This window comes from Hypanus sabinus, chromosome 13 (assembly GCF_030144855.1).
Source record: "Hypanus sabinus isolate sHypSab1 chromosome 13, sHypSab1.hap1, whole genome shotgun sequence".
Classification (NCBI taxonomy): domain Eukaryota; kingdom Metazoa; phylum Chordata; class Chondrichthyes; order Myliobatiformes; family Dasyatidae; genus Hypanus; species Hypanus sabinus.
The window spans coordinates 34,073,198-34,145,286 of NC_082718.1; the positions used below are offsets into that span (position 1 = coordinate 34,073,198).

General features: G+C 44.2%; 1 long non-coding RNA gene across 1 annotated transcript; it reads left to right on the plus strand.

Annotated features, from left to right (window-relative positions):
* The first annotated feature begins 34,558 nt into the window (after positions 1–34,558).
* Positions 34,559–53,924, plus strand: LOC132403772 (uncharacterized). The gene is made up of 3 exons (XR_009515337.1): positions 34,559–34,693; positions 37,111–37,154; positions 53,768–53,924. It is a non-coding gene; the product is annotated as an uncharacterized LOC132403772 (long non-coding RNA).
* The last annotated feature ends 18,165 nt before the right edge of the window (positions 53,925–72,089 follow it).

Below are 72,089 nucleotides of genomic sequence, written 5' to 3' on the forward strand. Positions count from 1 at the left end.
ATTCAATAGTGAGGGGAACAGAAGGGAGGTTCGGTCAGCCTGATAGAGGTACCTGAATAGAGTGTTGCCTCCCAGGTGCCAGGGTATGGGATGTCTTGGATCAGATGTAGAGTATTCTAAAGGGAGAGGGTGAACAGCCAGAAGTCTTGGTACACTTTGGTACCAATGACATAGGTAGATAAAGGGAGGAGGTCCTGAAGAGAGAATTCAGGGAGTTGGGTAGGGAGCTGAAAAGCAGGACTTCCAGGGTAGTAATCTCAGGATTGCTGCCTGTGCCACGTGCTAATGAGCGCAACAATAGCATGATCAAGTGTATTAATGCGTGGCTGAAAGACTGGTGTAGGGGGCAGGTCTTCGGGTTCTTAGATCATTGAGGCTTCAGAAGAGGTAAAATCTGTACAAAAAGGACAAGTTACTCCTGTACCCAAAGGGGTCTGATATCCTAGCAGGCAGGTTTACTAGAGCTGTTAGGGAGGGTTTAAACTAATTTGGCAGGGGGATGGGAATCAGAGTGATAGGGCTGAGGAAGAGGGAAGCAGAAATAAATCAAAGGTGGCGTGCAACAGAGATGATAGGATGGACAGGTAGGAGATGAGGCTTAATCACAGCCAGTGGGACGACTTACAACAGAAAGCAACAAATACTGGACTGAAAGCATTATACTTGAATGCATGCAGCATAAGAAATAAAACGGATGATCTTGAAATTCAGCTACAGATTGGCAAGTATGACATTGTGGCCATTGCCGAAACTTGGCTAAAGGATGGCTGCCATTGGGAGATGAATGTCCAAGGATATATGGTGCACCAGAAAGATAGGTTAGTAGGCACAGGGGGTGATGTAGCCCTGTGTATAAGAAATAATATTAAATTATTGGAAAGAGATGACATAGGATTGGAAGGTATAGAGTCTATATAGGTTGAGTTAAGAAATGACATGGGTAAAAGGACTCTAATTGCAATTGTATACAGGCCTCCAAACAGCATCCAGGATGTGGATTACAAATTACAGCAGGAGATAGGGAAAGGCGTGCCAGAAGGGCAATGTCATGATAATCATTGCGGATTTTAACATGAGAGTGGATTAGGAAAACCAGGCTAGTACTGGACCTCAGGAGAGAGAATTTGTAGAATGTCTAAGGGATGGCTTTTTAGAACAGCTTGTTGTTGGGCCCACTAGAGGATCGGCTGTGCTGGCTTGAGTGTTGTGCAATGATCCAGAAGTGATAAGAGGGCTAAACGTTAAGGAACCCTTAGGGAACAGTGATTACAAAATGATCAAGTTCACTTTGAAGTTTGAGAAGGAGAAATTAAATTCCAATGTGTGGTATTTCAGTGGATAAAGGAAATTACAATGGCATGAGAGGAGAACTGGCTAAAGTTGACTGGAAAGGGAGACTAGCAGGAAGGACGGCAGGGCAGTAGTGGCTGGAGTTTCTGTGAAAAGTGAGAAAAGTGCAAAACTGGTATATTCCAAATAAAAAGAAACTTTGAATGGAAGAAGGGCACTACCATGGCTGACAAATGAAGTCAGAGCCAAAGTAAAAGCAAAAGAGAGGCCATACAAGGAAGTCAACGATAGTGGGAAGATAGAGGATTGGGAAGTTTTTAAAACTTGCAGAAGGAAACTAAAAAGGTCATTAGGAAGGAAATGATGAATTATGAAAGGAAGCTGGTGACTAATATCAAAGAAGATACTAAAAGCTTTTTTAAGTATACAGTATAAAGGGTAAAAGAGAGTTGAGGGTAGATATAGACCAATAGAAAATGCTGCTGGAGATATTGTAATGAGAGATGCAGAGATGGCAGAGGAACTGAATGTGTAATTTTCATCAGCCTTCACAGTGGAAGACATCTGCTGTATACTGGACGTTCAAGAGAGTCAGGGAAGTGAAGTAGGTGCAGTGAAAATTATGACTGAGAATGTGCTCAAGAAGCTTAATGGTCTAAGGGTAGATTAATCCGCTGGACCTGATGAAATGCACCCTTGGGTTCTGAAGGAAGCAGCTGGAGAGACTTCTGAGTCATTAACAATGATCTTTCAAGATAGATTCTGGCATTGCACTGGATGACTAGAAAACTGCAAATGTTACTCTGCTATTTAAGAAGGGTGGGAGGCAGCAGAAAGGAGACTATAGACTTTTCGCCTGACATCAGTGGTTGGGAAGTTGTTGGAATCGATTGTTAGGGATGAGATTATGGAGTACCTGAAAGCAGTTAGGCCAAAGCCAGCATGGTTTTCAGAAAGGAAAATCCTGCCTGACTAACCTACTGCAATTTTTTGAGGAAATTACAGGCAGGGTAGACAAAGGAGATGTAGTAGATGTGGTGTACTTGGATTTTCAGAAAGCCTTTGACAAGGTGCCACACATGAGGCTGCTTAGCAAGATAAGAGCCCATGGAATTACAGGGGAGTTACTAGCATGGGTGGAGCATTGGTTGATTGGCAGAAAACAGAGAGTGGGAATAAAGGGATCCAATTCTGGCTGACTGCTGGTTACCAGTGGAGATCCACAGTGGTCGGTGTTGGGACCACTGCTTTTTACAGTGTGTGTCAATGATTTGAACTATGGGATTAGTGGATTTGTGGCTAAATTTCCCAATGGTACAAAGATAGGTGGAGGAGTGGGTAATGCTGAGGAAGCAGAGAGACTTAGATAGCTTAGGGGAATGGGCAAAAAAGAGGCAAATGAAATACAATGTTGGAAAGTGTATGGTCATGCACTTTGGTGAAAGAAATAAACAGGCAGACTATTATTTAGATGGGGAGAGAATTCAAAATGCAGAGATGCAAAGGGCCTTGTGAGTTTTTGCGCAGGATACCCTAAAAGTTAACCTCCAGGTTGAGTCAGTGGTGAAGAAGGTGAAAGCAACGTTGGCCTTCATTTCTCAAGGTATAGAATATAAGAGCAGGGATGTGATGTTGTGGCTGTATAATGCACCCATGAGACAAGACTTGGAGCACTGTGTGCAGTTTTGGGCACCTTATTTTAGAGGAGACATACTGATATTGGAGAGGGTTCAGAGAAGATTCATGAGAATGATTCCAGGAATGAAAGGGTTAGGGTATGAGAAATGTCTGGCAGCTCTTGGGCTGTATTCCCTGGAATTCAGGAGAATGAGGGGGGATCTCATAGAAACATTCCAAATGTTAAAAGGCCTGAACAGATTAGATATGGCCTTAGTAGGGGAGTCTAGTACAAGAGGGGACGACTTCAGGATAGAAAGGCATCTATTTAGAACAGAGATGCGGAAAAATTACTTTAGTCAGAGGGTGGTAAACCCGTGGAATTTGTTGCTACGAGTGACTGTGGAGGCCAAGTCATTTGGTGTATTTAAGGCAGAGATAGATAGGTTTATGATTAGCCAGGGCATCAAAGGGTATGGGGAGAAGGCAGGGGAGTGGGGATGACTGGAAGAGTTGGATCAGCCCATGATTGAATGGTGGAGCAGACTCAATGGGCTGAATGGCCTACTTCTGCTCCTATATCTTATGGTCTTATGGGCATATGGTCTAATAATATGCATGTGTGTGTCTTCCATAAGTTTCCAGCTTCTATGCCACAAATCAGAAATAAGAAGTACTGTGAAGTTCAATTCAGTGGCCAAGGCACACATTGTAAAATTGTACATAAGTACTGACCATGCAGGGTGCCCAAACTATTGCTTCAGGCCCTTTTCCTTTTTTGTTATTTTGAAACTGTAAAAGATGGAAATAAAAAAGTAATCTTGCTTAAAATATTAAAGAAATGTGTCAGGTGATCTTTTACTCTGTTAGCTAGTCACAGTAATACACACACACACACACACACACACACACACACACACCAATCTTCACTCAGTTGTATTGTTAGTTACGTCCAGAATGCCTGGGTCACAAGGGTGTACGGGGTGTATGGAGGGCCCAGGGAGAAGTTGCACTTCTGCTGAAGGGGCTTGTCATTTCCAGCCTGGGGAAGATCACTCACCTTTGGCTCCCACTGGACACTCAGCACCCACCTGTTGCTCCAAGTCGCTGCTTCCTTGCGACAGTGGTCACACCCCAGGTGGGCTAAACCAGGTGAGGGCAGCCGGTGGCCTCAAACCCTGGTGAGATAAGGACATGCATGTATTAGCTTGTGAAGGCATTTCTAGCGGACTGGGTGGATGAGATGTACAATGAGAGCCAATGGCCAGGAAGGTCATAATGCAACGTTCTGTGGAGAGCACAGAAGACATCATGGTCATCCACTGCAACCAAAGAAGGCCCAGTTTGTGACGCTGGCTTTTACCACTGGACCCAGACTTCTGAGGTCGAGAGAACGGAACTGCCCCGGTGCAAAAGCTTTTCAACTTTGAACACACTCCTGCACAGGTTCCCTTCATCGACGGACATGATGGACAACCACCATATACATAAGTACACACATGTATATGACATCACATTTCACACAGAAGAGCTGCTAACAATTGCTTTTTTGTTGTAGGTTTTGTATTTTAATGATACGGGTGCTCTCACGCTGCAGTTACAAAGTACCACATGTGCATGCTGCCTCAGATAAACTCAAACCTGGTCACATGCGATTACACTAACAGCGTGGTCCTGTCAATTGGAATTAAAGGAGCAATTATTATGGAAATCTGCAATTGATTAATCATCAGTTTTTCCAAATGCGAAGGAAACAGCTTGGTGGGATAACTTGACCTTATTTTAACCTGAGATCTACAACAATCACTATTACATCATCCAATGGTGTCATTTACATTCAACCCAAAGTTAGGGTAACAATGAACTTAGATCGGAAGTAACACAGAATAGTCAGTATCCACAGGGAGGATATGAAGATGATTAATTCTGATGCAACAGGCATAATTATTACCTTTGAACACCAACATGCTGGTGCCATCAAAGGACATAATTGTACTGAGACAGAGAAAACTCATCTGTACTATTAAATAAAATTGCTCAAATTGTAATCTCTTCAAACACAAGACAATCCTTCCAATTAACTCCGGAATCACACAAGTCATGAAATAAAAGCAACCCCACTTGCTTTCTTTTTCTGAACTCTTTTCCTTACTTACCGTTGTCCTCATGAGGTTAAGTGATCCTTGCTTCAGTTTAGGTCTGAGATCATGGTGTACTCCTCGATTCTGGTTCAAGGCAGAATAATCCAAGTGACAAACCTAATGGATGTCAAGAGGCCCCTTATCTTTTCGAGTGTACCAAAAATAAACCACACTCCTACCATCTACTCTCTTGGAAGCTAAGTATTAACTATTCATTGCTTTCATTTAGAAATAGTCTTCCATAAGTCACTTTCTGGTGAGAAATCTGTGGCTTTCCTGCATTCCAAGTTGCTGGCAAAGCTTTATTTGTGCAGGGTTTTGTGTGTGAATAATTTTTTCTAATACCTTGTCTGCTATTCTCTCGATAACAAATATTGTTTTCACATGGGCTTTCAAGATCAGACTACCTGCTCTCTTAGCTTATCATTTGGATAACATGTCATCCATACATCTACTCCTAGGGTGGTGAGGTGGAGATACATCTCTACCAAAGGAGGTGTAAGGCACTCCTTCCATCTGATAGCCTGCGGGTCACCCTTGGGCAAGGTGTAGCACTTGCTTAGCCCCTCCAGATCAGAGTCACGGTAAGCCATATGAGCAGCTGGTGCAAATCACAAGTCCTGGTTTATGCCACCGCTGACACTATGTATGCAATCTCTGAAGAGTGTTGATAATGACTGGGGTCACATGTCTTGTTAAGACACTGCATAGAAGAAGGCAAAGGCAAGCCATTTCTGTAGACAAATTTGCCAAGAGCAATCATAGTCATAGAAAGAACAAGATCGCCCACATCATATGACGCAGTGCATACGAATGAATGATCATCTACTCTGAAATCAAAGTGATATGATAACGTCTGTGGCACAGTGTTAGATGTACTAATTAACAAGCATGAAACCTCTGCGGTATGTAGTCCAGGGAATTCCCAAATGGAGATAAAGTATCAACTGGATCAAATTAGAATGAAGACAGTTTTATCAGAATCTAAATCAGAATTAGGTTTAATATCAGAATGTGTGCAGAAAAGATTTACAAGGATGTTGCCAGGACTTGAAGGACTAAGTTATAGGATGAGATTGTACAGGCTATGGCTTTTTTCCTTGGGGTAAAGGAGACTGAGATGTGATCTTAGATACGTGTAAAATAGTCAGGAGTCTATATAAGGAGAATGCTCTCAGGACTGGGGGAAGCAAAAAACTAGTGGAGAAAAGTTTAACAGGAACTTAAGGGGTTACTTCTCTATGCAAAGGATGGCACTAACACAAATGAGCTGCCAGAGGAAGTGGTTGAATGGATATGATAACAACTTTTAAAAGACAGTTGGACAAGTCCGTGGATCTGACCAAATTTGAGCAAATGAGCATAACTTGCATCGTATCTTGGGCAGTATGGTCTAGGTGGGACTAAGTTATTATTCACTTATTTTAAATACATATTTTATTAGCAAAAATATTCAGTTTGCACAATACCATCAGTATATGTCTTTATATACATATCAGAATCAGGTTTAATATATCTTGAAACTGGTTTTATGTGGCAGCAGCATGCTGCAATACATAATAATAAAAAATGCAAAGTACAGGAAGAAGTGTGTGTGTATATATAAAAATTAAATTATATAAGTAGTGCGAAAAGAGAAAAAGAAAGTAGTGAGGTCATGTTCATGGGTTTAATGTCCATTCAGAAATCAGATGGCAGAGAGGAAGAAGCTGTTTCTGAATCGTTGAGTGTGTGTCTTCAGGCTCCTGTGCCTTCTCCTTGATGGCAGCAATGAGAAGAGGCCATGCCCTGGTTGATGGGGCTCTTTAATGATGGGTGCCATTTTTGTGTCATTGCTCCTTGAAGAAGTCCTGAATGCTGGGGAGGCTCCTGCGCCTGATGGAGCTGAGTGAAGTTACAACTTTCTAATATTGATAAAGTTTTAGTATAGTCCAGTGCAATTTATTTTTTAAGCAGGGATCGTCAAAAAATACATATTGGAAGCAACATATTGGACATCTAATACTGAAAATCATTGGAGTACTTCACAGAACCACTCTCAAAACTAACAACAAGCCACAAAGTAGCATACTAGACAGGACACTGAATGGTTGGTCAAATAAGTAGGCTTCGTAAAACATTAAAAACAAAGAGTTAGTGAAAATAAAAAATTAAAGAAACAAAATTTAGGCTTTAGACTCTGAACAGAATTCATGTTTTCTCCTTTTGGACCCAGTGAGAGGAAGAGTATACAAGAGGACAGATCATAAATAAATCCAAGGCAAGTGATATGAAAGAGGTCACAGAGATAAGGGAAAGTGGGGTGGAGGTGGGCAAGGCATTGGAAACTTCTGAAAATGAATGAACATTTAAAAATTATTGTTTAGAGATTTATCCTTAGTTACATGTACTAAATAATACGGTGACAATAAATTCCATTCACAAAGTTAGTTCAATTGAAATCTTTTGAATGATTTAACTGGATCCTTAAACTTGCCTCCAGCTGTGATTGTTCACTTGGCTAATGGAGATGGAAGACTGTTGACTGGACCTAAGCATCTGACAAGCTCACAAGCCAGGAACTAGACCTCAGGTAACAAACCTTGAGGAATTGTCCTGGGAACAACCAGGGACAACCTTTCAACAACTAACTTTTTTCAAAGTCTTTTGAAGTGGGGTTGCACAGAAGCATAGTGGCTAGCACAGTGCTTTACAGTACAGGCGATTATGATTCAATTCCCGCCACTGTCTGTAAAGAAATTTAACATTCTCCCCATGACCATGTGGCTTGCTTCTGGGTGTTCTGGTTTCCTCCCACAGTTCAAAAACTTAGCAGTTGTCAGGTTAATTGGTCATTTGAATTGTCCTGTGATTAGGTTTGGGTTAAATTGGGGCTGGGGTGGGGGGGGGGGGTGGAGGTTGCTGGGTGGAATGGCTTGACGTTGTATCCACGTTGTATCTAAATGAATAAAAATAAATAAATTACTTTTAAAATATTACCATCAGAGATGTTAACAAGGGTTGCCCCTTAGTAACAATAACCACTTGGACAAAGAGAGAATCTGGATTTACTGACAAATACCTTTTTTGCCTCAACTAACAAGCATGTGAACTCGTAAACCAAGTACCTGTGTGCGTACCAACACATTTCCCTGACTCTTCTGAATAGACAAAGAATAGAAGAGATAATACCTGGGAAAAGGAGACTACACGGGCTGGGAATTCCCTGTTGTCCCAATCTAATCTTTACATTTCTGATGTGGAAACGCTCACATCCATACCTGTGATGGCTATTCTCTGGAGTTGATGCCTCTCAATTTTGTACACTTTTTTTTTACCAATTCAAATGTTGTATTTCAATGTGTGTCATCTTTTATTGCCTCTGGTCCAAGCCAGCATATAGTTATTGCCCTCTTCCACAATTGAAGACTTCTTGTTCTAAATCAGTTACCAAATCAGTAACCAGTTCAAATCACTCAGGGCAGATACAGACCCACCATTTAGAAACATGCACAAAGACCACCTCACAAATAACTTCTTATTTGAAAATGATCTCTCGTCCAGAAGGTTACCTGAAGCGTCACTATGTCTACTGTAAAACACTGATTCAGCCGAGTAAACCCAGTCCACAAAATGGAGGATGCAGAACAGCTTTACAAAATGGCAACCTCCATTCCTTTAAGCTCATGGCAAGAACAAGGTCAACTGGTTTGTCTACTTACACTGTCCTCGATTCATTTGAATTCACTGATTTGTAGATTGTAGTTGTTTCTGGTCAATAGAGATATATAAAATATTCAAATAGATTTTAAAACTTCTAAAGAAATACAAAAAAACTTTCTTTGAAAGTAGTTGAAAACGTTAAGATGAATTACAATAATAGAGCCACATGCAGGAGCTCATTATTTTGCTTTGATCAACCAGGGTCACGTGAATGAGGTTTCTCTACTACTGCCAGCCCTTCCCAATGTCAGGCAGAAAATTGGATGCGAAGTGCATCTGACCCCACTGCTCCATAATTCTGTGATCTACTTTGGACTCAATGGCAATGTCAATGTTTGATTTCCAGCACATCCCTGATATTAGCAATGCAATGTGCTTGGATAGAAGTCGGAAACAGGATCGAGGAACTCATCGCCAGCAGTTCCAGACAGAAGAATTCAGTACAATTTAACCCATCATCTCCAATACCAGAAGATACCCCTGTAAGGCCAACACTCGTGCCTGGCCCAGCTGATCGAGTTACTACTCATTATGCCACTTGTGCTTAGGGCAGCAATGAAGATCCTCTGTCTGTCCATATCATCACACAGACAAAGAAGGATTCTTCATTGCTGTTTCTGCAACTAATTTTTGACCAGTCAGTTGTTAGCCCTGTGCTGAACTCCCAAACCTGGAGGACCAGTGGACCACACTTAGTCTGGCCTCCACCCTTTGACCTGTTTGGCATGGGTGACCATACCAAAAGCCAAAGTACAAAGTCCTTACTCCACATAGCTCTCTGCATCATTGAGGCATGCAAGCCTCCAAACCCTATAACAAGGTTGCGGTCCTCTCAGAGGCCAGCTAAATGAGGCTAATTTAAAAATCCACTTTCATGAAAGTGTTGTCATATCCTTAGATAGCAAAAGTTCTGTTTCAAATTGAAAATATAATCATATTGTAACCTCCATTATAGAAAAGCTAATGCACCAATAAGTTAAATAAAATACCTTTTTTTGAAACAGCTTGCCAAAGAAGTTAGTATCAAATGACCTTACCCTTGTAAACATCCATTTTGAACATTCTGTAATGCGTCCTTCTAAATTACAGCAAAGAGATATGTACAGAATAAAATATTTATCTGTGCACTCTGCAATGTTATTTTGAAGGTCTATATAAACTGGATCTCAGAAATTATTTAAGATGCTTATATTCATTTGTTTGTTTCTTATTATTTAGTATATAGTTATGGTTTAAGAAGTTCCATCACAGAAATTTGTATTTCAGCTTTGAACCCAAACTGTTAGGCATTATTCAACAGATTATATTGATTACTTCAGTGTGAGAGGTCACTGTGGAAGGGTGGAGAAATAAAATATTAGCTCTTTGCTTTCCTGTTTGAGCATTAAACAGATTGGGTGTAATGCACCAAATAGACTTTTCATTCAAAGAAACGTCTCTGAATAAGAATTCCATTCAATGGAAAAAAGGTAACACTATAATTGTACTGAGAAAGTATTAAGGATATTCAAGCTTGTTTCAGATGGGGTTTTTCCAACTGAATTTGGGATCACTTAGAACCACCTGTGGAACCAATTATCTGGTTGAATTAAAAATGTCCAAAAAGTCTAAAATCATGGAAATGTTCAGCACAGAAATGTGTATTAATAGCCCACCTCATCCATGCTGACTGTGCGTCTATCTCTGCTAATCCCAGTTGCCCACAATAGGTCACTACCCTGCTACTCCTTTCCTATCCAAGCATCTGTCCAAACGCCATATAAATGCTGTAATGCTCCAAAGAAACATGGCCATGGCCATATCTCATTAGGGGTTTGAGGTCAATTGCTGTGTCATCAAAAGCACTCACAAATTTCTATAGATGTACCGTGGAGAGCATCACTGTCTGGCATGTGGTGGGGGGGGGGGGGGGGAAATCGAAGTAATCTGCAGAGAGTTGTAAACTTAGTCAACTCCATCATGTGCAAGGGCTTCCGCGGTATCCAAGATATCTTCAAGGAGCGATGCCTCCAAAAGGTGGCATCCATCATTAAGGAACCCCATCACCAGGTCATGTCTTGTCTGATTGCAACCATTAAGTAGGAGGTACAGAAACCTAAGAAGTAAATACTCAGTGATTCAGGAACAGCTTCTGCACCTCTGTCATCCAATTATTGAATGGACATTGAACCCAATGTCCAATGTGCAATATTTATTTAATTTAACATATATACACTTACAGTAATTCACATGTTTCTATTAGTATGTATTGCACTGTACTGCTGCCACAAAGTCAACAAATTTCATGACATATGCCAGTGATATTAAACCTGATTCTGATAATTGTATCTGCCTGCACCATCTCCTCGGACAGCTCATTTGAAATAAACATTTGAAATAAACTTCCCCTGCCTTGGGGAAAAAGATTTCAAATACCTCCCCTATCTTTTTTTTGAACATCTCTTTATTGCTTTTACAGAATGAAAAGAAAACTCATTAGATCATCCATAGGTTTGAAAGTACAACACAGTTAAAGAAAAGGAAAAAAAACATAAGAAATCAAAAGAAAAAAACACACACACACAGGATGATGAACGTAATGAACTGAATTGACTGGTTTTTTTCACCTCCCCTATCTATGTCTTTCCATAAGACCATAAGCTATAGGAGCAGAATTAGGCTATTTGGCCCATCAAGTATGCTCTGCTATTTCATCCCAATTGATCCAATTTTCTCTCTCACTCCCAATCTCCTGCCTTCTCCCCATATCCCTTCATGCCTTGACCAATCAAGAATCTATCAATCTCTGCCTTAAATATACATAAACGTTTGGCTGCCTATGGCAAAGAATTCCACAGATGAATCAATCTCTGTCTAACAAAATTCCTCCTCATCTTTTCTAAAAGGATCTTCCTCCTGGTTTCACTTACCACCTTGTGTTCCTCCCTCCCCTCCCCCACCTTTTAAATATACTCCTCATCATTTTTTTCTCCAGCCCAAAAAATCAGCTATGCTCTTTGCTATAGATGCAGCCTGGCCTGCTGAGTTCCTCCTGTATTTTGTGCATGTTGCTCAGAATTCCAGCATCTGCAGATTTCTCTTGCTTGTGACCATACACAATCCTCTGAGTGAAGACTCAGCAACATTTTATACAACTAACGTTGCAGCTCTTAACTCAATGAGTTACCACCTCATCAAGCTCTTGAACAAAACGAGATAACTTCATTCACTTGCCCATCCATTAAGATCTTTCCCACAACTAATCTCACTTTAAGGACTCTTTATCTCATTATCTCATGTTCTCATTGTTTATTGTGATTTATTTATATTTGCATTTGCACAGTGTGTTGTCTTCTGCACTCTGGGGTTGATCTTTCATTGTTCCTGTTATGGTTACTGTTCTGGTAGATTTGAACACTACGTCTGTAGGTTTGTATGTGGTGACATCTACTCTAGGTACTTCGAAAATAAATGTACTTTGAACTTTGAACAATAGCTTGGTCTTTGAAGGTAAGCTTACCAAATGCCCTTTCCTGTATATTTTCCATTGGTGTCTTCACGTTGTATGAACGAGCTCTCCAAGTTGCCTGGATACTAAAAATCCTAAGATCCAAGCAATTTACTCCATAAGAGCCAAATATGTTTGGCATCCTAAAGAGATGTAAAAGATTCTGCAGATTTATAGATTTATTGAGATACAATGCAGAACTGGCCCTTCTGGCCCTTCGAGTTGCACTGACCAGCAATCCTGGATTATACCCTAGCCCAGGGGCTGGCAACCTTTTTGCCCCTGTGGGCCAGATCACGTGTTACTGAACAGACGATGGGTCAGATAAGTGCCATAAAAAACCTGAAATATGTGAATTATCCATTTAAACGCATATAGTTATGTTTTGCCTCAAATTAATGAATAACGCATGCTAGAAAATCATTTGTGCTTAACCAAGGATGCCAATTAGTAATCAAAGAACTCAGTTTAGTTGCAATTTATTTCAATCAAGGCACCTTTTGAGTCTATTAAAAGGACACAAAGAATCTTTAAACCTAAAACGTATGAACATAATGCATTGAATTGTGGTAAATTAAGTATAATTCAAAAGAAAATTTTAATGCAAGCAGTTGATAATGTGAAACTTGATGCAGTTTGTTGCTTGAAAGCTTCTCAATATTGGGTGTCAGACTTGTTGATGTCAAAAGCAAGACGTTATCCAGATGGGCATCAGTGAATCTTGTTCTCAAATGGTTCTTGGTGAGCTTCATTTTTGAAAATAATTGCTCACACGAATAAGTGCTGCCAAACAATGATGCCATCTTTTTCGCATGGTCCACTAAGATAGGATACTTCCCACTTGGATGAATATATTTTCTATAGAAGTCAAGCACTGACACATCTTCAGAATCAAATTTCCATCTCAATATGTCATCACACTGCATCTCAATCAATTCCATTTGAAAAATTTCTGACACAGTGTCCATTTCCACATCAAATGGGGTAGCACTGGTTTTTTCCTTCATTTTCACGGCTTTCCTTGGCAAAAAAATGATGTTTGTTTTTCGAAACTAGCCTTCATGCGCTCAAATTCATCCTTCCTTGCTTGCTCAGTAAACTTGTTAAAATTTCCACAATGGCGGGTCTCATAATGTTGCCTGATATTTGCTACCTTCTTCACAGCAACATTTTCTGGGCGAATGAGTCAAACTGGTTTCCCAGCTTGCTCGATGAAGAAGTAATCTAGTGTCCAAGTGTCTTGGAAATTTCGGCACTCAGTGTCTATTTTCCTGTGTTTTGCATTCATTGCCATTGGAATCTTTTTCTTCGATTTTATTTCAAAAAGCGAGTTATTCAACAAGTGTCATAGCACATGTAAATATCTGGATATTTAGCGTGGATTTCTTGTTAAAACACAGTGACACTGTTTCTGTTTACAAATTATGAACGATCCCATCTGAAAACCTGCGCGTGCACGGAGAATATCTAATACATATTAATAAGGTAGTCTGCCTTCCCATCATTTGTATATACCAGTGTTTGGTTTGGAGCAAAACGGAATCTGGGGCCAGTGTAACAATATGCCATGCATGTCCATCAGTGTGGTCGCGTGAAACACTCAGAATAAGGAAAATCGCTGGCGGGCTGATTAAGCATAGTATCCCAATAATTGCTCCCAGGCCAGTCAAAATACTTTTGCGGGCCAGATCTGACCCGCGGGCTGTAGGTTGCCTACCCCTGCCCTAGGCTGATCACAGGACTATTTAGAATGATCAATTAACCTGCCAACCGGTATGCCTTTTGGAAGAAACTGGAGCACCTGGAGGAAGTGCACCCAGTCACAGAGAGAGCATACAAACTCCTCACAGACAGAGGCAGGAACTGAACACAGATCACTGGTACAGTAAAGCATGCTAACCACCACACTACTGTGCTGATCAGAAGAAATGGGTGGAGTAGAAGCAGATGGAATTTCATTTAGAAAAGTGTGAAGTAAGACACAAGTAAGCTAGAAGTCTTAGGCAACGCACACAACATGCTGGAGGAACTCAGCAGGTCAGGTAGCATCTACAAAGGGAAATGAACAGTTGTCATTTCAAGCTTCATTGCTATAGTGATGAACGACTTCCTCCAGCATCTTGTGTGAACTGTATGTTGACCTTCTAAAGTGTCTTACATCACACAATCCTAAATTAAATTCCATCTGCTTCTGCTCCACCCATTTCTCCAGATGATATCTGTTTCAGTACATTTTTAAACTTCCGCCTTAATTAATAATGACTCTGCTAATTTCTGTGTCATCTGCAAACTTTGAAGTTGCCGCATTGTTCAAAATAACAGTCAGGTTAATAAGTGACCAAAAGAGTAAGAAATCATTTAGCCTAAACATAACTACAGAATGATAACAGAATATTTAACTCCCAGCAACTTTCAGATGGGGCAGGTGGAATTGAGTGAAGTTATTGCCTTTGGTTTATTGATGCTGAAAAGCTGTACCTCAACCTGTTACACACACAAAATGCTGGAGGAACTCAGCAGGTCAGGCCACATCTATGGAAACGGGTACAGTCAGCGTTTCAGGCTGAGATCCTTTATCACCTGTTAGCTTTGTTTAATAAACAAATAAGACTCTATTCCTATCATTCAGTTAAACTGACCCAAGAATAAGACTTATTTTTATAATAGTCCCAATATGAACTGAGCCAAAGTTGGAAACTTTCATTTTCTAATAACTGAAATAATGTCTCTGAAAAATCAATGCAACTCCATGCAGCATAAATTGTAAAAGGAAGTTTATAAAACCATGCATATTATGCAAGATTGAAATCTATACAAATGAGTGTCTTATATTCTTGTTAGATGTTTCATGCTTTGCTCAGTGAGGATTTATAATACTTAGGAAAATGCTTTTCCAAATAAATTGCCAGTATTAAATTTGACATTGAGCTTTCCACATGCGCTATGTTTCTTACAGAAGGAAAAGGTTTCTCAAGTTGCATCACTCAGGGATTTATATTAATGAAAAAGCAATCAAAATACAAGTTCAAAGTTCAAAGTAAATGTTGTTATTAGAATCACCACATACAACCCTGAGATTCATTTTCCTGCGGGCATATTTGGCAAATCTATAGAATAGTAACTGTAAAAGGATCAACAAAAGATCATCCAGAGCGCAAAAGACAATAAATTGTGCAAATACAAATTTAATTTGTATTTACAAATACAGAGATAAATAGCAATAAATTATGAGAGCATGAAATCACCACAATCACCACAAGGTGGTGATTGTGGGAGATTTTAATTTTCCACACGTAGACTGGGAAGCTCATTCTGTAAAAAGGCTGGATGGTTTAGAGTTTGTGAAATGTGTGCAGGATAGTTTTTTGCAACAATACATAGAAGTACCAACTAGAGATGGGGCAGTGTTGGATCTCCTGTTAGGGAATGCGATAGGTCAGCTGACAGATGTATGTGTTGGGGAGCACTTCGGGTCCAGTGATCACAATAGCATTAGCTTCAATATAATTATGGAGAAGGACAGGACAGGACCTAGAGTTGAGATTTTTGATTGGAGAAAGGCTAACTTTGAGGAGATGCGAAGGGATTTAGACAGAGTGGTTTGGGTCAAGTTGTTTTATGGGAAGGATGTAATAGAGAAATGGAGGTCATTTAAGGGTGAAATTATGAGGGTACAGAATCTTTATGTTCCTGTTAGGTTGAAAGGAAAGGTTAAAGGTTTGAAAGCACCATGGTTTTCAAGGGATATTAAAAAATTTGGTTCGGAAAAAGAGGGATGTCTACAATAGATATAGGCAGCATGGAGTAAAGGAATTGCTCGAGGAATATAAAGATTGTAAAAGTAATCTTAAGAAAGAGAGTAGAAAAGCTAAAAGAAGATACGAGGTTGGTTTGGCAAATAAGGTGAAAGTAAATCCGAAAGGTTTCTACAGTTATATTAAAAGCAAGAGGATAGTGAGGGATAAAATTGGCCCCTTAGAAAATCAGAGTGGTCAGCTATGTGTGGAGCTGAGGGAGATGGGAGAAATTTTGAACGATTTCTTCTCTTCGATATTCACTAAGGAGAAGGATATTGAATTGTGTAAGGTGTGGGAAACAAGTAAGGAAGTTATGGAACCTATGACAATTAAAGAGGAGGAAGTACTGGTGCTTTTAAGAAATTTAAAAGTGGATAAATCTCCAGATCCTGACAGGATATTCCCCAGGACCTTGAGGGAAGTTTGTGTAGAAATAGCAGGAGTTCTGACGGAGATCTTTAAGATGTCATTAGAAACGGGGATTGTGCCGGAGGATTGGCATATTGCTCATGTGGTTCCATTGTTTAAAAAGGGTTCTAGAAGGAAGCCTAGCAATTATAGACCTGTCAGTTTGACATCAGTGGTGGGTAAATTAATGGAAAGTATTCTTAGAGATAGTATTAATAATTATCTGGATATACAGGATCTGATTAGGAGTAGCCAGCATGGATTTGTGCGTGGAAGGTCATGTTTGACAAACCTTATTGAATTTTTTGAAGAAGTTACGAGGAATGTTGACGAGGGTAAGGCAGTGGATGGACTTTAGCAAAGCCTTTGACAAAGTTCCACATGGAAGGTTAATTAAGAAGGTTCAGTCGTTAGGTATTAATGCTGGTAATAAAATGGATTCAACAGTGGCTAGATGGGAGATGCCAGAGAGTAGTGGTGGATAATTGTTTATCGGGATGGAGGCCGGTGACTAGCGGGATCTGTTTTGGGCCCAATGTTGTTTGTAATATACATAAATGATCTGGATGATGGGGTGGTAAATTGGATTAGTAAGTATGCCGATGATTCTAAGGTAGGAGGTGTTGTGGATAATGAAGTAGGTTTTCAAAGCTTGCAGGGAGATTTATGCTGGTTAGAAGAATGGGCTGAACTTTGGCAGATGGAGTTTAATGCTGAGAAGTGTGAGGTTCTACATTTTGGCAGGAATAATCCAAATAGAACATACAGGGTAAATGGTAGGGCATTGAGGAATGCAGAGGAACAGAGAGATCTAGGAATAACAGTGCATAGTTCCCTGAAGGTGGGGTCTCATGTAGATAGGGTGGTGAAGAAGGCTTTTGGAACACTGGCCTTTATAAATCAAAGCATTGAGTACAGAAGTTCGAATGTAATGTTAAAATTGTACAAGGCATTGGTAAGGCCAAATTTAGAATATTGTGTGCAGTTCTGGTCACTAAATTATAGGAAAGATATCAATAAATTAGAGAGAGTGCAGAGACGATTTACTAGGATGTTACCTGGGTTTCAGCACTTCAGTTACAGAGAAAGGTTGAACAAGTTAGGTCTCTATTCATTGGAGCGTAGAAGGTTGAGGGGGGATTTGATCGAGGTATTTAAAATTTTGAGAGGGATAGATAGAGTTGACGTGAATAGGCTGTTTCCATTGAGAGTAGGGGAGATTTAAACGAGAGGACATGATTTGAGAGTTAGGGGGCAGAAGTTTAAGGGAAACATGAGGGGGTATTTCTTTACTCAGAGAGTGATAGCTGTGTGGAATGAGCTTCCTGTAGAAGTAGTAGAGGCCAGTTCAGTTGTGTCATTTAAGGTTAAATTGGATAAGTATATGGACAGGAAAAGAGTGGAGGGTTATGGGCTGAGTGCGGGTAGGTGGGACTAGGTGAGATTAAGAGTTCGGCACGGACTAGGAGGGCTGAGGTGGCCTGTTTCCGTGCTGTGATTGTTATATGGTTATATGGTTAAATAACAACATAAGAGTCCTTACAGTGAGATCATTGGTTGTGGGAGAACTGGAAGTAGCATGAATGGAGTTACTCCCTTTTACTCAAGAGCCTAATGGTTGAGGGGTAGTAACTATTCTTAAACTTGGTGGAGCAAGTCCTGAGGCTCTTGTACCTTCTACATGATGGCATAATAAAATGTATGTCATAGTAAAAACTGAAACTGATTTTTTGCTTTATAGCATCACATCTTAATATTTATAATGACTTTACATTTTGGAAGTTACGTTGCATTACTGATGAATTCATAACTCATTTGTTTAAACTAGAAATTTTCTGTGCCTGAACTATTGATCTTTTTTACATTGGAATTAACATACATATGAAAGACTAAGGAATAATATAAGTTATTGGAATTGATCTGCTGGGGTGAGGAATTCATAGTACTTTACAGTCCAAATTAAATTCAGAAGTCAACTAATGTAACTGCTCTTGGTTATATAATTTTATTTATTCAATGTCTTAATTATTTTTAAAGCAAATATTGAAAATGCATGATTAGATTTGAAACGTTTGAAATTTGCTGAACTTCCTTTTAAATCGCGAATTATGTCACCAGCTTCAACGATAAACTCTGCTATAGCTGATTCTTTTTACATTGCACAATTGATAGCAAGAGGTCAGTAAATTACATATTTTCTCAACTGCGATTTTGAAAAAAAATGTTAATGGCACGGTAGTGTAGTGGTTAGCACAATGCTCTACAGTACTAGTGACACGGGTTCAATTCCCGTGTAAGATTGCCTGTAAGGAATTTGTATGTTCTCTCCATGACTTCTTGGGTTTCCTCCAGGTGCTCCGGTTTCTTCCCACAGAACAAAGACACACCTGTTGGTAGGTTATTGCAAATTATGCTGTGATTAGGCTAGGGTTAAATTGGGGGGTTATAGGCATGGCTCAAACAACCAGAAGGGCCAATTCCATGGTGTATCTCAATAAATAAATATAATTTCTATTCTTACTCACAAGCAGCAAGAAGATTTAGTAAATATTTATAAAATGTTTGAATTAAAATCTTCTTCAAAGATATTTATGCTCAGCAAAGAAGGTGATGGGAGTTTCCTCAACATATCATAGAATATACAATCAAATATGATACAAATACTGAATATATTTTAATATTTTTCTGTATGCTATTTTTAAAATACATGATATTTACTGAAACGATGGGCAGCTGATTGCACAGGGTCACCTGTGTAGTCTGGTGTTGGCTTCTGGCCATAATTATGAAACTTAATTAGCTTTGGGAACCCGTGGAACATACAGGTTACCATAACAACTGCACTAGTAGACATTAGGAGCTGTTCTGTTTGGATTCCAGAGTTTCAATTTTAGACTGACCTTGAAGGAATATACCTGTGCTGAGATTGACCAGAAGGACAAGGAATAGCCATGTAAAGGAAAGTTCTCAATCAATTTCCCATTTTAGCTTTAGATATCGTTTGGCTTGAGAGCAATTATTTTTTTTTCTGGTTGGAGATGATTTATTTTGCATTTATTTTGTGTTCTGCAGCCTGAAGCAACTGATCTAGTAGCTCTTTAAGGTAACATACAATCAAGGAAACCAGCAGACTGTGTCATCATCATCATTACGTTCCATGTAGTATGACGTAGGCAACTTTGGTCTCATGCCCATGATTGTTCTTGCCAATTTTTTTTCTGCCTCTCAAAGTCCCAAAGTATGTCCCTATCATGAGAGCGGGAAGTGGTTAAGGCCAGCCAGCAGGGCTCTGGTGAAGCTGTATAGACCAATTCCTTGTACAGTGGATTGTAGAAATTTTGATGAACTCCAACAAGACCATGGATTTTGAACAATGGGGATGAGAGGTCATCAATGGCCCATGCTCCACTGAGAGCTAAAGTCCCAAAAAAGAAGTGGTTTGCCATTGCCGCCTTCTGGGCAGTGTCTTTATAAGATGAGTGACCCCCAGCCATTATCAATACTCTTCAGGGATTGTCTGCCTGGTGTCAGACAGCGCATAACCAGGACTTGTGATATGAACCTGTCACTCATACGACCATCCACCACCTGCTCACCTGCTCCCATGGCTTCACGTGATCCTGATATGGGGGCTAAGCAGGTGCTACACCTTGCACAAGGGTGACCTCCTGGCTAGCAGAGGAGGGAATAAATGCCTTGCACCTCCTTTGGTAGAGATGCATCTCCACCCCGCCACCCAAGATTGACCAGCAGGGCAATATATGATAATGTTAAAGGAAAGTTCTTAGTCTTTTTTTTATTTTAGCTTTAGATATCATTTGTCTTGAGAGCAATTAAATTCTTCTTCTGATTGGATATTATTTACTTTAATATACTTAGGCTTTGCAGCTTCAAGCAACTGATCTAACAGCTTTTTAAAGTTCAAAGTAAACTTATTATCAGAGTACATATATATCACTACATACAACCATGAGATTCATTTTCCTGTGGTCATCCTCTGCAAATCTATAGAATAGTAATGATAACAGGATCAATGGAAGGTCAACCAGAGTGCAGAAGGCAACAAATTGTGCAAATGCAAATATAAATAAATAGCAATAAATAACCAGGACATGAGATGATGAGACAGAAGTTCCTTAGAGTGAGGTCATTGGTTGTGGTTGGTATGCAGCCAAGCACACTAACAGACTGTGCAGTCATCCTATTATACATGTTAATGTATGGAATCTGAATGTGAAGTCAAGGTCATTCAACCAGAATATTCCCAGGTTGCTACAGATTTAAGGTGATTAATTTAGCAAAAGTGAATGTACATTCAAATTAGTTTTTGTGAACATAGAGCAATAGAATTTTACAGCTTTGGAGAAGCCCATTCAGCTTTCTATTTCTATTCTAGCTCTCTGAAGGAGAATTACAATTTAGAAATGTTGTAATGTGAGCAATATCACCAGCCAGGCACTGAAGCTAATAGATAGCTAATGGATTTCGAAGCGTTGTATTCAGCAAAAATAAACAATAGGCATCATATTGAGATACTCCTGGAAGAAGAGGCCTTCTCGACCCAATATTACATGACATTTTTAAATGCCAAAGATCAAAAGTAACAACAGGACAATTCTATAGTTACAATGTATCTGCAATGCTTCCTTTGAATTACAAACAGTTTTCAAATAACTTCTCCTTCGTACCCACCCTTCAGACACCAAAAGTGAATGCAAGCAACGCACACAAAATCCTGGAGGAACTCAGCAGGCCAGGCAGTATCTACGGAAAAAAGTACAGTCGATGTTTTGGGCTGAGACCCTTCAGCAGCACCATTGACTGTACTATCCATAGATGCTGCCTGGTGTGCTGAATTCCTCCAGCATTTTGTGTGTGTTGTTTTGATTTTCAACATCTGCAGATTTTCTCTTGTTTGTGACCAAAAGTGAATGTTAATTCCCACCAGTTCTGGGCTGCATTAATACATATGCAGGCTTCTGCAGTCAAATGGAAGGCTACTGTTCAACCCATATTTCTGTTTTTTCCTACAAATTATACAAATCAGCTTCGAGCATATGCAGCTCAAGAAACTTGTTGAAGTTTCAATTAATCTCTTTCATCATTCATTCAACAATCCTAAACCACCCAATGAATCAAAACAAAACTCATTTTTGTGATCTTTGACAATTCAGTTGCATTTTTTAATCTTTGATTATTAAACTATTTGTCCGTCATTTCCTTTCAATGTTCTTTATGATTTTCACATTGAACTGCCCCTAAGATAATTTAGTTTATTTAATTTAATAATTTAATAATTTAATAATTTAATAATTTAATAATTTAATAATTTAATTTATTTCAAAGAGAACATCAACTGTATGAAACATCAACTAGCCCTTTGCTTCCACAGTTGCTTCTTGACCTGTAGTGCTCTTCCATCAGTTTACTATTGGTTCCAGATAATAGCATCTGCAATATCTTGTGTCTCTACCATCTCCATTTTCTCCTCATAACTGAAGTTCCCTATCTGTGGTATGGTTTTGGTAAACTTCCTTTGTATTCTCTTTAAAGCATGTGATATCTGCTGTCATATATAATTATATAATATTTATATTGAAACCTGTCCATGCTTTATATAGGGGTTCCCAACGTGGAGTCCACAAGCTCTCTGCTTAATGTATTTGTCCATGCATAAAAGAGTTGAAAGTTTAAAGTTCAAGTAAATTTTATTATCAAAGTACATATATATCACCACATACAACCCTGAGATTCATTTTCTTGTGGGATACTCAATCAATCTAAAGAATAATAACCATAACAGAATCAATGAAAGATCACCCAACTAGAGCATTCAACCAGAGTATAGAAGACAACAGACTGCTTAAGTTCAAAAAGAAGAAATAATCATACAATAAATAAACAATGTATTGAGAATATGAGGTGAAGAGCCCTTGAAAGTGAGTCCATAGGTTATGGGAACATTTCAATGATGGGGCAACTGAGGTTATCCCCCTTGGTTCAAGAGTCTGATGGTTGAGGAATAGTAACTGCTCTTAAAAAACACAAAATGCTGGCAGAACTCAGCAGGCCAGACAGCATCTATGGGAGGAGGTAGTGACGACGTTTCGGGCTGAAACCCTTCATCAGGAGTGAAGTAACATGGGATGGTCAAGAGGGGGGATAAGAAGTAGGGGGAGGGATGAAGTAGAGAGCTGGGAAGTGATAGGCTAGAGGGAAATGGGCTAGGGGGAAGGTGGAGAATTATGGGAAATAAAAGAGAAAGAAAGGTAGGGCTGGGGGGGGGGAGATTATGGTGAGGGGGGAAAAAGAGAGAGAAAGAGAACCAGACTAAAATAATAGATAGGGATGGGGGTAAGGGTGGGGGGCAGGGGTATCAATGGAGGTCAGTGGGTTGGATGTTCATGCCGGCAGGTAGGAGGCTACTAGGCAGGAGATAAGGTATTGCTCCATCGACCTGCGTGTGGCCTCATCTTGACGGTAGAGGAGGCCATGGACAGACATATCGGAGTGTGAGTGGTCTGTGGAATTGAAGTGTGTGGCCACAGGGAGATCCCGCCACTGCTGGAGGACTGAGTGCCAGTGTTTGGCAAAACGGTCTCCCAGTCTGCGGCGTGTCTCCCCAATGTATAAATGGCCACATCGGGAGTACCAGATACAGTATATCACCCCAGTTGACTCGCAGGTGAAGTGGTGCCTCACCTGAAAGGACTGTCTGGGGCCTGGGATGGTGGTGAGGGAAGAAGTGTGGGTGCAGGTGCAGCACTTCTTCCGTTTGCAGGGATGAGTGCCCGGAGGGAGGTCTGTGGGGAGGGTTGGGGGGGGGATCAATGGACAAGGGAGTCACGTAGGGAGCGATCCCTGCGGAAAGCTGAGAGTGGGGGGGAGGGGAAGATGTGTCTGGTGGTGGGATCTCATAGGAGGTGGCGGAAGTTACGGAGGATTATACGTCTGCCCATGGCCTCCTCTACCGTCAAGATGAGGCCACATGCAGGTCGCTGGAGCAATACCTTATCTCCTGCCGAGGTAGCCTCCTTCCTGCCAGCATGAACATCCAACTCACTGACCTCTGTTGATACCCCTGCCCCCCACCCTTACCCCCATCCCTATCTATTATTTTAGTCTGGTTCTCTTTCTCTCTCTTTTTCCCCCCTCACCATAATCTCTCCCCCCAGCCCTACCTTTCTTTCTCTTTTATTTCCCATAATTCTCCACCTTCCCCCCCCCCCGGCCTATTTCCTTCCAGCCTATCACTTCCCAGCTCTCTACTTTATCCCTTCCCCCACTTCTTATCCCCCCCTTCGACCATCCCATGTTACTTCACTCCCGATGAAGGGTTTCGGCCCGAAATGTCGTTATTACCTCCTCCCATAGATGCTGTCTGGCCTGCTGAGTTCTGCCAGCATTTTGTGTTTTTTTATTTATTTTCAGCATCTGCAGATTCACTCGTGTTGCCTTTGAAGTAACTGCTCTTAACTGTTTTCTTACCTTTCTTAAAACCTACCGTGTAAATTTCATAGAATTAGTAATTATCTCCAAAGGCTCTTTCACCCTCTTGAAAATCCATCCTGCAGGTTGTTTAAGCTCTTCCTCTTTCTGCTCCTAACGTTCAACTGCTAGCTATGTGCTCTTTTTGCCAGCTTCCCAAACACTTCTGTCATCATGCCGATCGTATCTTTATAAAGTTCTGTAATTTGAATTAGAATTAGAATTTTATTTCTTACAACATGAGGAAGTAAAAATCTTCATGTTGCATTTCTATCACTATGTACAAGCAATAAGCAAGGGAAATGTGGGAGTATATTGCCCAAACACTAAGATTGTATAAGTAATTATTTTGTATACGTGTATGTACAGTCAGATACACAAAGTGTGTTGATAGATCTGATGGCCTAGTGAAGCAGCTGTCCTGGAGCCTGTTGGTCCTAGCCTTAATACTGCCAGACAGAAGCAACTGAAACAGTTTGCAGTTGGGGTGGCTGGAGTCCCTGATGATCCTCCGGCCCTTTGTCACATACCTGCTGCTGTAAGTGTCCTGAATAGAGGAGAGTTCACATCCGCAGATGCGCTGGGCTGTCCGCACCACTCTCTGCAGAGTCCTGCGATTGAGGGTAGTACAGTTCCCGTACCAGGCAGTGACACAGCCAGTCAGAATGCTCTTGATGGTGCCCCCGTAGAGAGTCCTGAGGATTTGGGGATTCATGTCTAACGTCTTCAGCAATCTGAAGTGAAAAAGCCCTGAAAAAGGCCCACACAGCCAGTACGCACAGTTCAGGTGAGACTCTTGGTGATGTGAATACCGAGGAACTTGAAACTACTCACCCTCTCAACCAAGGTCCCATTGATGTCAATAGAGGCTAGCCTGTCACTGTTCCTCCTGTAATCCACGATCAACTCCTTCATTTTTTCAACATTGAGGGTGAGATAGTTTTCTTGGCAGCACTGTGTCAAAGCGTTGACTTCTCCTGTGTAAGCTGTCTCATCGTTGTTGGAAATAAGACCTATCAATGTCATTTCATTTGCCAATTTGACAAGCAGCTTGGAGCTTGGTATAGGAACACAATCGTAGCTGTATAGGGAGTAGAGGAGGGAGCTCAGGACATAGCCCTGAGGGGCACCTGTATTGAGGGTCAGAGGGCAGAGGTGAGGGTGTCCTTCCTTACCACCTGCCGGCGACCTGACAAGAAGTCCAAGATCCAGCTGCACAAGTCAGAGTGAAGCCTGAGGTCTCTGAGCTTCTTGTTGAGCTTGGGGGGATTATGGTGGCACTGAACCGTAGCCAAAGAACAGCCTTCTAACGTAAGCATCCCTCTTCTCCAGAGGAGTGAGGACAGTATGTAGTGCTGTGGCTGTGGCATCATCTGTTGATCGATTGTGTATTTATTCTGTAATCTTTGAAATGATACTCAATAATTACAGCTTACGTAGGCGAGGCAGGGTTATGATGGTGCTCAATGGTGTTCTCCTTTGTGTTCACCTATGAAAAAAGTTTAATTTCTCTTTGATGTCTCTAATTTTCCTTCTTGGGGAGGATGGGGTTCTGTTGAACGCCCTGACCTAGAGTTACACTCAGAATTTGGTTCTTAGTGGTTGCGGGAGCTGACGGCAGGCTAATTCTCGATATCCCAAGGACGTAGCCTAGAAGACGAGTGCAACTTTGGGATTCTCCAGGTGGAGAACTCGGGGGTGAGGGAACAAAAAGCTATGCAACTGACTTTTAAAACTGTAAATCAGCATTGTTTTGTTATGACTCCCCTCTTGCTGTGAAAGGGGATACCACTTTTCCCTTTATTGGGGAGACAGAGAGCCTGTGGTTTGTTGAATTGTTGGGTGAATGATTGGTTTTTGTTGCACTGCAGATCATGGGCTCATTGGAGGATTTTCTGTTGCAAGGGGGGTGGAGGGTGCTGACGCTAGTAGGTGGGTGTGAGGGAGGATCGTTGCTTTGCTGCTGCTTGTGCATGGAAGGGGGAGTGGTGGAGGGCTTTGGAGTTCTAACATTTTTACCGTCATCCAATCTTTGAGGTGCTCTTCTGATTTTGTGGGTGTCTGTGAAGATCAAGACTTTCAGGATGTATATTGCATACATTACATCGAACTATTGAAATATTGAATTACTCTATGTTTGAGTCCATATTATTTACATATAATTAAAAGGAATACTCTCAACATTGCCCATTTTGATTCCTCACTGTACATGTTCTCCAATCCAAAAGTAAAACATTTACTTAAGACCATTTGGTTCTTCCTATTCTAAATGTTTCTTCATTGCTATACATTTTTAAGTCCTCTATATGGTATTTAAACAGATGTCTTTATACAGGACATGCAGTGCTGTGCAAACGTCTTAGGCACATATATTGTGTATAGCTAGGGTGCCTAAGACTTTTGTACAGCACCGTATTTGTTGATGTGGAGCAGAAAGTGAGTTTGTAAATCTGGTGAGAGCAAAGGATGTTGAGAATGGGGAGGGTGGAGTGCCGTGGGAGGGGTGTGGGACAGGTGGCAGGGAAGGACAGCCAGGTGCAGGGCGTGCAAATGGTGCAGACACACCCATCCCTGAGACACCAGGCAAGGGCATTTGATTCCAAACAATTGTTTTATTGATCATTACAGAATGTCTCTCTGGTGCTTCCTGCTACCTCCCCCCTCCCTGTCTCCTTCCCACTCTCAATCCACAATAGACACCCATATCAGGATCAAGTTTATCATCACTCACATATGTCATGAAATATGTTTTTTTTGGACAGTACTGTATGTCATCCTATCACTTCTAGGTCCTTTATGTTGTCCTTAAACAAATGGCCTTTCAGAGGACATAATAAATATTTCTGTGTAGTATATATTTATTATCATGTACCTACTCATGGTACTTCCTTTAAAAATAGATTTCATCAAGTCAATGTTATATGGCTTTTACAACTTGATGATACCTGTTCTTTCTTTAGCCATGATTCTCCAAATGAGAATTAACTTTGCTCTTGACAATAGTCTCTAGTGTCTTTTCAACCACTGATGTAAGACTCTGAAGGCTAATGCCACCAGACATGTCCCTCCCTACTTGAACAATGATATTTACATTAGAACTATAATTTGAAGTTTACTGATAATAAGAAGCTTACTGATAATGAGAACCTTGCATTATGTTAATATTATTGAATTCTAAGGAAAAGAGGTTCAAAGATCTCAAAGCACACCACTTATCAAATAATATTGATTCCTGCTCTTCCCTCTACCTCAGAACGAAAAACCATAATAGGCACCTGAGGTACATCTAATACTGTCCACAAAATGCTTTGAATCTACAGTCCAACTAATATCTTCCAAATTATACCTAGCATCGAGGCTGTAATTAGATTCAGCTAACTCTCTCTGACATCAAACTCCTGAAACAGACACTAGGCTCAGAGCTCCATCGCAAGAGAAGAGAGGAAATGCTTTGCGGGTGATCTCAAAGCATCATTATCCTCACTGGCCTGTTGGAAACCCAGGCCCGCAAATGGCCAAAATTGAGAGAGGCGTTCAGGTTGACATTGAAACTGCTGACATTTTATTCTTCAAGAGTGCACAGGAACAGCACAGCACTTCCCACAGTACCAGTCTGTCTTTCTGTTAGTCACTTTTCCTCACCTGCGGCAGTCTCGTGATCTCATTAGCCTTATCAGAACTGGAACAGAGGAACGCACTTCACATCCTCAAGTGACTGTCTAGGATTGCCTTGGGTGCCACACAGCATAGCGATTATCGTTACACTATTACAGCTCAGAGTGTTGGAATTCAGATTTCAATCCTGCCGATCTCTGTATGTCCTCTCCTTGGAACGTGTGAGTTTTCTCTGGGTTCTCCAGACTCCTTCTATAGTCCAAAGATCAACCAGGTGTGTACACCAGGCATTGTAATTTTATTTATTTATTGGAATACAGCTCAAGTAGATTCTTCCGGACTTTCGAACCGTCATCCAGAAATCCTTCACTTTAATCCTAACCTAGCCACAGGACAGTTTACAATGACCGATTAACTTACCGACTGGACTGTGAGAGGAAACCGGAGCACCTGGAGGAAAACCAGGCAATCACGGGGAGGACATACAAACTCCTCACAGGCAGTGGTGGGAATTGAACCCCGGTTTGCTGGTACTGTCAAGTGTTGTACTAGCCACTATGCTACCAAGCCAAGCCACCTTAAAGGCTCGTGGTTAGATTAGGGTTAAATCGGGATTGGCAGAGGTTGCTGGGCAGTGCATCTCAAAAGGCTGGGAAGGGCTGTATCTCTAAGTAAATAATAAAGGTGTAGATGCAGATACGAGGAATCTGATCACATTACACTACGCTGATGGAAGCAAACCTGCTAATCTTCTTGCTTAGTACGCGATTTCCCAATATGACAGAGTGGCATGGAAGGAAATCATCCGCTACTTGGAAATAATTCCGGATGCAACATACCTTACACCCCTCATAATTTTGTAAACCTCTGTCAAATCTCCCCTCATTCTCCTACGCCCCAGGGAATGAATTCCTAACCTATTTAACTGTATACAGTACCAGATTTCTGGGTAAATTTTAAGGTCACAATTTCCACCGTGTCATTTACTCATCTCTGCCTGTTCAGCTGCTGGTGTTTAGGGCAGCAATGAAAGTTGTCCATCTCTGATGGTGTTCAAGGCTTCCATCATCGTGTCAGGAGCTTGGTTTTTAATACTGTCAGTATTGCAAGTCATGGGTGGAACCTCAGGAGTACCACTGCTCTCAGAAGTAGAAGAATTCTTATTCTGCTGTTTCTGTAGCATTTTTATTTTACCCGTCAGGGTTGTCAGCTCTGACCTGAACCCCTGAACCTGGAGGACTGCTTTTAGTCTGGCCTCTACCCTTTGACCTTTTTGGCATGGGTGAACCCTAACAATAGCCAAAACATAAAGCCCTTTTTCCAGCCAACATAGCTCTCCAAGTCATTGAGGCACACAAGCCTGCAAAACCAAAGGCAATCATGGAGGACTGCACCAGTTCAGTTGTGGCAAAATTTACCTTTATTTTATGCAAATCAAAATGAAAAAAAAAATAAAGTGAAATCATTTTCTTTCTGCTCAAATTTCCCTCAAGAATATTGTGATGGCTTTGTTTTTAATGGATATCACAAGATGCAAATTCGAACAAAATAAGAAATTCTGAGTTATTCAGAGCCAGTGAATTCCATTAAAATGTACTTAAGTCTGGGGGGAAATATTAAAATGATAAAATCTGTTATGAGCTTGTAAATAAAGCAGTAAAATCACAGTTTTTAAATGTGTTGATTCCATTCGTGTGATCCAGATGTGGTGATTGTCCTTAAAGTGGAAAAGCCACTGTACTGGGGCAGTTCCACTCTCTCAACCTTAGGAGTTCGGGTCCAGTGGTACAAACAAGCATCACAAACTGGGGTCATCTTTGGTCGCAGTGGATGACCATGACATCTTCTGTGCCTTGTCATGCCCTTCGCTCTCCATGGATTGTTGGGAGAACAGCCTTCCTGGCTATTGGATCTCACTGCAGATCTGATCCACCCAGTCTGCCAGAGCTGACTTTGCATGTTAGGTCGGGCACGTCCCTATCTCACCTGGGTATGAGGCCACTGGCTACCCTCTCCTGATTTAGCCTACCTGTTGAAGCGGCGCACCAGGGTGTGGCCACTGTCACATGCAAGCAGCTACTCGGAGCTACAGGTGAGAGAGCAGTTCCAGAATGGACAGACAGGCCCTCCACCAGAGGTGCCACCCCTTCCTGGACACTCTGTGACCCAGATGCTCCGGGCATCATTAACAATGAAAATGAGTGAAGATTGGTATGTATGTGCTAATGTGCAATTTTACAATGGAGTGCCTTTGTCATTGACTTTTTTTCATTTCTGGTTTGTGGCATGGATGATACACACATGCAATACGATACTGTGTATTGTGATGGCTTCTATAATGAAATGATAGTAACTTGTGTGATGACTCTCTAACGTGTGATGCTTCACTGGAGATATGGAGAGTTGGGAAGTTGTGAGATGAATCATTGTGTAAAGCTGGCTCTTGCCCAGCAGAAACTCACCATGTAGTAGCTGCTTGGCGAATGCCTAAGGTGAACCTTCTCTGGGCAAGGGGAATCGAGGCAGAACGGAGTGTGCAGAAGTGGAGTTCCTGGTGGGCCGTGGTTAGAACCACTCACAACAACATGCAGGAGAGACACCTAGCAGTACTAACCACTGCCCGACAAAGAAGAAAGGCAACAGCAGCAGCTTTATTCCAGATCCAGCACAGTCTTCATGTCTTTATTATGAACGTCTATGTCGCTCACACCTTGGACTCCACAGTCACTAACAAACACACAACAGAATTGTATAAATCTAACTATCATCTTCAGATACAATGGACAACCGACCAAGGTTGGCTACTCGTGCTCCCAAATTGGATGCTAGTGCATCACGCTGGAGTTGCATTGCCCATAAGTCACTTTGTCACACAGACATCTCTCGACTTGACTTCCCTGCGGTAACCATCAATGACTTTCCAAATTGTTGGTGACTGACTCATTCACAATTGATTGTAGACAAGTGTTGTTTTTTAGTACTCGCTGAACTTGTAGCAAAATTCAGAGTCCTTATCGGAATAACATCAGTGAGGTATGGTTGGAATATCAGCACCAAAGCTTCAACTGGAGGGTGTCACTGCCAGATTTTGCAGATTATTCATTGAGGTTTAGATTGGGAGAGTGAGATCAAGGAAAGATCTTTTAGGCCAAGGCTACATGTTGAACGAAAAGGAAGAAAATCCGGAGAAAGGACTTCATCACAAAGGGAGTTTCCCAGCAAGAATTCTCTTATTTGCATTTAATTGAGGAGCACTGTGTGGAGAAGCTTAGCTTCTCCTTGGAGTTATTGATCTCTATCGGCCACAGTATGTTATCACATGTGCAGCAGTAGATGTTTAAACAGTGAGCGTGATGTCCTCATTTTAGACAACTGGGTATATCAGAAGTTGATGCATTATAGTGGCTCTAAACAGAAGGATCATTAACTCATCTGCTCCTCTTTTGAAAAAAAAAGTAATAAGTGAGATACATGTCTGCATCTGCTAAGACCCTGAAGCTCTGGATTGCAGAGGGTAACAAATTGATATCTAACCCAAAAACCCTGAGACATTCAAAAATTGTAAGACATTTCAAATGTTCTACTGGTCTGTACCAAACACAGATCATGTTGATCAATAACTGATCTTTGGAATTATTGTGGTCATTCATTCTTTGACAATATGCTGTAATTTCCATTATTTGATACTTATATATAAAAAAACGAAGAGAAGAAAGCACTGCCGAGGGAGACAAAGTGACACACACAGTTTATTGTTTTGTTTTTGCACATTGGCTATCATCTGCTCTGGTGGGCGACGTTTTCCATTGATTCTATTACTTTTCTTACATTTACCATGAATGCACGGAAGAATATTAATTTCAGGGTTGCAGACTGAAGCGAGGTTTGATAGGGTAAATGCAAGCAAGCTTTTTCCATTGAGGCTGGGTGGGACTACAGCTGGAGATCAAGAGTGAAAGATGAAAAGTTTAAGAGGAACATGAGGGAAAACTTCTTTACTCAGAGGGCCGTGAGTTTTTGGAATGAGCTGCCAGCACAAGTAGTGCATGCAAGCTCAATTTCAACACTTAAGAGCAGTTAGGATTGGTTCATGGTTGGCAGGGGTATGGAGGGCTTTGGTCTGGGTGTAGGTCAATGGGAGTAGGCAGTTTAATGGTTCAGTGCAGACTACATGTCCCGAATAGCCTGTTTCTGTTCTGTACTTTTTGATGAATCTATGATATGCTGACATATATATGTTTTAATAATAAGTTTACTTTGAACTTTGCGAGGGAGTGAAACAGAGATGCAGAGATGAAGAGGAGTGGGAAAGAGATGGATAGAGAGAGAGAGAAAGTGAGGTAGTAAAAGGTTATCATGCAGGGGAGTGGTTACTACGCTCATGGCGATATGATGTACAGCTTCTGCATGAGATATCAGTCAGTAAGCGCTGCGTTCACATGTGTTGGAAACATGCTTCCTGCTCATCCTATCCCAAAGAGAAAAGAATGGAGTTCACGTTTTGTACACAACTGTGTCCACAGATTTTGTTGGAACTAAGCATCTCCTTTTTGATATGCTTTAGAAATCAGCTTAATCCTATCTTTATCTCTTTCTTCTTGTAGCCAAAATGAACTTAGTCCACATGAGACCATGTTGACCAACAACCATTTATTTATAGCAATCCCGAATTAATCCCATTTTGTATTCTCCCCAAGTTCTAATCATCTCCTCACAGATCTACCACCATCTCCTCCCCACACTAGGGGCAATGTTACATCAGACAATTAACTTACCAAGAGAAGGGGACTGAGAGGCAAAATAAATTAACCATGACCAAATGGTGGAGCAGGGTCAAATGGCCTAATCTTATGGTCTTACCATCTTGCACTTGTCTGGGGTATGGGAGGAGACTAACATGCTCATTGAATAAAGCCAATAAGACCATAAGATACAGGAGCAGAATTAGGCCACTTGGCCCATCGAATCTTCTGTGCCATTTCATCATTTTCCCTTTCAGCTCAATCACCTGTCTTCTCCCCATATCACTTCATGCCCTGAATAATCAAGAATCTATTAATTTCTGCTGTAAATAAAAGTAAAGAACTGGCCTCCACAGCCACCTAAGCCAACAAATTCAACAGATTAAATCTCACTGGCTGAAGAAATTCCTCCTAATCTCTGTTCTAAAAGGACACCCCTCTATTCTGAGTCCTAGATGCCCTCACCATAGGAAACATTCTCTCCACATCCACTCCATCAAAGCCTTTCAACATTCAATAGGTTTCAATGAGATCCCCCATCATTCTTCTGAATTCTAGTGAATACAGGCCCAAAGCCATCAAAAGCTCTTCATATGATAAGCCATTCAATCCTGGAATCATTTTCATGAACCTCCTTTGAACCCTCTTCAACGTCAGCACATCCTTTCTGAGATAAGGGAACTAAAACTGCTTACAATACACCTTGAGACCTCATGAGTGCTTTATAAAGCCTCAGCAGTACATCTTTGCTTTCATAAACATGCAAACTTCACACAATTGGACCTGAAGTCAGGATTGAACCCAGATGTCCAGTGTTGTGAACAGCACCTCTATTAGTTGTTCCGTTGTGCTGCCCACAAGGACAGAGTGAAGGGCAGCAGGACTGAGCACTGAGTGAAGTTACTGACAAACATCTATAGATATGCAGCAGAGAGTACATTGACTGGCTGTATCACAGCTTGGTATGGAAGCAGAAATGCCTTTGAATGGAAAATCCTAAAAAACCTAGTGGTTCAGCCTAACACATCATGGGTAAAGCCCTCACAACCATTGAGCACATCTACATGAAACACTGTCGCAGGAAAGCAGCATCCATCATCAGCAATCCTCCCCACCCAGGCCATGTTCCTTTCTCACTGCCACAACCAGGTAGAAGGTATAAGGACCTCAGGATTCAAGAACAGATACTACCCCTCAATCATCAGGTTGTTGAATGAAAGGGAATAACACTTACCCATCCATTGAGATGTTCCCACAATCAATGACATCACTTTAAGGACTCTTTATCTCATTATCTCATGTTCCCATTATTTATTGCTATTTATTTAAAATTTTTTTGCACAGCTTGTTGTCTTCTGCACTCTGGTTGATCTTTCATTGATCCTGTTATAGTTACTATTCTATAGATTTTTTAAGTATACCTGCAGGAAAATGACTCAGGGATGTATGTGGTGACATAGACGTAGTTTAATATCAAATTTACTTTGAACTTTACTGCACAGCATTTTATCCAGGCTCCCCAGTCTGACTCCTTGCATTCACCCCCACTCATGCATCCTTCCATTACCATTGACAACTTACTAGCCTCCAATGAATGCCAGATCTCTCTCTGCTTCCCTTTTCTTAAGTACCAAGGATATCTTCTGTGACTGTGTTTTGCACTCTGCATCCAACCATTTGGAAAGTCCTATTGAAAGACGTCCACCATGATTGAAGCCATTCTTTAACCAGCACAGATTAACTTTAGTAATCACAAACTGACCAACAGGTGCTAACTACAAGTGGAATTGGTCCCTGTGAATAAGTGCCATAATAATAAGCAATATGACTGGTAATGGACGCTCATGAAAATCATGGGAGTGAGGCTGCAGCACGAATTTTGGTTGTATCATGACATACTCAGTGGCCACTTTATTAGGTCCACTCATACACATGCTCATTAGTGCAAATATATAATCAGCCAATCACATGTGCATACATAAAAGCCTGCAGATATGGTCAAGAGTTTCTTCTGCTGTTCTGAACAAACTTGGGAAAGAAATATAATCTAAGTGACTTAGATGGTGGTATGATTGTTGACACCAGATAGGGTGGTGCACGTATCGCGGAAACTACTGATCCTCTGGAATTTTCACTCACAAGGTCTCTCAAGGTTACAGAGAATGTTGTGAAAACAAGAAAAGAAATCTAGTGAGTGGCAGTTCTGTGGAAAAAAAAACACCTTGTTAAAGTGAGCTGTCAGAGGAGAATGACCCAACTTGTTCAAAATGACAGGAAGATGACAGTAACTCAAATAACCATGTGTGGCAACAGTGCGGTGCAGAGGAGCATCTCTGAACTCAAAGCTCATCGAACCTTGAGGTGGATGGAATGCAACAGCAGAAGGTAATGAAGAACATACAGGAGGTAACTAATAATGTGGCACTGTATGGAGTACTGTGCGAAATCTTGAGCACTTATACAGTATATAGCTAGGGTGTCTAAGACTTTGCACAGTACTGTAGTAATTTTATGCACTGCACTGTACTGCTGCCTCAAAAAAAAAACAAATTTCATGACGTACTTTAGTGATGATAAATTTGATTCTGATATGGGTCTCTAATGTGGACTGAGAGTGGGAGAGGAAAATCATGGATGGGAAAAGGGGAAGGGAGAGGGGATGGAGTGGGAAGCACCAGACAGACATTCCACAGTGATCCATAAACCAATTATTTGGAATCAAATGGCCTTGCCTGGAGTCTCAGGGCTGGGTGCGTCTGCACTTGCACCACCCATCTTCCCTGACACTTCTTTTCTGTTGTCTGTCCAACACCCCTCCAGCAGCACGCCACCCTTTCTATTCCCAACATGCTTTCTCCTGTCAGGTTGACAAACTTGATCTCTGCTCCACATTGACAAATACAGTACTGTACAAAATTCCTTGACACCCGAATTCTATATATGTGCCTAAGACTTTTGCAAAGTACTGTAACTTGGTGACAGCTGCACGGGTGGGAGATACAGGAGTAATAATGAACTGCTTTTGAAATATATTAGGCTAAAGGGAACAGAAATTTGAAACATAAACTCTTCTCGGGCTTCCAGCCAGGTCTAGGTGTCAATGTTAACCGACGTTTAGATGACAAACTTTGCCATGTTCATCAGAGTTGGTGAAGTTTGTCATCGAATCATCACTTAAAATTGACCTCTGGCCCTGGTTGGAAGCCCGAGAAGAATTTATGTGTCATATATGCTGGGAAAGTACTAGGTCCTTTTTCAGAAAATTGAAAGTTCTAAGCTTTAGAAATAGGGTGGTGACTAATTCTGGAAATAGTTGAGGGTGGAAATATGAATGATGCATAAAAAAGAATACTAGCCAACTAGCACCAGAAAAATGGTACCTGACTCAAAGTTATTGGTTTTCAAGGAAAGTAATGGGACAGCAAGACTAGGGATAGCAGAGATGCCAGAGTTCCTTATGGGTTCAAGATTTACACCTTTTACTGCTGATCTGAAATCCAGGGTTTCTTCAGGCCCCATTTCCTTTCCCTGGGAGTTTTGGCCAATGAGTTTTTCTCTGTGCTCCATATCAGGACTGTACGTGAGCGAGGTAAGTTTCAATAAATGCTCTATAAACACTAAGCAGCAATCCTTTTCATTTCCACTTTAACATTGCTTTCTCTGGAGCAACAAGATGATGGAGCAGTTATGTTTTATTTGCTCTCATTCTGTTCGACTTCTATTAAAATTTTAATTCTATTAGAATTCTCACCATGGATTTAAAAATACCACAGCAGATAATGCAGTTACTGTGAATCTGGGCAGGTTAGGCAGAGAGTGAGAGGTTTCAAGGTCATCTACCAGTCAGGATACTTTGCAGGAAATTCAATAAGTTAGGAGTTTGGAAAAATGGGAGGAATTGACAAGTACCTTAATGTAACACTCAATATTAATTTTTGTCACAATGTTAATTTAGGGCAAATTATAATGTTAAAAATATAATTTTGTGCCATAATGAAGCCATTCCCTCAGAGAAGCAGCCCCATCTTATATTCCATCTAGATAGCCTCCAACCAGGTGACATAAATATCAATTTCTCCTTCCGGTAAAAAAAAATTTCCCTCCCCTTTCCCTCTTCTTCTATTCCCCATTCTAGCCTCTTACCTCTTCTCCTCACCTGCCTATTACCCCTTTCCCCAGTTCCCCTCCTACTTCTCTTTCTCCCATGGTCCACACTCCTATCAGATTCCTTCTTTACCAGCCCTTTACCTTTCCCACCCACTTGGCTTACTTTCACCTTCTAGCTTGTCCTCTTTCTCCTCCTTCCACCCTTTCATTCCGGCATCTTACCCCTTCCCTCCCAGTCTTGAAGAAGAGTCCTGGCCCAAAACATTGACTGTTTGTTCATTTCCATTGATGCTTCCTGGCCCGCTGCGTTCCTCCAGCATTTTGTATATGTTGCTTTAAATTTCTACCATCTGCAGAATCGCTTGTGTTATAACCTGTAAACAAATATTAAAATTGCTATATTGGCTAAAGTAGGACCACTTCTTTACCTTCTATGGTACAAAAAATCAAGTTAATAATTGAATAAGTTGTCTTAATAATAGAGAAAGCTTTATTAAAACGACAATTATTTCAACTGCAGTTTGTCATTTTAAGAAATAGAAGGAGATTGATCTTCCCAACTATTTGGACAATGGAGCGTCATCGCTTTGGAATGTGAATTGGTTTAGATCTGTTAGTGAAATGCTCATCTGTTTTGATGCAAGCCTGAAGAAAATGCAATAGTTTCAAGTTCACATGTGCTTGCCTCTGAGAGATAATAATTCTTTTTCATCAAGATACCCAATAAAGGCACTTTACAGATGAAGGTAGAACAGCAAAGGTAAGTAGATCTGAAAGCCATATTATGATGACATTGTAGGAGTTATTGGTTAGAGAAAAAAGTAAGTTTCATTGTCTTGTGCTGGAGAAGAATTGGTTATTTTGTCCTGTTCTTATCACATTGAAAATGTAGGGCGACAGACCGACGTGTATTGTTAATTATAATAATTATTATTATTTCAGGGTTCATCTCATTCTCGATACTTATTGCTTATTTATTTATTATTTTTATTTCCTTTTGTATTTGCACAGTTTGTTGTCTTTGCACACTGGCTGAATGCCTAGCTGGGTGGTTTTTTATTGATTGATTGTTTTTTGTCTAGCAGATAAAGATCCAAAGATTTGGGTCATTGATCCAGTGAAATGATACATAGCAATGAAGAACTTCAATCTAAGCAATGAAGAACTTCAATCTAAGCAATTAAGCAAGCTGGTATACTGATAGTAACCACCGAATGATTGGATTGTCAACAATACCTGTCTAGTTAGCTAACATCCTTAAGGTAAGGACAGCTGTTGTCCTTATCAAATATGATTTATACATAACAACACATCTGCAACTCTAGGCCCATTCCAAACCCACAGAATGCTTTCCTTGTGAAGGTGACAGAGGCAGGTGCCCTCACAACATTTCAAAAATGTTCTTGACAAGCATTTGAATTGCAATAACATCAGCTTACAGACCAAGTGCTGGGAATGGGGTGGCACTGTGGTGTAGTGGTTAGCACAACACTTTATAGTACCAATGACCTGGGTTCAATTCCCATCACAGTCAGTAAGGATTTTATACGTTCTCTCTGTGACGGCATGTTTTCCTTTGTATTGGTATATTCATTTAAAGTGTGCTGGAATGCCCTGTTAAGAGCTTACACTCACGATCCATGATATAGACCGAATTACCGGCCTGCACCAAGCTAGCAAGGATGGAGAGTTTCTTCATTCAGAGAGAGCCACATTTAAAACAAAGGCACTCCTGTCAGGCATCCCCTTGACTCACCTGCTGAGACCAGATTTGAGAATCACTATTAGTGAAGGTCAGAGGTCATCTTTCGCTTTTTGTCAGAGAAGGCTCAGATAAAAGACAAAAGAGAAAAAGTAAGTAGTTCGTTCCTTAAAAATGACATTTTCAAAGAATTGCTTGTGAGTAGTCACTGACATTCTGGAATGTTCATGCCTTTCTTTTGAGAGAATGTTAAGAATTTATATAACTCAGCTTGTGATGTTAAGTTCGGCTTCAAGATAGCGATAGCTTTGTTCAGTGAAATCACGGGAGAATATAAAGTTAGATAATCTATTAAAGGAATGCATCTGAGCTCAGAGTGCTTGGAAATGCTGACTCACTCTGCTTCATCACAGCAAGTCATATGAGATGTTTGTTGTGATCACATGTCTCGATCTCCATGGCGGTGGCATTGTGAATGTCATTTCAGGAACATGCACTTTGCCTTTGCTTACATGGTGTGAAATCATGAGCTTTTGTAAACAACGGCGATTAATTTAACTATTTGATTGCCAGTTCTCTTTCACATACTGCTGCAGAAAGGTTTGCGTTCACCAATATACATGGTCAAATAAACATAGCTCTGAGTGACTAGAACAGTGATGCATTGACACAACGACAGAGCTGTTTTACAAAATTGAAGCTGATTCACGAGAGGCTGGATAAACTTCGGTTGTTTTCTCTGGAGATGGAGGCTGAAGGGAGATCTGATTTACAAGGTTATGAGAGGTATAGATAGAATGGACAAAAAGTATCTGTTTCCCGGGGTTGAAATGTCCAATACCAAAGGGTGAGGGGGATTTGAGGGGTAAGTTTTTTACTTAGAGTGGTGGATGCCTGGAATGCAGTGCCCAGTATGGTGGTAGAGGCAAATGCATTAGAGGTTTTTAAGAGATGTTTGGATAGGCAGATGCACGTAAGGAGGATGGAGGGATATGGACATGGTGTGGGTAGGAGAAATCAGTGTTTGCGTGTTTTTGATTCACTTTTTAGCTGATTCAGGACAACTTTGTGGGCTGAATGGCCTGTTTCTATGCTGTACTGTCCTATGTTTCATGAAGCAAGCACATTGTGCTAATGTGAGATATGATCAAGATCTGCTACCTGCGTCTCCAATCTGTCCTTTTTCTTGATGAATGCTAGCAATCTTAATTATGGCTGATAACCAAAAAAGAGCACAACAAGATTCTTTGCATGGATAAAAGTAACTACACTTATTTTAAAAATAGTGGTAATGAAATGGACTGCGCAGAACATGCCTTCAAGTCCTTTGAGCTTCACCAGCTTTAGCCCTAAACTAATCACTGAACAAGTTACAATGACCAATTAACTTGCATGGCATGGTAGTGTAGTTGTCAGCACAATGCTTTGTAGTACCAGTGACCCGTGTTCAATTCCCTCTGCTGTCTGTAAGGAGTTTGTACCTTCTTATTGTGGCCACGGCGGTTTCATCCCAGACCTTTGGTTTCCAACCGCAGTCCAAAGACGTACCGGTTGGTAGGTTAATTGGTCGTTGTAAATTGTCCCGTGATGAGGATAGGGTTAAATTGAGGATTGCTGAGTGATGTGGCTCGAAGGGCCAGAAGGGCCTATTCCAGGCAGTATTTCAATAAATAAAAACATTGTTGTGTCAAAATGTGATGAAACAGATTTATGTACAATCACAGCATCAGCAAATACATTAATGGATTCAATATGATTCCTGCTGGTTATTTTTCAATCTGCATTCTCTCCTCTGGTGCAGCATCCTTTCCACATAATACTGTGTCTTTAACCATACGCAAACAGAATAAAATTAATTGAATGCGATAAGGAGAATTGTATTATTTGTTTCTTTTAACTTTAGGCAAATAGGCTACAACAGCTTTCAGAAAGGCTGCAAGAATGTTGAGATTAAGAAGATATTTGTTGGGTGTGATCTGAGGAGATCTTGCTTCAGATAAGAATTGAAGGGGAAAATATTTCATGAAGTATGTTTGGATGCTGTTGAATGAATATCAAAGAATGCCAAACATTCATGTAATTCAACTTGTGATGTTAAGTCAAACCTAACAACAGAAGCAGAATCACATGAATTTTTGACATTCTCCAGAAAGAAAAGCATGAATAATCCAGTATGTCAGTAATTGCCCACGAGGAGTTCTTCTACATTGTCACTAAGCTTTGCAATTGCCAGAAGCTACCAATTAACGTTCAGCGTGGAAGAGGACCACAACCTTGTTGTTTATTTGGAGGCTTGTGTGTCTCAATGACCCAGAGATGTATATTGGATGGACTCAGGGCTTTATGCTTTGGCTCTTGGTAGGATCACCCATGCCAAACAGGTCAAAGGCTAAAGGTCAGACTAAGAGTGGTCATCTGGTCCTCCAGTTTCAGGGGTTCAGCGCAGGGCTAGCAAACCTGACTGGTCAAAAAACATTGTTATGGAAACAGCAAAAAATAATTCTTCTTTATTTGTATGAGATCAAGCACAGACAGAGGTGGAGGACCTTCATTGTTGCCCTAAACACCAGCAGCATAATAGGCAGTAAGTTACAAAGATAAGAGTTTAAGTGCAATCTGGACATCTAATTCCATCTCTCCTCACTTACCCCATCAAATATTTTTCCCTCCCCCTGCCCTCTTTCTTCTATTCCTCACTTGGGCCTCTTACCTCTTCTCTCCTGCCTATCACCTTCTCCCGAGTTACCTCCTCCTTTCCTTTCTCCTATGGTCCACTCTCCTCTCCTATCAGATTCTTTCCTCTCCACCTGGCTTCTCCTATCACCTTCGAGCTACCCTTCCCTCACCCCACATTTTGATCCAAGATGGCGGCGTGACGCAGCTTGCAGTGGCCACTCCGGAGCTGATTATCTGTTATTTGTGAAGTGGGGTGCCATGCGCAATCATAATCAGTTGAAAATGGACATGGGAGCATGGAGGAACGTCTGGAAATTTCCAGGAAGAACTTCTTCATTGCTGCTGCTGCTGTGAGGTCCGGGACTCTGCTGGGAAGAACAGGCCCCCAGTCCTCAGGGTTGCACTGCCGATGGCCGTTGGTGGGGGCGTCTTAATACACTCGGCAGAGGATGGTGCTCGGAGAAGCTGTGCCAGAGGGGATGGCCAGAGGCTCGGAGGTTCAACGGATTCGGAGTCCACTGCGGTCAGGTCGCTTTCACTGTGCGCTGCGTCTGCGAGGCTGAGTCGGGCGGTGCCGTGGAAGTCCACAGTGGGGGTATTCCCTTCTGCCGCTGGCATGGGATGACGAGTCAAATTGGGATCCAGAGGACTTGTGGAATCTGTGTGGTGGTTTCTTTCGAACTTATAGTCTTTTAACATCTTTGGACTATTTTTTTTTGTGCCCATGGTCTATTTTTTTATCAATTATGCTATTGTTTGCCCTGTTGTAACTATATGTTGTAACTATGTGGTTTTGTGCAGGTCTTGGAGCTTTAGTTTTTGGTCTTGTTTTGTCTGGTGGATTTGGAGCTCCTTTCCAGGGAACGCGCTAAGATGGTAGCGCGATATTAATACGCAGCAGCCTCCCTGGACTCTGGATTGGGAATTGCCAGATATTATGTGGATTTTCTGGTGTAGTCTGTTTTGTCATATGCTTTTGTGATATCATTCTGGAGGAACGTTGTCTCGTTTTTTAACTGCATTGCATTTGTGGTTTCTCAATGACAATAAACTGAATCTGAATTCTTATTCTGGCCTCTTCCCCCTTCCTTTTCAGTCCTGAAGAAAGGTCATGTCACAAAACCTCATATGATTATTCATTTCCATAGATGCCGCCTGACCTGCTGAATTCCTCCAGCATTTTGTGTGTGTGTTTTGGATCTCCAGCATCTGCTGATTTTCAATGTTTGCATCAAGCCAATTATATGTATTTTTCTTTTAAAATCTAAAACCAAGTAATGATGGTCAATATGCATTAATCTTTTGCAGCCAAAACTTTTCAACCAAGACTGTGGGGTATTACTGGAGTAAAACTGAGATTCTGCTTTGGAAAATGAATTCCAATTCCTTTCCAATAACGCTTCACCTGTTGTAATTCCCACTGTATTTATTTCATCTTATGTTCAAGTTGTTCCCAGTGTAAATCCAGTGGAGTGGGAAACAGACATCTGAATTAGACACAGGTCTAACCCATTCCCCTTTGGTCTTTCAATTAAAATCAAGGCCATACCTTCTATAGTACATGATTAATAAATTATCTTCCATTTACCAGTGCTAATGCTTTATGGACACATGTCAACAGACACCATAATATGATACATATGCCAATTTATGGAGGGAAGAAAATATATTTAGCAAATTACCATGTAGCCATAGTGTTATGAAATCTTTAAATTCTCCATTATTGGCAGAATTCAAAGCTGGATTACAAAACTTCTGTTTGGTTTTGATTGCTGCTGAGTCATGGGTCTCATGAACCAGCAACCCACACAAAGTTTTGCACAGGGAAAGCCTGAATGTCTATATTTATTTATTTAGTGATACAACACAGAGAAGGCCCTTCCGGTTCTTTGAACCGCTCCATCCTAACAACACCTGACAAACTTGATTAGCCCGAACCCAATCATGGGAAATTTGACAATGACCAATTAACCAACCCCATACGTCTTTGGACTGTGGGAGGAGACTGGAGCTCTGGAGAAAACCCACACATTCCACGGGGAGAATGTACTGAGACTCCTTACAGAATGGCACTGGAATTGAACTCTGAACTCTGGAACATCCCAAGCTGCAATAGGGTCGTGCCAATCACTGAACACCATGGCTCTCTGATGGGACCAATACCAACAACTCAAACAAGCCATCTCAAACCAATTATTTAGCCGTTTCCGTATTTATATCTTCAACATCATCATTATATGCTGTGTTGTATTGACATGGGTGATCATGGTCTTAGATCGATGACTATCAATTTTTCTTGGCAAATGTTTCTACAGAATTTGGTTGCCTTTGCAAGATGGGTGACCCCAGCCATAATCAATACTCTTCAGAGACTGTCTGTGTGATATCAGTGGTCACATATCTAGTACTAGTGATATGCATCAGCTGCTCATACAGCTGTCCACCACCTTCTCCTACAGCTTCAGATGAATGGGTCCCCATGGGTTAGCATGGGTATAGTGAGCCAAGTGCTCTGTTTCCAGAGAGCATGAATTAAAAACTTTCAGCGACCAACCTGGACATCAGAAATTTGGGGTGGGGGAGGGGGATTTCACTCAGGTCCACTGACTAGGGAAAAGGCAGCAATGGATTGCGGAAACTTATTTCAGTTTTGACCAATGACCAACCTGGAGATCAGAGGCCTGAGAGGAGTGAATTTCACTCAGCTCCACTGACCAAGTAGAAAAGGCAGTGGCAGATTGCGGCAGTTTATCTGAGTTGTGACCAGCTACCAATCGGTGCTTGGGATTGATTAGTAAGAGCAAATTAGAAGAAGGCGGGGGCAAGGCATGCAGCCATAGTCAGAGTGGATAGAGTTGGAGTGGTGAGGCTTTAGCTCTTCAGCAAACAGAAGCTTCAGTCAGAGAAATAAAAAAGCTTTAGCTAAAGTTTTTCTTTCCTTCCCTTCTTTACATCTACTTAGTTAGGATAGTAGAGTTATCAGGCAAGATAGTTGAATTCTCCTCTTGTGGGGAGAGAGGTTTCGGAGGCAGATGTTGGAAGACCTCAGACAAAGCCAGGAATCAAAAGATTGAGCATGGTGCGATTAGTATTCTGAACTGCATATATTTCAATGCAAGAGGTATTGTAGGAAAGGTGGATAAACTCTGGGCATGGAGACTGGCAATATTTGGGGTTCTGTTGGTTTAGACATGACAGAGCAGGAGGGGGTGTTACTAATGAGGGAAAATGTTGTGTATTTGGATTTCCAAAAGGCCTTTGATAAGGTGCCGCTTAAGAAGCTGCTTAATAAGATGAGAGCCCATGGAATTACAGGAAGGATATTGGAATGGGTGGAGCATTGGCTGATAGGCAGAAAGCAAAGAGTGGGAATACAGGGATCCTATTCTGGTTGGTTGCCGGTTACTAGCGGTTCCACAGGGGTCGGTGTTGGGGCTGCTTCTTTTTACACTGTATATCGACGATTTAGATTATGGATTAAATGGTTTTGTGGCTAAGTTTGTGGATGACACCAAGATAGGTGGAGGAGCAGGAAGTGTTGAGGAAACGGAAAGGTTGCAGAGAGACTTGGTAAGTTTAGGAGAGTGGGCAATGAAACGGCAGATGAGATACAATGTTGAGAAATGTACGGTTGTACATTTTGGAAGAAGAAACAATCAGGCAGATTATTACTTAGATGGGGAGAAAATTCAAAAATCGGAAGTACAAAGGGACTTGGGGGTCCCAGTGCAGAATACCCTAAAGGTTAACCACCAGGTTGGATCAGCAGTAAGGAAAGCGAATGCTATGTTGGCATTCGTTTCAAGAGGAATAGTGTATAAGAGTATATGTGATGAGGCTCTATGGGGCACTGGTGAGACCCCATTTGGAATACTGTGTGCAGTTTTGGGCCCCCTGTCTTAGAAAGGATGTGCTGATTTTGGAGAGAGTTCAGAGAAGACTCACTAGGATGATTCCTGGAATGCAGGGACTAACATATGAGGAGCATTTGTCGGTTCTTGGATTGTATTCATTAGAGTATAGAAGAATGAAAGGGGATCTCATAGAAACATTTCGAATGTTGAAAGGGTTGAACAGAGTAGATGTGGAAAGGCTGTTTCCCTTGGTGGGTGAGTCCAGGACAAGAGGTCACAGTGTTAGAATTAGAGGGTACCCATTTAAAACAGAGATGAGGAGACATTTTTTTAGCCAGAAGGTCGTGGATTTATGGAATTCGTTGCCACATACAGCTGTGGAGGCCCGATCATTGAGGGTGTTTAAGGAGGAGATTGCTAGGTATCTAATTAGTCAGGGTATCAAGGGATATGGGGGAAAAGCTGGAAATTGGAAATAGATGGGAGTATAGTTTAGATAGTGGAGTGGCAGAGCTGAGTCGATGGGCTGAATGGCCTACTTCTGCTCGTTTGTCTTGTGATCTTGTGACCTTGTGAAAACATCACAGCAGTGTTCTACAAGGACAGTATGGAGAACTCTACTAGTGAGACATTATAGGAGGAACTCAGAAATAAGAAAGGTATGATCATGTTAATGGAGCTGCATTACAGACTATCAAATAGTCTGAGGGATTTAGAGGAACAAGTTTCTAAAGAGATCGCAGTCTGTTGCAGATGACAGAGGAAGAGGTGCTTGTTACCCTGAGGCAAATCAGTGTGGATAAATCCCCAGGGCCTCTCAAAGTATTCCCTCGAATCCTACGGGCGGCAAGTGCAGAATCTTCCAGAGCCTTAGCAGAGATACTTAAATCATCCTTAGTGACGGGGAGGTACCAGAGGACTGGAGGAGAACCAACGTTGTTCCACTGTTTAAAAAAGGCTCTAAACATAAACCAGGAAATTATAGGCCGGTGAGTCTGACATCAGTTGTGGGAAAGTTATTGGAAGGTACTCTAAGGGACCAGATAGATAAGTGCTTGAATAGACATGGACTGATTAAGGATAGTCAGCATTGCTTTGTGCATGGTAGGTCATGTCTAACTAATCTTATAGAGTTTTTCAAGGAGGTTACCAGGAAAGTGGATGAAGGCAAGGCAGTGAATGTTGTCTGCATGGACTTTAATAAGGCATTTGACAAAGTCCCACATGGGAGGTTGGTCAAGAAAGTTTAGTTGCTCAGCATTCAAGATGAGATAGTAAATTTGATTAGACATTGGCTTTGTGGGAGAAGCCAGAGAGTGGTAGTAAATGGTTGCCTCTCTGACTGGAGGCCTGTGACTAGTGGTGTGCCACAGGGATCAGTTCTGGGTCCATTGTTGTTTGTCACCTACATCAACAATCCGGATGATAATGTGGTTGATGGGATTAGCAAGGTTGAGGGCGTAGTGCACAGTGAGGAAGGCTACATGGCTTGAAGAGGGATTTGCATCAGTTGGAAAAATGGACTGAAAGATGGCAGATGGAATTTAATGCTGACATGTGTGAGGTTTTGCACTTTGATTGGATCAACTAGGGGAGGTCTTATGCAGTGAAGAGTAGGGCACTGAGGAATCCAGTAGAACAAAGGAATCTGGGAATACATGTCTATAATTCATTGGAAGTGGTATCACAAGTAGATAGGGTCATAAAGAAAGCTTTTGGCACATGGGCCTTCATAAATCAGTATATTGAATGCAAGAGATGGAATGTTATGTTAAAGTTGTATAAGATCTTGATGCCTAATTTGGTGTATTGTGAACTAGAGAAAATCTGCAGGTGCTGGAAATCCAAACAACATACAAAAAATGCTGGAGGAACCCAGCAGGCCAGGCATCATCTTGGAAAAAGTACGGTCCAAGTTTTGGGCTGAAACCCTTCGGCAGGATTCGAGTCTGGCCTGAAACATCGATTGTACTTTTTCCTATAGATGTTGCCTGGCCTGCTGAGTTCCTCTAGAGTTTTGTGTGTGTTGTTTGGAGTGTTGTGTGCAATTTTGGTCACCTACTGCAAGAAATAGTTAAATGAGTTTGAAAGAGTAAAGAGAACATTTACAAGCATGTTGCTGGGTCTAGAGGACCTGAGTTATAAGGAAAGATTGAATAGGTTAGGACTGTATTCTTTAGAATGTAGAAGATTGAGAGGAGGTTTGATGGATGTATACAAAATTATAAGGTGTCTAGATAGAGTAAATGTGAACAGGCTTTTTCCACGGAGGTTGTGTAGGACTACAGCTAGAGGTCATGGATTAAGACCATGAGACATAGGAGCAGAATTAGGCCATTTGGCCCATTGAGTCTGCTCCACCATTCAACTATGGCTGATCTTTTCTCCCCCACCCCCTCCCTCAGTCTCATTCCCCATCCTTCTCCCCATGGCCAAGAGCCTATCAAGCTCTGCTTTAAATACACTCAATGACCTGGCTTCAACAGCTGCCTGTGGTAATAAATTACACATATTCACCACCCTCTGGTTATAGAAACTTCTCTGCATCTCTGTTTTAAATGGACAACCCTTTAACCTGAAGCCATGTCCTCTTGTCCTTGATGCCCCCACCATGGGAAACATCCTTTCTAAATCTACTCTGTCTAGGCCTTTCAACATTCTAAAGGTTTCAATGAGATCCCCCCTATCCTTCTAAATTCCAGCAAGTACAGACCCGGATCCATCAAATGTTTCACATATGATAACCCTTTTATCCCTGGAATTATCATTGTCAATCTCCTCTGAATCCTCTCTAAAGCCAGCACGTTCTTTCTTACATGAGGAGCCCAAAAACAGTTCACAACACTCAAGGTGAGGCCTCACCAGTGTCTATAAAGTCTCAGCATCACTTCCCCGCTCTTGTGTTCTAGACCTCTTGAAATGAATATCAACATTGCATTTGCCTTCCTCACCATGGACACAACCTGCAAATTAACCTTTAGGGTGTTCTGCACAACAACTCCCAAGAAACCTTTGCATCTCAGATTCTTGGATTGTCACCCATTTAGAAAATAGTTTGCACATTTATATCTACTACTAAAGTCCATGACCATGCATTTTCCCATATTATATTTCATTTGCCACTTTCTTGCCCATTCTCCTAATCTAAGTCCTTCTCCAGCCTATGTGATTCCTTAACACTACCTGCCCCCTCCACCAATATTCATATCATCTACAAACTTGACAACAAAGCCATCTATTCCATCATCTAAATCATTGATATACAGCATAAAAAGAAACAGTCCCAACTCTGATCCCTACAGAACACCACTAGTCACTGGCAGCCAATCAGAAAAGGATCCTTTTATTCCCACTTGCTGCCTCCTACTGATCAGCCAATGCTCTAACCATGCCACTAACCTTCCTGTAATACCATGGGGTCTTGACTTGGTAAGCAACCTCATGTGTGATACCTTGTCAAAAGCCTTCTGAAAGTCTAAGTATACAACATCCACTGCATCTGCATTACCTTTCCTACTTGTGATCTCCTCAAAGAATTCCAACTGGTTCATCAGGCAAGATTTTCCCTTAAGGAAGCAGTACTGACTTTGTCCTTTGTCACCAAGTACTCCATAATCTCATCTTTAACAATCACTTCCAACATTTTCCCAACTACTGGTGTCAGGATAACTGATCTATAATTTCCTTTTTGCTGCCTTCCTATTTTCTTAAAGAGTGGAGTGATATTTGCAATTTGTCAGCCCTCTGGCACTATTCCAGTGTCCAGTGATTTTTGAAAGATCATTACTAATGCCTCTACATTCTCTACTGCTACCTCTTTCAGAACCCTAGAGTGCAGTTCATCAAGCCCAGGTGGCTTATGTACTTTAAGTTTTTCAGCTTTTTGAGCACCTTCTCCCCTGTAATAGTAACTGCACTCTCATCTCTTCCCTCCCACCCTTCAACATTTGGCACACGACTATTGTCTTCCACAGCGAAGACAGATGCAAAATACTCATTTAGTTTATCTGCCATCTCCTTGTCTCCTATTATTATTTCTTTGGCCTTATTTTCTAGCAGTCCTAAATCCACTCTCATCTCTCTTCTATTTATCACATACTTGAAAAATTGTTATTATCCACTTTGATATTGTTTGCTAGCTTGCTTTCATATTTCATCTTTTCCCTCCTAATGATTCTTTTAGTTGCTCTTTGTAGGTTTTTAAAAGCTTCCCAATACTCTATCTTCCAAATAATTTTTGCTTTGTTGTATGCCCTCTCTTTTGTTTTTAGATTAGCTTTGACTTCCTCTGTCAGCCATCATTATACTATATTTCTATTTGAGTATTTCTTTGTTTTTGGAATATATCTCTCTTGCAACTTTCTCATTTTTCCCAGAAACTCACACCATTGCTGCTCTGCTGTCATCCCTGCCAGCATTTCCTTCCAATTTACTTTGGCCAGCTCCCTTCTCATACCACTGGAATTTCCCTTACTCCACTGAAATACTACTACTTCAGACTTTACTTTCTCTCTATCAAATTTCATCTTGAACTCAGTCATATTGTGATCACTGTCTCCTAAGGGCTGTTTTACCTTAAGCTCCATAATTACCTCTGGTTCAGCATTTAACACCCAATCCAATATAGCTGATCCCCTAGTAGGCTCAATGACAAACTGCTTTAAAAAGCCATTTCATAGGCATTCAACAAACTCACTCTCTTGAGTTCTATTACCAACCTGATTTTCCCAATCAACCTTCATGTTAAAATCTCCTACAACTATCATAATATTGCCCTTTTGACACACCTTTGCTATTTCCTGCTGTAATCTGTGGTCACAATCCCAGTTACTGTCGTAAGGCCTGTATATAACTGCTCTCAGGGTCCTTTTACCCTTGCAGTTTCTTAACTCAACCCATAAGGGCTCAACATTTTCTGATCCTATGCCACGTCTTTCTGCTGATTTGATGCCATTCTTTACCAGCAGAGCCACACCACCCCCTCTGCCCACCTTTCTTTCCCTCTGATACAATGTGTAAACTTGAACATTCAGCTCCCAACTGCAACCATCCTCCAGCCATGATTCAGTGATGGCAACAATGCACCAAGATCATCGGCCTCATTTCTTATACTCCATGATTGAGGTATAACACTTTGAGAACTATATTTGCTACCCTTTTAGATTCTGCAGCCCTAATGCACTGAATCTCACTCTGCTGGCTCCAGTTTTGTCCTGTCACCTGCCTGCCCTTCCTGACAATCTGACTGCATGCTATCTTTGCTTTTTTACCGTTGGTCCTATCCTGAGTCCCTTCATTCTGGTTCCTAACCCACTGACAAATTAGTTTAAACTTTCTCCAACAGCTCTATCAAACCTACCTGCGAGCTTTAAGGTTGAAAGGTGAGAATGTTAAGGGGAACATGATGGGCAACTTCTTCACTCAGAGGTCATGACAGTGTTAGCATAAGTGGTCCATATGAGCTTGATTTCAATGTCTTAAGAGAAATTTGGGTAAGTGCATGGAAAGCAGGGATATAGAGGGTTCCAATTCCTGGTGCAGGTCAATGGGAATAGGCAGTTTAAATAGTTTCAGCATGGAGTAGATGGGCCAAGGTGCCTGTTTCTGCACTGTACTTCCCTATGACTCTAATAATGACAGTTCTCGTGATCAGTGAAGTTAGAGCTACAGACCCACAGAATGCCAAATCCACTCTGTATTCACTAAATATCTGGCTGGTTGTAGATTTATGATTTTTAATGTTTATCTGATGCAACCAATTTCAACATATCAGGTTTGATAAGTTAAAATTCAGAATGTTATTTCCATTGTATTACAGTCTATTTTTCCTTCCTGTGTTTGCATCTCTGGTACTGCATTTTATTTAAGGTAGGAATTAATTTTATTTTTTTTCCTTTAGAGATACAGTGTGGAATAGGCCCTTCTGGCCCTTTGAACCGTGCCACCCAGCATCCCCTGTCAACCCTGCTTTAACCCTAACCTAATTACAGGACAATTTACAATGACCAATTAGCCTCCTTGGTATGTCTTTGGAATATGGGAGGAAACCAGAGCACCTGTAGAAAACCCATGTATTCCAATGGGAGGACATTCAGAGGGTCCTTACTGGGACACTGGGAAATAATTCTGAGCTGTAATAGTATCACACTAACCACTACACCACCATTACGCACACTGTTCTGCATTATCAGACAAATTAGAATGTATTAATGAATGCATCAGATGGTAGGATCTGCACTCCATCCTTCCATCCCTTGGTACACTTACTAAATAGTTTCATTTTTTTTCAAAATTGAAGTTTCAAAGTACGTTTATTATCAAGATATGTATAAATTATATTAGCTTAAGATTCATCTCCTCATAGGCAGTTACAAAACAAGAAACCCATTAAAAAAAGACCAACAGATGCAATGCACAGAGGGATGAAAAAAAACACAAATTGTGCAAACAGTAAGAGCAAGCAACTGCATTCAGAACTAAAGTGATTTCATGGAAACAAAGCGCAGGGCCGGCTCACCCTTTATGTCTTTAACAGAGATCCAAGATTGAAGGTTCAAGATTTAAGTACATTTATTATCAAAGAATGTATGAATATACAACCTTGAGATTTATTTGTTCACGGGTAGCCGCAAAGCAAGAAACCTGAAAGAACCTAATTAAATAAAGGAAGAATAAAAATAAAAATAAAAGACCAACACTCAACATGGAAGAAAAAAATACAAATCATGAAAACAATTGACATGAGCAACAGAATTCTGAACCATAATTTAGTCTCAGAGCCAAGCATTGAAGCATCCTAGCGTAGGCCAAAAGCCTTGCTTCATCATATTAGAAGGCATGAAGCACAGCAGGTGGTGCAGTCTTCATAGCCTCAGTGCCATTGGGATGACCATCGTGGAGAATGAGCAAGATCAGCTTTCCTCCCGACAGACACCCTGGCATTTCAGTCTATCTGGGCTGGTGTTAAAATTGACCCAACAATGGAACAGAGAAAGGCTCCATGCCCTGGAGAGATGAGCGTAGACCATGGAGAGTGAGCAAAATTGGCTCCCACCTCTAATCTGGGCTGGCGTTTAAATTGTTTAAACAGCACATTGTACCTTGAACTAGGACCCAAGCACCATTGCTGTGAAAGGCCCATGCTTAGACCATACTGCCCAGTGACTTGTTCCAGGCCCAGATCTCATCACCCAGCCCAAAGCCACTCTTAAGATCTTCAGATCAGCTTGGCACCCCAAGCGATCCAACCTCGCACCCGGGCCAGTTGTACAAATATTAAAATCTAACCTTCTCTGCCTGGGTCCTGATTTCTTCTTATGGCAACCAGAGAGATCCCACCTAGCTCCTGGCCCAGCCGTACAGGCATCAGAACTCCATCTGCAGCAACTCTTTCCATCAACTTGTCTTGCCGTTGCTTGCCCCTTCAATGTTTGTTGTGATAACTTAACACAATTTACCTCAAAAAGTTATTTTTAGTGATGATTTTAGTCAGATTATATGAAGCAAAAACTATCCTTAAGGGGGCATTCACTTTGCTGTGGGAAGAAATTGTTGCATGCAGGCAAACAATATCGCCCTGCTCATATCCTATTGTACCTTCGTCAGCGCACATGATGTGAGTGTTTATCTATTGTTAAATCTAGAGATGATTAAACTGAATTATACCAACAAACTACAATATTTGACAAGTCAACATGCAGCAGTTATTATCCTGTCTATGGTCTAATGAATTATTACTTTTGTTGCAATGACACTATTTTCATTGCCAGTTAAATATGGAAAGCTAACAATTGTTTCATCTTTGTTTATGATAAATATTCTCCATACATAAAACATTTCCCTTCTTTTACTGACAATACATTTGCCGGCAACTTCCACAGAAATCCTGTCATGCTAATAACTTTAGAGGAAACAAATGACACACATCTCCTTTGAGGTTGTCGATTGGAAACTGTTGAACTTCTAATTCCCATTCCGATATGTCAGTCTGTGACCATCTTTACTGCCACGAAAAGGCAACACTCAGGTTGGAGGAACAGTACATTATATTCCGCCTGGGTAGCCTTCAACCTGATGGCAAGAACATCGATTTCTCAAATGCCAGGTAATTGCACCGCACCCCCAACTCCCCCACCCTTTATCATAGCCCATTCCTCTTCCTTTCTCTCTCTTTATCTCCTTACTTGCTCATTACCTCTCTCTGCCTTCCCTTTTCTCCGTGGTCTTCTGTCTTCTCCTATCAGATTCTCCCTTCTCCAGCCCTTTTATCTCTTCACCCATCAATTTCCTAGCTCTTTACTTCACCCCCTGCCCTCTCCCAGTTTTACCTATCACCTTGTAGATCTTCCTCTGCTCCCCTCACCTTCTTACTCTCACTCTTCCGTTCCAGTCCCGATGAAGAGTCTCGGCCCGAAACGTCGACTGTTTATTCTTTGTCGTAGATGCTGCCTGGCCTGATGAGTTCCTCCAGCATTTTGTTTGCATTGCTTGAGGTTCAGGAATGGTCAGGTATTCAAGCAATTGAGAATACTTAGAGAATTTTCCCTCACACAAGTCTGTGAGTGTTAGTTCACTGGGGTGGGGGAAGTATGACTAGAAAAATTGGGAAGTGTTTCATCATCTAGGACATGTCCTCTTCTCATTGCTCGATTCAAGAATGGTCTTTTTTGAATGGGTTTTTTTTTGGGTTCTTTGTTTTGTAGCTACCTATTGAATAGAATCAGAATCAGGTTTACTATCACTGGCCTGTGACGTGAAATTTGTTAACAGCAGCAGCAGTTCAATGCAATACATAATCTAGCAGAGAGAAAAAAATAATAAACAAAATAAAACATAATAATAATCGATGAACAAGTAAATCAATTGCATATATTGGATAGATTTAAAAAACATGCAAAATCAGAAATACTGTATATTAAAAAAAAAGTGGGGTGATGTCCAAAGCCAATGTCCATTTAGGAATCGAATGGCAGAGGGGAAGAAGCTGTTCCTGAATCGCTGAGTGTGTGCCTTCAGGCTTCTGTACCTCCTACCTGATGGTAACAGTGAGAAAAGTGCATGCCCTGGGTGCCGGAGGTCCTTAATAATGGACACTGCCTTTCTGAGACAATGCTACTTAAAGATGTTCTGGTTACTTTGTAGGCTAGTACCCAAGATGGAGCTGACTAGATTTACAGCTTTCTGCAGCTTCTTTTGGTCCTGTGCAGTAACCCCTCCATACCAGACAGTGATGCAGCCTGTCAGAATGCTCTCCACAGTACAACTATAGAAGTATTTGAGTGTATTTGTTGACATGCCAAATCTCTTCAAACTCCTAATAAAATATAGTCACTGTCTTGCCTTCTTTATGACTAGATTGATAAGTTGGGACCAGGTTAGATCTATAGAGATCTTGACACCCAGGAACTTGAAACTGCTCACTCTCTCCACTTCTGATCCTTCTATGAGGATTGGTATGTGTTCCTTCATCTTACCCTTCCTGAAGTCCACAACCAGCTCTTTCATCTTACTGATATTAAGTGCCAGGTTGTTGCTGCAGCACCACTTCACTAGTTGGCATATCTCACTCCTGTACACCCTCTCATCATCATCTGAGATTCTACCAACAATGGTTGTATTGTCAGCAAATTTATAGTTGGTATTTGAGCTATGTCTAGCCACACAGTCATGTGTACATAGAGACAGTACACAACCCTGAGATGCACCAGTGTTGATTGTCAGTGAGGACAATCACCAACCCGCACAGTCTGTGGTCTTCCGGTTAGGAAGTCAAGGATCCATTTGCAGTGGGAGGTACAGAGGCCCAGGTTCTGCAACCTCTCAATTAGGATTGTGGGAATGATGGCATTAAATGATGAGCTATAGTCGATGAACGGCATCCTGACATAGGTGTTTGTGTTGTCCAGGTGGTCTGAAGCCATGTGGAGAGCCATTGAGATTGCATCTGCCCTTGACCTATTGTGGCAATGGACAAGTTGCAATGGGTCCAGGTCCTTGCAGAGGCAGGAGTTCAGTCTAGTCATAACCAACCTCTCAAAGCATTTCATCATTGTCAATGTGAATGCTACCAGGTGATTGTCATTAAGGCAGCCCACATTATTCTTCTTAGGCACTGGTATAATTGTTGCCTTTTTGGAGCAAGTGGGAACTTCTGCCCATAGGAGTGAGAGTTTGAAAATGTCCTTGAATACTCCTGCTAGTTGGTTGGCACAGGTTTTCAGAGCCTTACCAGGTACTCCATTGGGACCTTCCACCTTGCGAAGGTTCACTCTCTTTAAAGACAACCTAACATCGGCCTCTGAGACAGCGATCACAGAGTCATCAGGTTCATCAGGACCTTCACAGCTGTAGTTGTGTTCTCCCTTTCAAAACGCGCATAGAAGGTGTTGAGTTCATCTGGTAGTGAAGCATCGCTGCTATTCATACTACTGGATTTTGCTTTGTAGGAAGTAATATCTTGCAGACCCTGCCAGAGTTTCTGTGCATCTGATATCGCCTCCAACCTCGAAATTGTCTCTTTGTCCTTGAAATAGCCCTCTGCAAATCACACCTGGTTTTCTGGTACAGGCCTGAGTTGCCAGATTTGAATGTACAGATCTAACCTTCAGCAGATGATGTACCTCAAGGTTCATCCATGGAAAATATAGAACATAGAAACCTACAGCACATTACAGGCTCTTCGGCCCACAATGTTGTGCCGTCTAGCAAACCTACTCTAGAAACTGCCTAGAATTACCCGAAAGCTATTTTTACTCTTTTTTTTAAACTCCATGTACCTATCTAAGAGTCTTTTAAAAGACCCTATTGTATCTGTCCCCACCACCATCACTGGCAGGGCATAACATGCACCCACCACTCTCTGTGTGAAAAGCCCTGGAAAAAGAACTACTGGCTATCCACATGATCAATGCTTCTCATCATCCCATTTACCTCTATCAGGTCCCCTCTCATCCTCCGTTGCTCCAAGGAGAAAAAGTCAAGTTCACTTAACCTATTCTCATAAGGTATACTCTCCAATATCCTTGTCAATCCCCTCTGCACACTCTCTCTATGATATCCACATCCTTCCTGCAGTGAGGTGACCAGAAATGAACACAGTATTCCAAGTGCGATCTGATCAAGGTCTTATATAGCTGCAACATTACCTCATGGCGCTTGAACTCAATCCCATGGTTGATGAATGCCAACACACCGCATGTCTTCTTAACAACATTGTCAACTTGTGCCGTAGTTTTGAGTGTCCTATGGATCTTTCTGATCCTCCACACTGCCAAGAGCCTTACCTTTAAAACTATATTCTGTCTTCAAATTTGACTTACCAAAACGAATTTTGTGGCGACCCATTTCCTAGCGTATCCGAACCGACTCACAATTAGATAGCCTACGGGGGTTTGCGAGCACAGAGCTTTGGAGCCTCTGCGCCATGGGGGGCCGGTTGACAGAGGCTTAAAAGTGAGGCTGAAGTTTTCGAATAAAGTTTTTTCCTTCGACTGCAGTTACCGACTCCGTGTCGTAATTTTAGTGCTGCGTGTAGCACACCGCTACAATTGATGACCCCGACGGTCCAAACGATTTTTGGACCAGAAATGACCGACGCCGCCTCTGTTCATGCGGTTTCTGGACACAGCGCCCGAACCTATGGTTCCAGCAAGCCGAAGCCCAATTCCACGTTCGCCAGATCACCTCAGAGGACACCCGCTACTACTACGTGGTGAGCTCCCTCGACCAGGACACAGCAGCCCAGGTCGCGGAGTTCGTACAGTCGCCCCCGGCAGACGGCAAGTACACGGAATTCAAAGCTCTGCTCCTCAGGACTTTCGGACTCTCACGGCGTGAGCGGGCTGCCCGTTTACTGCACCTGGACGGCTTGGGTGACAGACCTCCATCGGCTTTAACGAATGAGATGTTGTCTCTGGCCGACGGACACACATGCCTCATGTTTGAGCAGGCATTCCTGGAGCAGCTGCCCGAGGACATACGCCTGCTGCTGTCCGACGCGGATTTCAGTGACCCCCGGAAGGTGGCAGCCTGGGCGGACTTGCTGTGGAACGCCAAAAAGGTGAGTGGGGCGTCCATCGCACAGATCTCCCAGCCACGCTCCCGGCAGCAAACCAGTCCAGGCCCGGCCGCTGAGCCCGCCAACCCCCGGCCCAATGAACACTGGTGCTTCTACCACCAGTGGTGGGGCACAGAAGCCCGCCGTTGTTGCCCGCCCTGCAAGTTCCCGGGAAACGCCAGGGCCAGCCGCCGCTGATGGCTACGGCGGCTGGCCATCGGGATAGCCTCCTGTATGTGTGGGATAGAAGGTCGGGACGCCGGTTTTTGGTCGATACTGGGGTTGAGATCAGCGTTTTACCTCCGACGAGTTACGACACCCGCAGCAGGGCACCGGGTACCCCCTGAGGGCCGTGAATGGCAGCACAGTAAGGACCTATGGCACCCGTCAGGTGCAGCTACAGTTCAGCTCCAGCCAGTTCACGTGGGACTTTACACTGGCCGCCGTAGCCCAACCGCTTCTGGGTGCGGATTTTTTGCGGGCTCACAGCCTACTGGTCGACCTGCCCAGGAAGAGACTGGTACACGCTGAGACCTTTCAGACGTTCTCCCTGGGTGCAGCCCAGTTGCCAGCCCCTCACCTCGGCTCCATCACGCTGTCCGACAACGACTTCACCAGAGTCCTGGCGGAGTTCCCATCGGTTCTGGCACCGCAGTTCACAGCGTCCATGCCCAGGCATGGCGTACAGCACCACATCCCGACCCAGGGACCACCCCTCCACGCCCGCGCTCGGCGGCTTCCCCCGGACAAGCTCCGACTGGCGAAGGAGGAGTTCCAGAGGATGGAGGAATTGGGGATCATCCGGTGGTCCGACAGCCCATGGGCCTCCCCCCTGCACATGGTGCCCAAAGCGACAGGGGGCTGGAAACCGTGCGGCGACTACCGCAGGCTGAACGAGGCTACCACACCGGACTGCTACCCTGTGCCGCACATTCAGGACTTTGCAGCAAACCTGCACGGCGCACGGATCTTCTCCAAGGTAGATCTCGTCCGGGGATACCATCAAATCCCGATGCATCCTGACGACGTCCCCAAAACAGCTCTCATCATCCCTTTCGGCCTTTTCGAGTTCCTCCGCATGCCGTTCGGCCTGAAGAATGCCGCACAGACGTTCCAGCGGTTAATGGACGCGGTGGGACGGGACCTGGACTTCGCGTTCATCTATTTGGATGACATCCTCATAGCCAGCGGCAGTCGTCAGGAGCATCTGTCCCACCTCCGTCAACTCTGCGCCCGACTGAGTGAGTACGGTCTTACAATCAACCCCGCCAAGTGCCAGTTCGGACTCGATACCATTGACTTCCTGGGCCACAGGATTACTAAAGACGGGGCAACCCCTCTGCCCGCTAAGGTAGATGCGGTCCGCCACTTCCCCTGACCCACCACGATCAAAGGCCTTCAGGAATTCGTAGGTATGGTCAATTTCTAACGCCGTTTCCTCCCTTCAGCTGCCCGGATCATGCGCCCCCTGTTCGCCCTGATGTCGGGTCCGAGCAAGGACATTACCTGGGACGAGGAGTCCGCTGCCGCTTTCGTTCAAACGAAGGAAGCTTTGGCGGATGCCGCAATGCTAGTACATCCCAGAATGGACACCCCTACTGCCCTCACAGTGGACGCATCAAACACGGCAGTCGGTGGGGTGCTGGAGCAGCTCATCGCAGGTCGCTGGCAACCCCTGGCGTTTTTCAGCAAACACCTGCGGCCACCTGAGCTTAAGTACAGTGCTTTCGACCGGGAACTGTTGGCGCTCTACCTGGCAATCCGGCATTTCAGGTACTTCCTAGAAGGTCGGCCCTTCACCGCGTTCACGGACCACAAACCGCTTACCTTTGCGTTTACGAAAGCGTCCGACCCCTGGTCGTCCCACCAGCAACGCCACCTGTCCTACATCTCTGAATACACGACGGATGTCCGGCACGTCTTGGGTAAGGACAATGTCGTGGCGGATGCGCTCTCTCGCCCTACCGTTCATGCCCTTTCCCAAGGGGTAGACTTTGAGGCACTGGCTGAGGTGCAGCAGGCTGATGAGGAGATTCCGAGTTACAGAACTGCAGTCTCCGGTTTGCAGCTCCAGTACCTCCCCGTGGGCCCAGGTGAGAGGACCCTACTCTGTGACGTCGCCACCGGCCAGCCCCGTCCAGTCGTCCCGACAGCATGGCGGCGCCACGTTTTCGACTCCATTCATAACTTGGCGCATCCCTCCATCCGGGCAACTGTCCGGATGGTTTCCAGCAGGTTCGTTTGGCACGGACTCCGCAAACAGGTCAGTGAATGGGCCAAAACGTGCATGCACTGCCAGACGGCCAAGGTGCAGCGACACACCAAAGCCCCACCGCAGCAGTTCCATCTCGCCCACCGGCGTTTCGACCACATTCATGTGGATATCGTGGGCCCCCTGCCAGTGTCGCGCGGAGTGCGTTACCTCCTGACTATCGTGGACCGGTTCACAAGATGGCCAGAGGCGGTCCCGCTCACCGACACCACCTCCGAATCTTGCGCCCGAGCCCTGATCGCCACCTGGATATCTCGCTTTGGTGTACCAGCCCATATTACCTCCGACAGAGGCGCCCAGTTCACCTCCAGCCTGTGGTCAGCTATGGCCAGCCTTTTGGGGACTCAGCTGCACCACACAACTGCCTACCACCCACAGTCGAATGGGCTAGTGGAGCGTTTCCACCGTCACCTGAAGTCGGCCCTCATGGCCCGCCTGCGAGGAGCCAACTGGGCGGACGAGATTCCCTGGGTCCTACTTGGCATCCGCACAGCGCCCAAGGACGACCTGCACGCCTCGTCGGCCGAGTTGGTATAGGGCGCGCCCCTGGTCGTCCCCGGGGAGTTCCTACCAGCCCCAAGGGGGCAAGAGGAAGAACCCGCAGCAGTCCTGGGCAGACTACGCGAGAAGCTCGGTAACCTGGCCCCCATACCCACTTCACAGCACGGGCGGCACCCAACCTGCGTACCCAAAGACCTACAGAACTGTAAGTTTGTGTTTGTACGAAGGGGCGGGCATCGGCCGCCACTGCAGCGGCCATACGAGGGGCCGTTTATGGTGCTCCGGAACAACAGGTCCACGTTCATGCTGGACGTTGGGGGGAAAGAGGAGGTTTTCACGGTGGACCGCCTCAAACCGGCCCATGTGGACCTGGCGCAACAGGCCGAGTTTCCGGCGCCTCGGCGCAGAGGCCGACCTCCCAAGCAGGTTCTGGCCCAGACTGTGGACATTGGGGGGTGCATTGCCGGTTCTGGGGGGGGGGGTTATGTGGCGACCCATTTCCTAGCGTATCCGAACCGACTCACAATTAGATAGCCTACGGGGGTTTGCGAGCACAGAGCTTTGGAGCCTCTGCGCCATGGGGGGCCGGTTGACAGAGGCTTAAAAGTGAGGCTGAAGATTTCGAATAAAGTTTTTTCCTTCAACTGCAGTTACCGACTCCGTGTCGTAATTTTAGCGCTGCGTGTAGCACACCGCTACAACTTCACACTTATCTGGGTTGCATATCTGCCACTTCTCAGCCCAGTTCTGCATCATATCAAAGTCCCAAATAATGTATGCATACTTTGATAGTAAATGGACTTTGAACCTTTGAACTTTTTTGAACCTTTGAAGGAGGAGACACAGAAGCCTGAAGACACGCACTCAGAGTTTTAGGGATAGCTTCTTCCCTTCTGCCATCAGATTTCTCAATGGACAATGAAGCCACAGACACGACGTCAGGACTTATCCCTCTCTTTTTGTATTATTTATTTTATTTAATTTTCTTTCTGTGTACATACTTATTGCAATTTATAGTTCTTGCTATTAAATATTGCAGTGTATTGATGCCACCAAACAGCAAATTTCACAACATTTGCCATTGATATAAAACCTGATTCTGATGACAGGTTCCTCCTTTGCTGGAGCACTCTTGATGACCTTGAGGGCAACGACTGACCCATTCAGCCAAATGATGATAAAAACTACTTTTTGTTTGTTCAGTAAATTATTTTCTGTCAATTATAATGGCCAACCATTATTGTTTAAACATTCTGAAATATCACGATATTCTGCTTGCACCAGTTTATGTGAGGGAAGAATATATTTAACAGAATACTGTAACAACAGAGTGTTGTGAAAGTTCACTTGTAGAGCCATTATTTTCAGGTTGAAGCCCTCTGTTGACTGGGGTCGACCATGGACGTTGCGTCCTAGCTGTCTACATGATACGTAAGCCAGGGCAGTATGATATGGAGAGCAAGCTGTTGCCCATGTAGCAGGCTACCCCTTCCACACAGCTGATGACTCCAAAGGCATGGCGGAGACCAATGGCAGCTGGCGTTGAACTCAATGTCGGACTGCCTTCGGGACTCCAGCTCCGTATTTTTCCTTGGGGTTTACGCCGTAAGCTCTCTCCATGAGCAGACGTTGCTGCAAGGCAGCGGAGGTTTGAGATCAGAGTTGTCCTTCTCCTAGATGAGCTGCCAACCACGGCTGATGAGCCCTTTCTGACCAAGGTGATTGGTCTTAAGGCATCAGTAATCTGCCTTTGCCCCTTCACCTGTTAGTTCCACCAAACTTAGTAGCTAAGCCACATGAGAAGGTCAGGAACTGGACTTGGTTGTCAGAAGTGATTTGAAATACATACCACTGGAGCATTTAATAGGTAATGGGATCTTACCCCCACTACCACCCCCAGCTATAACAGCCTTAAGGAACCAGAGTCATTATAGGTTCTTTATCAGTGGCGAATTCTGAGCAGGGCAACATTGCTTTAGTTGCTTCTGAGAGTTACAGGATATATAAGCAAGTAATTAACATGAAGAGTTGTATTGAAAACCTAATGGGACTGATAAGAACAACCCAAACAGGCCACCCAAACCCAATCATTTAATCACTTATTTATTTACTCTGGAGTACAGTACAGAAATAAAAGACAATTTCAAATTCATTTAATTATAAATAAGTTCTAAAATTCCACAGTTATTCCTTCAAGCGCACATCCTGGGAGAAAATGATAAAAGGTTATTGATCTGAGGCATTAATTGCTTCTCTCATCTCAAATTCTGTAGGACCTGAATTTACAGTACTTTCTGTTTTAATTCATATTTCTAGCAACCATCATAATAAGCTATTATATCACATTTTCCACTTCAGTGAGTGTTCAGTACACTCTTTTCCAACCGTGTAAATCTGCAGCAGGCATCCTGTCCAACAAAATCAAATGCAATTCTACCAAGATTCAAGGACAGGAGTCATTAACACTTTTCGACCATCTAAAGTTCAAAGTAAAATATATTATCAGGTTACATACATGTCAACACATACAATCCTGAGATTTTTTTTTCTGCAAGCATACATAGAAAATCTATAGAACTATAACTGTAAAGTCTAAACACAAGGACCTGTTAAGGGTTAACCAACTGTGCAAATGCAGATGTAAATAAATAGCAATAATAATGAGCATGAAATAACAAGATAACAGAGTCCCTAAATCAGCGTAGCTATCCCCTTTTCTTCAAGACCCTGATGGTTGAGGGGTAGCAACTGTTCTTGAAAACTGTTGGTGCACGTCCTGAGGCTCCTGTATCTCCTTCCTGATGGCAGCTGCAAGAAAAGAGCCTGGCCTGGGTGCTGAGGATCGTTGATAAAGTTTGCTGCTTTCCTCCAGTAACATTTCATGTAGATGAGCTCAATGGTTGGGAGGGTTTTACTTGTTAAGCATTGGACCGAATCCAGTACTGTTCGTAGGATTTGTTGTTCAAAGGCATCAGTGTACCCATTCCAGGTCATAATACAGCCAGTCAGCACACTGTCCATCACACAAATATAGAAGTTTGTCAAAGTTTCTGATGACATGCCACATCTCCACAGGCTCCTGAGGAAGTAGAGGTGCTGTCGTGCTTTCTTTGCAATTATATTTATATGATGGGTCCAGGACAAGTCCTCTAAGATGGTGACATACAGAAACTCAAAGCTACTGACCCTCTCCACCTCTGATCCTCCGATGATCATTGGCTCTTGGACTTCTGGTTTCCCTCTCCTGAAGTCCAGAATCTGTTCCTTTGCCTTATTAACATTGAGCGAGAGGTTGTTCTTATTACACCACTCAACCAAGTTTTCAGTCTGCCTCCTGAATGCTGATTCATCATCCCCTTTGACACAGCCCACTGCTGTGGTGTCATCACAAACAAGAGAAAATCTGCAGATGATGGAAATCCGAGCAACACACACTAAATGCTGGAGGAACTCAGCAGGCCAGGCAGCAAATAAGAAAAGAGCACAGTCAAAGTTTCAGGCTGAAACCCTTTGGCAGGGCACATCAGCAAACTTGTATATGGTACTGGAGTTGTATTTAACGACACAGTCATAGGTGTAAAGTGCACAGAACAGGGGACGAACCACACATCCCTGTGGTGCTCCTGTGCTGATGGAAATTGTGGAGGAGATATTTTTGCCAGTCTGATCAAACTGGGGTCTGCAAGTGAGGAAATCCAGGATCCAATTGCACAAGGGGCCCAGGTCTTGGAGCATACTGACTAGTTGCAAGGAAATGATGGCATTAAATGCTGTGCTATTGATGCACCATCAATAACTCACTCTGAGATGTAAAGGCGAGATATCAGCTTTTATTGACTGGAAGAAGGAACAAGCACTGAGTGACCACCATACTACATCCTGGAGACTGAGAGCGGGCTCAGGCCTTGATTGCCTTTATACAGGGGTCTGTGCGAGGGGCCACAGGAGCAGTCAGCAGGGGGCATGTCCAGCCAGGTATATGTAGTTCACCACAGCTACAATTGCTAAAGAGCATCTTTGCTGTTCAAGTATTCCAGGGCTGTGTGAAGAGCCAATGAGATGGCATCTGCTGTAGACCTGTTGCTTTGATAGGTGAATTGAAGCAGATGAAGTCACCATTCAGACAAGAGCTGATCTAGAGGGTAAACTTACTGAAGATGGGAAATCTCTATACCAAGAAATGTGAGAAACTGGTTGGACATTAGGTCTCAGAATTTCAACCTGACACATTGCAATTTCCTCCTTCCCCCCACATTAAATGGTGTTCAGCTTTCTGAGCTCTTCCAGCAGATTATTTGTTACTCTACCTTAAAGCAACATCCAAAAATACCCAGAGTAAAGTTTCAATGTTTCAGAATGCACTCTGTGCTGTCTTTACGACAGTTATTTAGTTTATAATATTTACGCTTAGTAATTCATTCAATAGTATTTTCTAGTTAGAATTAGAAGTGTTTAAAGTATATTCATTGCATGTAAAATATATCGGCATGCGATGATGTCACATCCGGTTTCGCCGCGTCTTGTGGGAAAATACCGGTTTGAAATTAGCGCGAGGGTGGGGGCTTACCACGAGGCTCACCTGAGCAGAAGTTGTTTTGCAGGCATGAGAAATCACAGTGAGAGCAACGCTGTAAGTTAATAGATAATCGATATATTGAACTAAGATGTTAATGCCGATCCTGTTAGAAGTAACGACGGTAGATAATGTTTATGCTTTCGTTAGTTAAAGAGTCGCGGATAGTTTGCATGGAAGTGTATTTAAAATAGTCAATGGAGCAGGTAAACTCTCCCTGTATACTGCACCTTAGTGTAATGTAGTTATAGTCACCTTTGCAAGTATTTACACTTGAAATGTGATAATAAGGAAGGAACAAACACTGTATCAATCTTGTATTGTTTTATCAACAGTTTTCACCATATGTTAATGTGAAGACTGAACAGTAAATGGTTAATCTTACTGTGATCTGGTTCTTATTAACTGGTTTATCTCGACGTTAAATTCGGCGTTCGTGACACGCGAATGAGAACGTTACACACTCATTATCAAAGTACACATAAATTAAATGACACTGATTCAACAACTTACAAAGCAAGAAATATGAAAGAACCCAATTTAAAAAAAGACCGACACCCAAACTGTAGAGAGAGACAAAAAATGGCAAATCATGTAAACAATAAAAGCAAGCAAAAGCATTCAGAAGCAAACTGAGGTTGTATACCCAAAGCTCAGAGCAGGCCATAGACCCAGAGCCCCGAACAGGCCATAGACCCAGAACCTGGAGCAGGCCAAAGACCCAGAGCCCCGAACAGGCCATAGACCCAGAACCTGGAGCAGGCCATAGACCCAGACCCAATAGCAGACCATAGACCCAGAGCCCAGAGCAGGCCATAGACCCAGAGCCCAGGGAAGCCATAGACCCAGAGCTCAGAGCAGGCCATAGACCCAGAGCCCCAAACAGGCCATAGACCCAGAGCCCCGAAAAGGCCATAGACCCAGAGCCCAGAGCAGGCCATAGACCCAGAGCCTGGAGCAGACCATAGACCGAGAGCCCCAAGCAGACCATAGACCCAGAGCTCAGAGCAGGCCATAGACCCAGCACCCAGAGCAGGCCATAGACCCAGCACCCAGAGCAGGCCATAGACCCAGAGCCCCAAACAGGCCATAGACCCAGAGCCTGGAGCAGGCCATAGACCCAGAGCCCCGAAAAGGCCATAGACCCAGAGCCTGGAGCAGGCCATAGACCCAGAGCCCAGAGCAGGCCATAGACCCAGAGCCCAGAGCAGGCAATAGACTGAGAGTTCAGAGCAGGCCATAAACCCAGTCCCAGAGCAGACATAGACCCAGAGCCCCAAGCAGACCATAGACCCAGAGCTCAGAGCAGGCCATAGACCCAGCACGCAGAGCAGGCCATAGACCCAGAGCCCCGAACAGGCCAAAGACCCAGAGCCAATAGCAGACCATAGATCCAGAGCCCAGAGCAGGCCACACACCCAGAGCCCAGAGCAGGACATAGACCCAGAGACCCGAACAGGCCATAGACCAAGAGCTCAGAGCAGTCCATAGACCCAGAGCTCAGAGCAGGCCATAGACCCAGAGCTCAAAGGAGGCCATAGACCCAGCACCCAGAGCAGGCCATAGACCCAGAGCCCCGAACAGGCCATAGACCCAGAGATCCGAACAGGCCATAGACCCAGAGCCCAGAACAGGCCATAGACCCAGTCAGAGCAGGCGATAGACACAGAGCCCAGAGCGGACCATAGACCCAGCACCAGGAGCAGACCATAGACCCAGAGCTCAGAGCAGGCCATAGACCCAGCACCCAGAGCAGGCCACAGACCTAGAGCCCCGAACAGGCCATAGACCCAGAGCCCAGAGCAGGCCATAGACCCAGTCAGAGCAGGCGATAGACCCAGAGCCCAATGCAGGCCATAGACCCAGAGCCCAGAGCTGGCCATAGACCAAGAGCCCCAAGCAGGCCATAGACCCAGAGTCAGAGCAGGCCACAGACCCAGAGCCCAGAGCAGGCCATAGACCCAGCACCCGGAGCAGGCAATAGACCCAGAGCTCAGAGCAGGCCATAGACCCAGAGCTCAAAGCAGGCCATAGACCAAGAGCTCAGAGCAGGCCAGAGAACCAGAGCCCCAAGCAGGCCGTAGACCCAGAGCCCAGAGCAGGCCATAGATCTAGCAGCCAGAGCAGACCATAGACCAAGAACCCAGAGCAGGCCATAGACCCAGAGCTCAGAGCAGGCCATAGACCCAGAGCCCCAAGCAGGCCGTAGACCCAGAGCCCAGAGCAGGCCATAGACCCAGAGCCCCGAACAGGCCATAGACCCAGAGCTCCGAACAGGCCATAGACCCAGAACCCAGAGCAGGCCATAGACCCAGAGCCGCGAACAGGCCATAGACTCAGAACCCAGAGCAGGCCATAGATGCAGAGCCCAGAGCAGGCCATAGACCCAGAGCCCAGAGCAGGCAATAGACCTAGAGTTCAGAGCAGGCCATAGACCCAGAGCTCAGAGCAGGCCATAGACCCAGCACCCAGAGCCCCGAACAGGCCATAGACACAGAGCCAATAGCAGACCAAAGACCCAGAGCTCAAAGCAGGCCACAGACCCAGAGCACAGAGCTGGCCATAGACCCAGTCCCCAACAGGTCATAGACCCAGAGCCCAGAGCAGCCCATAGACCCAGAGCCCCAAGCAGGCCGTAGACCCAGAGCGCAGAGCACGCCACAGACCCAGAGCCCCGAACAGGCCATAGACCCAGAGATCCGAACAGGCCATAGACCCAGAAACCAGAGCAGGCCATAGACACAGAACCCAGAGCAGGCCATAGACCCAGAGCCGCGAACAGGCCATAGACCCAGAACCCAGAGCAGGCCACAGACGCAGAGCCCAGAGCAGGCCATAGACCCAGAGCCCCGAACAGGCCATAGACCCAGAGATCCGAACAGGCCATAGACCCAGAAACCAGAGCAGGCCATAGACACAGAACCCAGAGCAGGCCATAGACCCAGAGCCGCGAACAGGCCATAGACCCAGAACCCAGAGCAGGCCATAGACGCAGAGCAGGCCATAGACCCAGAGCCCAGAGCAGGCCATAGAACCAGAGCCCAGAGCAGGCAATAGACCGAGAGTTCAGAGCAGGCCATAAACCCAGAGTTCAGAGCAGACCATAGACCCAGAGCCCCAAGCAGACCATAGACACAGAGCCAATAGCAGACCAAAGACCCAGAGCCTCAAGCAGACCATAGTCACAGAGCCAATAGCAGACCAAAGATCCAGAGCTCAGAGCAGGCCACAGACCCAGAGCACAGAGCTGGTCATAGACCCAGTCCCGAACAGGCCATAGACCCAGAGCCCCAAACAGGCCATAGACACTGAGCCAATAGCAGACCAAAGACCCAGAGCTCAGAGCAGGCCACAGACCCAGAGCACAGAGCTGGTCATAGACCCAGTCCCGAACAGGTCATAGACCCAGAGTCAGAGCAGGCCATAGACCCAGAGCCCAGAGCAGGCCATAGACCCAGAGCAGGCGATAGACACAGAGCACAGAGCGGTCCATAGACCCAGCACCAGGAGCAGGCCATAGACCCAGAGCCCCGAACAGGCCATAGACCCAGAACCTGGAGCAGGCCAAAGACCCAGAGCCCCGAACAGGCCATAGACCCAGAACCTGGAGCAGGCCATAGACCCAGACCCAATAGCAGACCATAGACCCAGAGCCCAGAGCAGGCCATAGACCCAGAGCCCAGGGAAGCCATAGACCCAGAGCTCAGAGCAGGCCATAGACCCAGAGCCCCAAACAGGCCATAGACCCAGAGCCCCGAAAAGGCCATAGACCCAGAGCCCAGAGCAGGCCATAGACCCAGAGCCTGGAGCAGACCATAGACCGAGAGCCCCAAGCAGACCATAGACCCAGAGCTCAGAGCAGGCCATAGACCCAGCACCCAGAGCAGGCCATAGACCCAGCACCCAGAGCAGGCCATAGACCCAGAGCCCCAAACAGGCCATAGACCCAGAGCCTGGAGCAGGCCATAGACCCAGAGCCCCGAAAAGGCCATAGACCCAGAGCCTGGAGCAGGCCATAGACCCAGAGCCCAGAGCAGGCCATAGACCCAGAGCCCAGAGCAGGCAATAGACTGAGAGTTCAGAGCAGGCCATAAACCCAGTCCCAGAGCAGACATAGACCCAGAGCCCCAAGCAGACCATAGACCCAGAGCTCAGAGCAGGCTATAGACCCAGCACGCAGAGCAGGCCATTGACCCAGAGCCCCGAACAGGCCAAAGACCCAGAGCCAATAGCAGACCATAGATCCAGAGCCCAGAGCAGGCCACAGACCCAGAGCCCAGAGCAGGACATAGACCCAGAGACCAGAACAGGCCATAGACCAAGAGCTCAGAGCAGTCCATAGACCCAGAGCTCAGAGCAGGCCATAGACCCAGAGCTCAAAGGAGGCCATAGACCCAACACCCAGAGCAGGCCATAGACCCAGAGCCCCGAACAGGCCATAGACCCAGAGATCCGAACAGGCCATAGACCCAGAGCCCAGAGCAGGCCATAGACCCAGTCAGAGCAGGCGATAGACACAGAGCCCAGAGCGGACCATAGACCCAGCACCAGGAGCAGACCATAGACCCAGAGCTCAGAGCAGGCCATAGACCCAGCACCCAGAGCAGGCCACAGACCTAGAGCCCCGAATAGGCCATAGATCCAGAGCCCAGAGCAGGCCATAGACCCAGAGCTCAAAGGAGGCCATAGACCCAGCACCCAGAGCAGGCCATAGACCCAGAGCACCGAACAGGCCATAGACCCAGAGATCCGAACAGGCCATAGACCCAGAGCCCAGAGCAGGCCATAGACCCAGTCAGAGCAGGCAATAGACCCAGAGCCCAGTGCAGGCCATAGACCCAGAGCCCAGAGCTGGCCATAGACCAAGAGCCCCAAGCAGGCCATAGACCCAGAGTCAGAGCAGGCCACAGACCCAGAGCCCAGAGCAGGCCATAGACCCAGAATCAGAGCAGGCCATAGACCCAGAGCCCAGAGCAGGCCATAGACCCAGCACCCGGAGCAGGCAATAGACCCAGAGCTCAGAGCAGGCCATAGACCCAGAGCTCAAAGCAGGCCATAGACCAAGAGCTCAGAGCAGGCCAGAGAACCAGAGCCCCAAGCAGGCCGTAGACCCAGAGCCCAGAGCAGGCCATAGACCCAGAGCGTCGAACAGGCCATAGACGCAGAGATCCAAACAGGCCATAGACCCAGAACCCAGAGCAGGCCATAGACCCAGAGCTCAAAGCAGGCAATAGACCCAGAGCTCAGAGCAGGCCATAGACCCAGCAACCAGAGCAGGCCATAGAGCCAGAGCCCCGAATAGGCCATAGATCCAGAGCCAATAGCAGACCATAGACCCAGAGCCCAGAGCAGGCCATAGACCCAGAGCCCAGAGCTGGCCATAAACCAAGAGCCCCAAGCAGGCCATAGACCCAGAGTCAGAGCAGGCCACAGACCCAGAGCCCAGAGCAGGCCATAGACCCAGAGCCAATAGCAGACCAAAGACCCAGAGCTCAGAGCAGGCCATAGACCCAGAGCTCAAAGCAGGCCATAGAACCAAAGCTCAGAGCAGGCCATAGACCCAGAGCTCAGAGCAGGCAATAGACCCAGAGGACAGAGCAGGCCATAGATCTAGCAGCCAGAGCAGACCATAGACCAAGAACCCAGAGCAGGCCATAGACCCAGAGCTCAGAGCAGGCCATAGACCCGAGCCCCAAGCAGGCCGTAGACCCAGAGCCCAGAGCAGGCCATAGACCCAGAGCCCCGAACAGGCCATAGACCCAGAGCTCCGAACAGGCCATAGACCCAGAACCCAGAGCAGGCCATAGACCCAGAGCCGCGAACAGGCCATAGACTCAGAACCCAGAGCAGGCCATAGATGCAGAGCCCAGAGCAGGCCATAGACCCAGAGCCCAGAGCAGGCAATAGACCTAGAGTTCAGAGCAGGCCATAGACCCAGAGCTCAGAGCAGGCCATAGACCCAGCACCCAGAGCCCCGAACAGGCCATAGACACAGAGCCAATAGCAGACCAAAGACCCAGAGCTCAAAGCAGGCCACAGACCCAGAGCACAGAGCTGGCCATAGACCCAGTCCCCAACAGGTCATAGACCCAGAGCCCAGAGCAGCCCATAGACCCAGAGCCCCAAGCAGGCCGTAGACCCAGAGCGCAGAGCACGCCACAGACCCAGAGCCCCGAACAGGCCATAGACCCAGAGATCCGAACAGGCCATAGACCCAGAAACCAGAGCAGGCCATAGACACAGAACCCAGAGCAGGCCATAGACCCAGAGCCGCGAACAGGCCATAGACCCAGAACCCAGAGCAGGCCACAGACGCAGAGCCCAGAGCAGGCCATAGACCCAGAGCCCCGAACAGGCCATAGACCCAGAGATCCGAACAGGCCATAGACCCAGAGCCGCGAACAGGCCATAGACCCAGAACCCAGAGCAGGCCATAGACGCAGAGCAGGCCATAGACCCAGAGCCCAGAGCAGGCCATAGAACCAGAGCCCAGAGCAGGCAATAGACCGAGAGTTCAGAGCAGGCCATAAACCCAGAGTTCAGAGCAGACCATAGACCCAGAGCCCCAAGCAGACCATAGACACAGAGCCAATAGCAGACCAAAGACCCAGAGCCCCAAGCAGACCATAGTCACAGAGCCAATAGCAGACCAAAGACCCAGAGCTCAGAGCAGGCCACAGACCCAGAGCACAGAGCTGGTCATAGACCCAGTCCCGAACAGGCCATAGACCCAGAGCCCCAAACAGGCCATAGACACTGAGCCAATAGCAGGCCATAGACCCAGAGCCCCGAACAGGCCATAGACCCAGAGATCCGAACAGGCCATAGACCCAGAAACCGGAGCAGGCCATAGACACAGAACCCAGAGCTGGCCATAGACCAAGAGCCCCAAGCAGGCCATAGACCCAGAGTCAGAGCAGGCCACAGACCCAGAGCCCAGAGCAGGCCATAGACCCAGAATCAGAGCAGGCCATAGACCCAGAGCCCAGAGCAGGCCATAGACCCAGCACCCGGAGCAGGCAATAGACCCAGAGCTCAGAGCAGGCCATAGACCCAGAGCTCAAAGCAGGCCATAGACCAAGAGCTCAGAGCAGGCCAGAGAACCAGAGCCCCAAGCAGGCCGTAGACCCAGAGCCCAGAGCAGGCCATAGACCCAGAGCCCCGAACAGGCCATAGACGCAGAGATCCAAACAGGCCATAGACCCAGAACCCAGAGCAGTCCATAGACCCAGAGCTCAAAGCAGGCAATAGACCCAGAGCTCAGAGCAGGCCATAGACCCAGCAACCAGAGCAGGCCATAGAGCCAGAGCCCCGAATAGGCCATAGATCCAGAACCAATAGCAGACCATAGACCCAGAGCCCAGAGCAGGCCATAGACCCAGAGCCCAGAGCTGGCCATAAACCAAGAGCCCCAAGCAGGCCATAGACCCAGAGTCAGAGCAGGCCACAGACCCAGAGCCCAGAGCAGGCCATAGACCCAGAGCCAATAGCAGACCAAAGACCCAGAGCTCAGAGCAGGCCATAGACCCAGAGCTCAAAGCAGGCCATAGAACCAAAGCTCAGAGCAGGCCATAGACCCAGAGCTCAGAGCAGGCAATAGACCCAGAGGACAGAGCAGGCCATAGATCTAGCAGCCAGAGCAGACCATAGACCAAGAACCCAGAGCAGGCCATAGACCCAGAGCTCAGAGCAGGCCATAGACCCAGAGCCCCAAGCAGGCCGTAGACCCAGAGCCCAGAGCAGGCCATAGACCCAGAGCCCCGAACAGGCCATAGACCCAGAGCTCCGAACAGGCCATAGACCCAGAACCCAGAGCAGGCCATAGACCAAGAGCCGCGAACAGGCCATAGACACAGAACCCAGAGCAGGCCATAGATGCAGAGCCCAGAGCAGGCCATAGACCCAGAGCCCAGAGCAGGCAATAGACCTAGAGTTCAGAGCAGGCCATAGACCCAGAGCTCAGAGCAGGCCATAGACCCAGCACCCAGAGCCCCGAACAGGCCATAGACACAGAGCCAATAGCAGACCAAAGACCCAGAGCTCAAAGCAGGCCACAGACCCA